At 35.8% G+C, this 60,348-nt stretch overlaps 9 protein-coding genes and 5 pseudogenes across 14 annotated transcripts; 9 read left to right on the top strand and 5 right to left on the bottom strand.

Moving 5' to 3' along the window:
• The first annotated feature begins 1,806 nt into the window (after positions 1–1,806).
• LOC132177266 (dehydration-responsive element-binding protein 2C-like) lies at positions 1,807–3,330 on the top strand (annotated as a pseudogene).
• A 929-nt stretch (positions 3,331–4,259) lies between these two features.
• LOC132176902 (DNA/RNA polymerases superfamily protein) lies at positions 4,260–11,564 on the bottom strand. Its single transcript, XM_088515930.1, has 14 exons — positions 11,430–11,564; positions 11,025–11,197; positions 10,444–10,617; positions 10,126–10,249; positions 9,930–10,030; positions 9,707–9,793; positions 8,631–8,726; positions 8,336–8,456; positions 7,691–7,819; positions 7,136–7,227; positions 6,712–6,823; positions 6,311–6,543; positions 5,004–5,323; positions 4,260–4,562 (listed from the first exon to the last, which is right to left on the bottom strand). The coding sequence occupies exons 1-14, from the start codon at positions 11,509–11,511 to the stop codon at positions 4,442–4,444; spliced, it is 1,965 nt and encodes a 654-aa protein (XP_088372056.1). The 5' UTR covers positions 11,512–11,564; the 3' UTR covers positions 4,260–4,441.
• A 1,955-nt stretch (positions 11,565–13,519) lies between these two features.
• LOC148586156 (uncharacterized) lies at positions 13,520–14,631 on the top strand (annotated as a pseudogene).
• Positions 14,632–14,998: 367 nt separating this feature from the next.
• Positions 14,999–15,873, top strand: LOC148586155 (dehydration-responsive element-binding protein 2C-like; annotated as a pseudogene).
• Positions 15,874–16,033: 160 nt separating this feature from the next.
• Positions 16,034–17,628, top strand: LOC148586154 (dehydration-responsive element-binding protein 2A-like; annotated as a pseudogene).
• A 344-nt stretch (positions 17,629–17,972) lies between these two features.
• On the top strand, positions 17,973–18,817 carry LOC132177264 (putative dehydration-responsive element-binding protein 2H; annotated as a pseudogene).
• A 3,569-nt stretch (positions 18,818–22,386) lies between these two features.
• Positions 22,387–25,982, top strand: LOC132179707 (RING/U-box superfamily protein). The gene is made up of 3 exons (XM_059592467.2): positions 22,387–22,832; positions 23,713–23,891; positions 25,321–25,982. The coding sequence occupies exons 1-3, from the start codon at positions 22,626–22,628 to the stop codon at positions 25,772–25,774; spliced, it is 840 nt and encodes a 279-aa protein (XP_059448450.2). The 5' UTR covers positions 22,387–22,625; the 3' UTR covers positions 25,775–25,982.
• A 651-nt stretch (positions 25,983–26,633) lies between these two features.
• LOC132178902 (Regulator of chromosome condensation (RCC1) family protein) lies at positions 26,634–29,425 on the top strand. Of its 2 annotated transcripts, XM_059591477.2 has the most exons (8): positions 26,637–27,000; positions 27,154–27,306; positions 27,448–27,606; positions 28,113–28,280; positions 28,525–28,656; positions 28,763–28,846; positions 29,061–29,156; positions 29,240–29,425. In XM_059591477.2, exons 1-8 carry the CDS (start codon positions 26,760–26,762, stop codon positions 29,416–29,418), a joined length of 1,212 nt encoding a protein of 403 aa, XP_059447460.2. In that variant the 5' UTR covers positions 26,637–26,759; the 3' UTR covers positions 29,419–29,425. The 2 variants fall into 2 exon arrangements, with proteins under 2 accessions (XP_059447461.2, XP_059447460.2); XM_059591478.2 differs by lacking the exon at positions 28,763–28,846 and having other exon boundaries at positions 26,634–27,000.
• Positions 29,426–32,023: 2,598 nt separating this feature from the next.
• Positions 32,024–36,584, top strand: LOC132179469 (Protein phosphatase 2C family protein). The gene is made up of 4 exons (XM_059592201.2): positions 32,024–32,530; positions 33,220–33,593; positions 35,176–35,412; positions 35,838–36,584. The coding sequence occupies exons 1-4, from the start codon at positions 32,263–32,265 to the stop codon at positions 36,099–36,101; spliced, it is 1,143 nt and encodes a 380-aa protein (XP_059448184.1). The 5' UTR covers positions 32,024–32,262; the 3' UTR covers positions 36,102–36,584.
• A 1,619-nt stretch (positions 36,585–38,203) lies between these two features.
• SSN2 (zinc finger SWIM domain protein) lies at positions 38,204–42,321 on the top strand. 5 transcript variants are annotated; one of them, XM_059591678.2, is made up of 8 exons: positions 38,204–38,265; positions 38,748–38,825; positions 38,976–38,997; positions 39,108–39,213; positions 39,665–39,772; positions 39,877–40,067; positions 40,963–41,089; positions 41,876–42,320. In XM_059591678.2, exons 2-6 carry the CDS (start codon positions 38,765–38,767, stop codon positions 39,976–39,978), a joined length of 399 nt encoding a protein of 132 aa, XP_059447661.1. In that variant the 5' UTR covers positions 38,204–38,265; positions 38,748–38,764; the 3' UTR covers positions 39,979–40,067; positions 40,963–41,089; positions 41,876–42,320. The 5 variants fall into 5 exon arrangements, with proteins under 5 accessions (XP_059447661.1, XP_059447662.1, XP_088371519.1 ...); XM_059591679.2 differs by lacking the exon at positions 38,204–38,265 and adding an exon at positions 38,294–38,656; XM_088515393.1 differs by lacking the exon at positions 38,204–38,265 and having other exon boundaries at positions 38,294–38,825; positions 38,982–38,997; positions 41,876–42,321.
• Positions 42,322–42,401: 80 nt separating this feature from the next.
• Positions 42,402–44,083, bottom strand: LOC132179054 (3-oxo-Delta(4,5)-steroid 5-beta-reductase). The gene is made up of 2 exons (XM_059591675.2): positions 43,862–44,083; positions 42,402–43,759 (listed from the first exon to the last, which is right to left on the bottom strand). The coding sequence occupies exons 1-2, from the start codon at positions 43,898–43,900 to the stop codon at positions 42,659–42,661; spliced, it is 1,140 nt and encodes a 379-aa protein (XP_059447658.2). The 5' UTR covers positions 43,901–44,083; the 3' UTR covers positions 42,402–42,658.
• A 2,991-nt stretch (positions 44,084–47,074) lies between these two features.
• On the bottom strand, positions 47,075–50,103 carry LOC132179618 (Pentatricopeptide repeat (PPR) superfamily protein). The gene has a single exon (XM_059592361.2). The coding sequence runs from the start codon at positions 49,991–49,993 to the stop codon at positions 47,537–47,539; it is 2,457 nt and encodes an 818-aa protein (XP_059448344.2). The 5' UTR covers positions 49,994–50,103; the 3' UTR covers positions 47,075–47,536.
• A 1,285-nt stretch (positions 50,104–51,388) lies between these two features.
• LOC132179755 (heavy metal-associated isoprenylated plant protein 47) lies at positions 51,389–52,089 on the bottom strand. Its single transcript, XM_059592524.2, has 3 exons — positions 52,001–52,089; positions 51,815–51,893; positions 51,389–51,681 (listed from the first exon to the last, which is right to left on the bottom strand). The coding sequence occupies exons 1-3, from the start codon at positions 52,004–52,006 to the stop codon at positions 51,536–51,538; spliced, it is 231 nt and encodes a 76-aa protein (XP_059448507.2). The 5' UTR covers positions 52,007–52,089; the 3' UTR covers positions 51,389–51,535.
• Positions 52,090–53,710: 1,621 nt separating this feature from the next.
• LOC132180020 (uncharacterized) lies at positions 53,711–57,235 on the bottom strand. Its single transcript, XM_059592861.2, has 2 exons — positions 56,868–57,235; positions 53,711–54,106 (listed from the first exon to the last, which is right to left on the bottom strand). Exons 1-2 carry the CDS (start codon positions 57,165–57,167, stop codon positions 53,987–53,989), a joined length of 420 nt encoding a protein of 139 aa, XP_059448844.1. The 5' UTR covers positions 57,168–57,235; the 3' UTR covers positions 53,711–53,986.
• Between the last annotated feature and the right edge of the window lie 3,113 nt (positions 57,236–60,348).

Raw genomic sequence — 60,348 nt, 5'->3', positions numbered from 1 at the left:
TAAAACCCAAGTGAAACTGAGGACCTACTTTATGTGACTTGTCCCACATCATTTTAGCTTTTAAATAATTTTACCAAGCAAGTATGCTCATCCTAACTAATTAAAACAAGAAGTACGGGACACGTGTCGTAATCTCCAGACTCAAGCGGAATCCACTACAAATATGCATAGCAGGCTTCTGGAAAAAAAAAATACCGTATTTTGCGCTGAGAAGAAAGAAAAGTAGGGGTGTCAACCCGGTTCTGTTTCCCGGTTTTTGACCAAAACCAGGAACCGAAACCAGGGTACCCCGGGTCTCGGTTTTGAGAAACCAGAACTGGAACCTGGACCCCGGTTACCGGCCGGTTCCGGTTTTTCCTGGTCCGGTAACCGGTCTTTTAAGAAAAAAAATTGTTGGGCTTATTTTAGGTATTGGGCCTAAAATAAGCCCATTTTTTTCATAAGTTAGCTCATTTTTTTTAAAAAATCTATTAGTCTTTTTGTCTAAATTAAATGAGCTTTATTGTGATTGTTCCAAATAATTATTACAACAATAAATATAAACTACCAACAATAAATACTTTATATATATTCAAACAGTATATTTCATTGTAAATCTAAGAAATTGTAAGAACCAAACTTTATGCAAAGAAAGGCATCAAATAAGGGACTCAAATGACCAAATTTTCAGATGCTTAAGACCCCAACATCATAAATGAACAACTACTGCAATTAGGGCTGTTAAGAGAGCATGCTGCTCGTGAGCGAGCTCGGACTCGGCTCGCATAAGCTCGGCTCGTGCTCGACTCGAATATTAAATGAAGCGTTTCATGAACACGAATCCTGACTCAAATATTAAACGAAGCTAACTCGGCTCGACTCGGCTAAGCTCGTATAAGGCTCAAATTGGTAGTTATTCACATAATTCCTCATATTAATATTAAAAATTGATGATTTTTTTTTTTTTTTTTTCTAATAGCATCATTTTATTATAAAAGGATGCATATCTTTCTCTTCGAAACCAAGTGCCTTGTTGTATTGACTCGAGCTTCATACTTCGCTAACCAGACTAAGCAAATGCTCATATGCAAGCTGGCTTTTTGAGCTGCTTAAGAGTACTTGAAGTTTAAATTTATAATAAATTAAAAAAATTAAATTAAATATAAGAGACAGCTCGTGAACTGGCTCGGCTCGGCTTGATTTATTATGAGCTCGAGCTTGAGCTCGATTTTTTTGGCTCGTCCTTAAGCTCGGATCAAGCTCGAGTAAAATTTAAACAAGCAGAGCCCGAAGAAGGGAAGCTCGCTCAAACTCGGCTCATTTACACCCCTAACTGCAATTAACCCAATAAACCCAACATCAGAATTCCATCAAATCTTGTTTAAATGTTAATATTATACACTAAAGCAACAATATATATAAATATTACAACAATAAATATAAACTACCAACAATATATATGTATATTCAAACAATATATTTCGTTGTTTTTCATTTTTGCTACTCTCCAAATTGACTGTCTGAAAATTTTAACTTAGCATAATAATATATATATATTAATATATAAATATAATAATATATAAACATTATTAAATAAAATGAAAATCCGGTTCCCGGTTTCCCGGTTCCGGTTTCCCAGTCATTTTTGACACCCCTAAAGAAAAGCACTGATGAGCGTTTTTTCTTTTTGGTCTGAAAAGTTCTTCAACTTTCTTCTTTCCCGCGTAGAAACAAAGCCTTAATCCAAATCGCTGTTCATCGGAATCGTTGGTACTCATTGTCTGAAAAAGATCACAAATTTACAATCACTGGGTTGTGGGTTTTTCGATGGCCATTTCTTCGGAGGATACGGCATCAAGGTTGGTTGATCAAAACCTTTTCTTCTTTGTTTCCCTTTATTTGATCTATTGTTTCATTAGGGTTTTTCTGGGTTTTTCCGTAAAAGGATTTTTGATTGTGTGGGTGTGGGTGAAAATTTTGGGTTTTGTGATTGATTAATAAAATAAAAATAAATACACTCTTCCTCTCCGCCCCCACTCCTCCATAAGACCCGCCGTTTTGGCCCTCGGAGGCTACATGCATGCTCTGCGTCCGACCCATCCTGAGTCCACTCGGCCACTCGAACCCTGTCAGACGCCTTGTCTGGACTCTCGACGAGGTGCAACTCTCACTCTCTTTGTTCTACGTCGACTCCTACGAGTGGACTTGGTGGTGCGTCCGCATCGTCCCTCATGTTCCTTTGCAAACCTGTGTTTGATTTGTTTACTTTTTAGCACTTTGACTAATTATTACTCTAATATGAATAAAAAAAAGGAAATTAATTAATTAATTAGTTAATTAATATTATTAGTTAGATTTAGTATTTCTAGGGTTTTCTCTGAAATTAATGTGAAGAAGGTTCATTGATGGTAGATCTAGAATTCCCTATCCTCTAGCCCAAACTCAGTAAAGTTCTCTCTCCGCCCCCCTCCCCCACCCTTGCACTACTGCTTGACGTCAGATCTTCGCCATTGTTGCATTTTTTTGGCTTTTCCTTTTTTGCATTCATTCTTAAAGTTTCGTACATCTTTTATTGCAATTGATTGTTGCATTTTTGCTTTGCATTAGTATTGATGTCTCTGCCATTTAGTTCTTGCAGGAAGAGGAAAAGTCTCGAAGTAGACAAGATGCTACTCTATCAGTTGCTGAGACCCTTGCCAAGTGGGAAGAGCGTAATGCCCAGCTGGAGTCCTACAATAATGAGATTAAATCTGTTCGTAAAACTCCAAGTATTGGGTTGAAGAAGGGATGCATGAAAGGGAAGGGAGTATCCGAAAACTCATCATGTAAATACAGAGGTGTTCGACAGAGGACATGGGGTAAATGGGTTACTGAGATTCGTGCGCCAAAAGGAAAAAAGATGTGGCTTGACAGTTTTGAAAATTCTGTTGATGCTGCATTGTCTTACGACAAAGCTATAAGCTCGCCTCAACTTTCTAAATGATTGTTCAGCGACAACAACCTCATCAAGCATCTGTTTAACAACTCTGGAAAACTCTGGTTTTACAAATTACTCCGAAAATATAAGCATGAAGCTTGTTACTCCCAATTTAAGAAACGAGGATGGGGAAGATGAATGGAGCAGTAATACTCTACATGCTGCAGTTACTGAAGCCTGCTGCCACACCAAGTAGTACACAGCAGGCAGAAGAAGCAAATGATGAGTGGTCTTCGGAGGAAATTGACGCTCTCTTGGAAACAAATCCAATCCATGATATTGAATCAATGTTGGGTCATGATGTTGGACAGTTTTGGTTCTCTGCCATTGAGAGTATGAATGATACGACAGCAGACACCTTCTTGAGTTCTTAGGCTTCAAATTGCTGACTGAACTAATTCTTTGAGGGTTTTAGATTGGGGAATTGGCTTCATTTTTTGTATAACAATTATACCACATTAGGGTACATCATTTTCAATTGTATATATATGATTAACAAATTTTTCGTTATGCATTTATTGTTGGCTTACTGCTTTGATTTACTACATATTTCTACCTTGTTTCTTATTTAATTAGTTGTTTAACATTGTTTGTTGTCATCTACTTCTAGGACCTTCCTTGGCCGTAGAATCTATCAAATATTGAGTAATAAACTTAAATTCTTATAAAATATCTTCATAAGTCTTTTTTTGTATTTTATTAAATCTTTTAGTTTCTCATTCATCTGAGAGTTACATGAGATTTATCATGTAATGCATATATTGAAGTTACATAGGTTTTACTATGTATGTGGCAATTATAGTTATATATGTAATATAAATGAGTGAATTGAATTGACAAAAAAACCAGTAAAGAAAAACAGGATCGCTTGCAAGTAGAGCCTAGTCCTAAATGACGTTTGAAATTTCAATCGTTAAAAATCAGTAATATTGTATTAAACAAAAATATATTATTTAACTTTTTTTTCCGTGGGATTTCAGACATAGATGTTATCCATATGTCATTTGTTATGTAGTAATTTTTTTTTGCAAAGAGTAGGTGTAAAATTAGTGTTTTTCTTTGTAGTTTTTTGGGGTTAAATTTATCTTTTAGGAAAATAACTTTTATAGAAAGAAAATCACAGAAGCTTTGAAAAAAAAAGGAAATACAAAAAAGACCACACCTAGAAAATCCCTGAGAAAACATATATATATCGAGGAAGACTTACGTACATAAAAATGTGAATTACTTAATAGTTAATACTTAACTAAAGTTACGAGATTAAGGCTAAAAGTTGACTAAAACATACTACGACATAACCCCATTTTACCTGTGAAAATTGATTTCTAAGGCATTTTTTACAATCTTCAATTTTTAATTTATTGGTAGACTTTTACAGTGTTCAATTCGTAAAAGGAATATCTATCTATTGCATCTCTCTCATGCACTCCATTTTTTACTATAGCATACACAACTATATACAAGGGTAGAACAAATAGATTAACGCTAAAAATTCTGACAGCTCTTAACAAAGAACATATCTATTGGAATGTGTCCCTTATCTTTTGGAGATATCTTCTGCTTTTTACCTTTGCTTTGGCTCCCAATGTTTTCCTTCTGGGAAAACCTGATGAGGTTTCAAATTTGTCAATTTTCAGATCAAATGCTTATTTCTGCTAAAAGTATAGATTAAAAATAAAAAATAATAATAATAATAATAAAAAAAAAATAATAATCTCAATTGAGTAAAATAATCTTCCATCAACCATCTCCTTTAACCTCCCTTCCGCTGATCTCCAAAATTTGTACATTTGTGAATTGAGCAAGTAACCACAGATGGAAAAGGTCAAGTATTATGAAGAACGCATTCACTAAATCTAGCTACTTGTCACGCCATGCAGCAAGTGTATTTAATGAATCAAGTCTTGGGAAATATTACGAAAGAACGAATTTGTGAGTTTAATATTTGGGATAAGTTAAGTTGTCTACGTAACACTCAAACCCAACCTCTTTTTAAATTAGTTTTAAGTACCAAATTACCAGAACTACAATGTAATAATCACAATACCTGTGTCTCGGCATTAGAGTTCTAGTCTCACTGCGAGATTCCTCCTTCTGAAGTCTCTCAGCAAGATGAAAATCAGAGTGTTCTTGCCTCTCCTCAACAAATCCTAGAGGTAATTCAAACCCGCATAGTGAACACTTGTAATCATTTACCCACAAAAGTAGCTCTCCCTGATTGGATGAAGAAACTGCCTCGTCATCCAGCAAGTTGGCCCTCTTGTTCACTTCATCTAGGCTGTTACATCTAAACTCCACATAAGATGAATCTGCTTCCAACAACCCAGTCACTGCATTTTGATGAGATTTTGGGTGTGGTGAATTCACCTACACAAAAGGCAAAATCCAAAGAAGAAAAACAAACTCTTAAGTAAATCAACAAGTTAGGAATAAACTAGAAAGCATTGCAATATGAACATCTACATTTTTTTTTTTTTTTGGACAAATTATAAACATCTACATGATCTACTTAAAAACTAAGAAATGCCCACTAATTTACATTTTTCAAATTTAAAATACAGCCCTGAGGGGTTCTAGCAAATCTCTCTCTGCAGGAAAGAGGTTTGACGTTCTAGGGCTGTTCTAAAAGCGTAGGTATTCGCTTTGGACAGCTACACATCAGAAGATTTTAACTATTTCATAATCTTATTAAAATTAATCAACTGTGAGTTTCTACCAACATAAACAGGTCAGAGAATCAGCAAACTATTTTTTTGCTAGAAAGAATGGTTCTTTTTGTTCTCAGTAGTTGGGTGTGTTTGGTTCTTCCAGAACTGATAACTCAGGATCTTTCCACACTGAGTGGTAGATTTCGCAACAAGGTGAATGGCTCCAATATGTTTGTTCTGGGGCTCATGGATGGAGCAGAATCAAAGAACATTTAAAGGAAAAGAACTTTATGAAGCGAGCTTAAGGGACTACTCTTTGTGAAATCTGTCCATGGACTTTGGCTTTCATCCATAACAATAAATATCTTTCAAAACTTGTTGCCAATTTTTTTTTTTTTTTTCTCTCTTTTTGCTTGGTAAACCCAATGTGTACCCTGCAGGATTAGAATTTGCAACCTGTCGCCCACCATCCCACATTTTAGGTAGGTGGAACTGTGCAAGTGCCATTTGGCTAAAGCCCATTGCCAATTTGTTGACACCTCCAATTCTTAATTGTCCTTCCTTTTCATTAGATGGTTTCTCTTGTATATTTTTGTGTACTTGGGTTTCATCCACTCAGCATTTTCAAAGAGTTCTACTACAATTAAAAAAAAAAAGATTCTAGTCTTGGTCAAGATTAGAACCAGTCTTTAAAATTCTCACATACCTTGTTGCTAATAGTGTGCTTGTCTTCCAAATCTGGCAAGTGGCTGCCGTCCAATAAATCTCTATCTTCATAACTACATATCTCATGGCTATCAACAATTGAGCCCAGGGAACTATTATCACTGGTACTTTTCCTATTTGCAACTCCCGATATAAGAAAATCGGTGAGAGTTTTTTGTCTAGTTTCAGATGGAGCACCAACCATGTCTGTATTAAATTGAGACAACCGCAGGCCTGAAATAAGCAATACAACTGCATTGTCATACTCTAAGCCCTACAAGGTGCAAGATTCAATTTTATCATGGTCCCCTCTCCGCCCTATCCCCCCCCTCCATGGTAAAATGAATAGATACTGTACTTTTCTTTCGTAAAGAAGAATATTAATAGCAAATTCTATGGTACCTATCAGTCTCAAAGAGACAGGAAGTTCAGCCTTTAGCAGCTTTGAAGCATATTTCAAAATATCCTCACTTGAGCAAATATACTTTTGCAAAGTTACAGCTCTGGTTCTAACCTGTTGTGGCACATAGTAAACACGGATTACTCATTAGTGATTACTAAATGAGGGGCAGGAATAAATTAGAAGAAGAACAAACAAGGCAAAGAAGTAATAAAATTGTCAGAGAGAAAATAGACTACAAGTCAAGCATAAACCACCCTTCTCCACTTCAAAAGAAAAAGTAAATAAATAAAAGGTTGCAAAGGAGCAGGGAAATTAAGCAGAATTGCTAAAAGAACTACACCAGAAAAAGGTTGCACATCAAATCTTGCAAGTAGGTATTGACTGACTTCATAAAAAGAATCGTAATGGAGGATCAAAAAATACCTCAAAAGATGCTGTTTTTAGTTTAAGAGTCAATGTTCGCCCCAAAAGACCTTCTTTCTGCATGTCAGAAGAAAGCATCTCCGCAAGATCAGCTGCAAACACAACCTTAAACCTTAACAAGGCTAACTTTTGCGCGGGGGTGGGGGGGGGGGGGAATCCAATTATTTGCAAACACAATTTAGTCAGAATGGCTTACATATTACCTATACAATGCCCATAATTGATAACAGATCTATAATTTTAAGAAATTTAGCACGTTTAAACACAACTTTAGATGCCAGTCAGCATAATTTCATGAGGCTGTGACTAAAGGTTTAAGCAAAACCCCAGAAGTTGGAACAAAGAATGCAACTTGGCTGAGTCGAATCAAACCAGCCTTATTCTTAAAAATCTTGAGTCTTGGTTTAAAAATTTTAGATGTGTTTTTTTCTGCTAAAAAATTGGCTGGGCAGAGTTCTAGAGTGAGACATCTCAAACCAAACTAAGCCCAATGACTGCATGCTTTATTACAAACAAATATTCAACAATATAATAATGAAGCACAAGACCACTTACATAATTTCTGATGAAGAAATGCCTCATCATCTGTCGCGGAAAATGTTCTCTCATTACTGATACTCTTCCGTAACATGACTTGAGGGGTTTCAGTTTTCCCAAGCCCCAATGCCACAGAGAGAAAAAAATCTGCAATGAATAGACAATGTGGTCATTGTGGTGATATACTAAATTAAAAAAAATTTAAAAAATAAAAAAACAACAACAACAACAATAGATCACAATCAAAAGGGTACGAGATAAGACAGGGGAAGAACATGTAAAGGATTAAGTAAAAAAGAAAATTATAAATCGAACAACCACTGCGCTTAATTGTTTTGAAAAGTACGCTACATAACGAATTTCAAAATAAACAGAGTGAACATCCAATGGTCATTGGTTTTTAAATAAGAACGGCCTTTGTTTCCAATCCCCTTCACCCCGGTAAAAGAAGGCGAAGGAGTTTAAACTCCAGCAAAGGGGGAAAAGGTACAAAAAGGAAGCAGATCTTTAACTGAGGCAAGGTGCTCTAATCATATAAAATACAGGGTATGCTAAGATGTGAGAGTATAATTTCTATGTTCTTTCGACAATATAACAGGTACATAAAAACATGTTTATGGTGAATCAAAGAAAACAGTAGAAAGAACCGACCAGTGTTCTAACCTGCTGTAGAACGAGAAAATAATGCACAGAGGAAATCACCCTTTTGCAGCATATCCTCACATGTATTGATTCCAAAAACATCCCTTAAAATATGTTCAGTGACCTTACCAATGCCCCCAATCTGTTAAAAAAGTTTGCCCAAGTGTGTGATAAGAAATGTAAATTAAATTGAGACTCCATAACTACATATAACAAAAAAAAAAAAAAAAAAAACTCTCATTCTGCAAGCTCTAACTTTATCAAATAAATAAATCATGTCCTTCCGCTGAAGTAGATCAATAATTCACAAATATACCTTTCGTATGGGAAGTGAGGATATAAATGTCATGACAGCCAACCGGTCATTTGGTAAAATGAATTGTCCATTTGGCTTATTTATATCTGAACAAACCTGAAAAAACAAATATATGGAGGAAGATTTATATAAAGACGTAACATACATAAGCAATCTTAATCACTTTTGACTTAACTGTGTTAACACTATGCAAAACTAAAGTTAAGAGATACAGCTAAAAGGTGACACAAACGCAGATATGTGTGTACCCTCTTTACCTGCAAAAAATTATCTAAAAACATTCAAAAACAAAATAATGGAACATAAGAGAGGGATAAGGCAATTAAGATGTATGTGAACTATCAGTTATTGCAGATGTTAAGCTTGTCCTTGATTTGATTTCCCCTATTTTATGGTTTTACTAACTAGCATACCACCACACTGTGGGCACATAATGTGATTCTGTATTATTCTTAAGAACTCATAACATGGCAGCAATATTCTGCCACCTCCAGAAAGCACATCTCAAACTATATGCCCCAAAACCTCATCTTACGATTGAATTTACGGCTGTTCCTGAAATTTTTCATATATTCTCATTTTTATCTTTCTTCCCCAATCAGCTTCTCATCACAGCTTTTCTTAACCTCCAAACAATTTGATTCTTGACTTCAAAGCAGTCTACTCTATACTTCATAGGCAGGCCTAGTTTTGTGCTATAAGCAATGCATGTAGTTTGACTTGAATACAATGGGAAGCATGCTATAAAAACCATTTTTCCAGCCACCAAAAGTTGAATTCTTCCCTCAAGATGCAAAGAAAAGCCTTCCATCTTTTACACCAAACCTAAAATAAAATGTTTTATGGTAGATATACCTAATATCTATTCGTGGCAATGAACTTCCCCATGAAATAAAATGACTTGCCTTATTGCACAAAATGTGAAGTTCTCTAATAAATTATGCAAACTTCTATTTATTTGCTATATGCCTCAATTTTTTATTTTTTTATTTTTTTTTTTGTGTTGAAAAGGCATATGGTGGATTCCATGCAGGATACACACACACAGAGAATATCAAGAAAATAGCCAGCAGAACCTTAGCAAGTAAGCGGTTTGGTCCCACTCCAGCACTACACGTAAGACCAGTCTCTTCATAAACAGAGGTTCTGAGTTCTTCAGCAATCTTCGCAAAGGCAGAGTAAAAAAACAAGAGGTTTAACATTAAAAGCTTGTCACTATTAATGAACGCAATGAAGCTATGTAAAAAATACAAAATCTAGCATGCACAGGCAATAAATTAATTATATGCGCTAACTTACTTCTCCACTGGAAATGCCCCTTTGTTTGCAGACATTAGTTATGTCAAGGTATGCTTCATCCAAACTAGCAGCCATGAAGTTGGGATCGTACTTCTGAAAAACTAACAAGTAACAACAAGAAATACAAGCAAAGTAATGATCAGCAATTAACAAACGAGCTGCATCACAAATCTTTCTTGAATTTAGAACATCATACCTTTCCTAGTCAAATCACTGTAATAAGTATACTTCTTAAAATCTACGGGAACAAAAATTAACTCCGGACATAATTTACGTGCAATGAAACCAGGCATTGCAGCACGAACCCCAAATCTCCGTGCCTGCAGGGTGATCAGATCAGGTTTAACGAAAAACTTGCTGAAGCAAAGCGAAGATAAAGGCAATCAAAATTTTAAAAGGGGATTAGCAAGTCAATCCAGAGACCGAAAACATCAAAACTAACAAAGAAGTATACATGAAATAGCCATAATTTCATTAATGACCTCCTTTAAAGAAATCAGTAAGCATCCCAAACCTCATAATTGGCGGTGGAGATCATAGACATGCCGCCAACGGCCATTGGCTTGCCCTTTAACATTGGGTTACTTAATGTCTCAACAGCAGCATAAAAAGCATCCATATCTACGTGCAGCCAAATCCTCGTCAAGTCACGTGTAGCTTCTAGCTCTAAAATTCTTCTATCAGCCACCTGCAAATAGAATAAACCAGAAACTGAATGCCCACATAGCCAACATTGTGTTTGTGTGTGTTGGAGGGGGGGGGGGGGGGGGGGGCGCGTGGGAATGTGGATGCAATGAATTATGCACACTAATCGAAGCCGCCTGCAAATAGAATAAACCAGAAACTGAATGCCCACATAGCCAACAGGGGGGGTGGGGGGGTGTGGAATGCGGATGCAATGAATTATGCACACTAATCTGTACTCAGAGCACATATAGGGACAGTTCCCATTTGTAATAAAGTCGGCACTCATGGCAATTGTAATTTACATCCAAAAAGATTTATCCATAAATAGGTTTCATACATCATTAATAAAAATATGGCAAAACCTAAGATCATATCTTACTACATCACAAACAAAATATGTGAAAATACCGTTCGATTGTTAGATATATCGGCTGCCGTGAGCATCGCGCATTGAGCACGCATGCTCTCGACTTTCCGCCTCGTAAAGGCCTCCTTGCGTTCCTCATTCTCGAAATACTTAGATCCTTTGCTCATCTCATACACTATTCTTTGCACTCTCTCTTTGTCCACCCCATCCATACCTAAAATCCTCACAAAATAACACATCACATATTTAAAAGAAAAAAAAAAAAAAAAAAAAAAAAAGTACACAAAAACCAATAATTCCAAGATATAATTGAATTCGTTTCATAAGAAAATCAAACCAACGGCAACGATGAAAAATGGTTAGTCAATTTAAGAGACATACAATAGAAGGATAAAAGTAGCAAAAAATTCAAAAAAGAAAGGGAAATTGGAAGGACGGAAACGTGCCTGCTTTAGCGTTGGTGAAGACAGTGTGGTACGACTGCCATGGCCGAGGCGTGTCGCCTGATGTGCTTTCGCTCTTCTCCATCGCGCTCTCTTTTTTTCTCTCCCTCGCTTCAAATGCTTGTTCAAGAAGATTGAAGAGGGAGAGTGTGAGGCGGAGAGCGCCAAATATTGGGACGAAAGGAGAGGGTTGACACGTGCTTTCCAAAAATAAAAAAAAAATGGTAAAATCCAAATACCCCTCAAACTATCACCTAAATGATAATGTCCCTCTAAATTTTTATTTGCGACAATGTACCCCCAAACTACCAAAATATTGTTAATATTCCCCCAAAGCTAGCAAAAAGAACAAAGTGCCCCTATATATTTATCAATATGACAAAAATACCCCTAAAATTAAAAAAAAAAAAATTAAAAAATTAAAACGAAAATTTTAATTTTTTTTAAAAAAATTATTTTAATTTTTAAACCGAAATTTTTATTTTAAAAAAATCAATTTTTATTTTTTTTAGATTTTTTTAAAATATGTTTAAAAAAACGAAAATTTTATTTTTTTTAAATGAAAATATTTTAATTTTTTTTTAAACGGAAATTTTTATTTAAAAATTATAAAAGAAAACATTTAAAAAAAAAAAAAAACAAACGAAAAATTTTCAATTTTTATATAAAAAAAAAAATCGAAATTTTTAAATTTTTTTTTCTAATAAAAAGATTTTTTTTTTTAATTTTAGGTTTTTCCAGAAATTTTAGTATTTTTTTTTTAAAATTTTACTAAGGGTAGTTTCGTCAATGAGGGGGACATTGACAATGTTTTGGTAGTTTGGGGGGATACATTGTCACAATTTAAAGTTTGGGAGGGACATTGTCAATTGGGTGGTAGTTTGAGATGAGTATGTGGACTTTCCCCCCAAATATATATATATATAAAATTACTAATCAAATTTTTATGGTCAAATTTTATTTTATTTTTTTATTTCAAAATATATATATTGTTTTTTTTTTTTTTTTTTGGGAGGGGCATATGTGATATGTTGAAATATTGTTAATATATTATTCTCAATCAATATTACTTGGGTGGAAATTTTTTGGAAGCACAATTGAAACATAGGCCATCTTATGCTTCAACAAGTATTTGGAATGTAAAGGGTCTTCTAAGGAAGGGCTGGTGTGACCACCTCCTTCAAAGTCAAACATAGGCCAACTCCTTCAAATTTTTTTACTAAATAGAACAATCATGAAGTTATGGTAATATGATTGATGATTTGAAGACTTTACTAAATAGTTTCCATTTATGGCATGTGCAACACGTAAAACGAGAAGGTTATATGGCAACTCATTGCTTGACAAAAAGCGACTCTCCAACAATTATCATAGCAAATATGGATGTAACAATATCCCGATGTTATTCATGATATTGTAATCTCAGGAAACAGATCTTTTCCAATTTATTTGAGACTAGAGAGTATTCAATCAAAGGCTAAGATTTCTTTTTAAAAATCTTAAGGCCCCAAATGGGGCACATGTTTCACTGCTAAAATAATAATAAAATATTATTTATAGTTTTTAATTTTTTTTTTATTAAAAAAAAAGATGGCTGAACACCCCATTTTTGACCTAGGGGAGTGGCAAAGCTAGCCAGTCTGGGGTAGCCGAAGCCACCCTAGTGGTGGCCGGCCACTCCCTAGGGCAAAAATGGGGTGGCCAACCACCCTATATCATTTTTTTTTTTTTTTTAAATGATTTGGCCTTCGAGCCACCCCCAAAGGCCATGGGGTGGCCTAAGGCAAAAATGGGGTCGCACTCTCTTATTCTTCTTCTTCTTCTTTTTTTTTTTCCTCACTTCAAATGCTTGTTTGAGAAGATTGAAGAGGGGGAGTATGAGGCGGAGAGTGCCAAATATTGGGACGAAATGAGAGGAGTGACATGTGCTTTCCAAATATATATATATACTAAACAAATTTTTATGTTCAAATTACTAATCAACCGTCCATGCGCCTCTCCATCATCTTCTACGGCCTGTACTCTTCCATCCTCGGGCGTAGATATATATATACTAAACAAATTTTTATGTTCAAATTACTAATCAACCGTCCATGCGCCTCTCCATCATCTTCTACGGCCTGTACTCTTCCATCCTCATGCCTACGCCCTCGTGCGTGTACCACACGCGCTGCCATGACGCGTGTGGGAAACCCGTGCCTCCGCCACTGATACTTGTTGTCTTTTTTTTTTCACTAGTATTGAAAAGCAATTGATTGTTGCCTTTTTGCATTAATTCTTAAAGTCTAATATACCTTTTATTGCAATTGATTATTGTCTTTTTGCTTTGCATTAGCATTGAACAATTTGTGTGTAGAATTTTGAAAAGATCCATGTGCTGACTCGATGTTCTTGCAAGAAGAGGAAGTAAAGAAGTAGAGAAGACCGAACTCTATCGATTGTTGAGACCCTCGCCAAGTGGGAAGAGCGTAATGCCTAGCTGGAGTGTTGCAATAATGAGATCAAATTAGTTCGTAAAGCTCCAGAAATTGGATCGAAGAAGGGATGCATGAAAGGAAAGGGAAGACCCGAAAACTCATCATTTAAATACAGAGATGTAAGGCATAGGACATGGGGTAAATGGGTTGCTGAGATTCGTGAGCCAAAGGGGAAAAGGCTGTGGCTTGGCAATTTTGAAAATGCTGTTGATCTTGCCTTGTCTTACGATAAAGCTGCAAGAGCAATGTAGAGTTCTCGTGCCCGCCTTAACTTTCTAGATGATTGTTCAGCAACAACCCCATCAAGCATCTGTTTAACAGCAACTCCGGTAAGTTATGGTTGCACAAATTACTCTGAAGATATAAGCATGAAGTTTGTTACCCCGAATTTAAGAAACGAGGATGGGGAATATGAATTGAGCAGTAATACTCTGCATGCTGCAGAAACTGAAGCGGCTGCTGCTGCTGCCACACCAAGTTGTTCACAGCAGACAAAAGAAGTAAAAGATGAGTGGTGTAACATTGAACAAGAATCAATCGGTTTTTAGGATTTGGAACAAGAGTATTCAATGAATGATATGTGGTCTTTGGAGGAAATTAACACTCTATTGGAAAGAAATCCAATCCATGATATTGAATCGGTATTGATTTATGATGTTGGCTATCTTTCGTTCTCTGCCTTTAAGAGTATGAATGATATGACAGTAGACGCCTTCCTGAGTATTTAGGTTTGAGTAAATATATAAGTGAGATAGGAAGGCAGCTGGAGTATTAGAATTATTTTGGATTATGAGGGAGATAGATATGCAGTAATGCAGACTCGGATTGCTAACTGAGCTGATTCTTTAAGGGTTTTAGATTGGGGAATTGGCTTCATTTTTTGTATAACAATTGAGCATAGAATTATAATTCTCTTTCCTTAATACTTTCGCTCGAAAGTTCTTCCTCTTTGCACCCCTCCCCCACCCATACCCTATGTGCCCCCCACCAGCAGATCTACAACTTTTTTGTTTGAGCTTTTGAGCTTAAATCTAGTGCTTTCTTGTTTGATTTTTTGAGCTCAGATCTACTGCTATCTAACAATCACAACTGCCCATGCGCCTTTCCATCACCTTCTACTGTCTGTACTCTTCCATCCTCTTGCCTCTACCCTTGCGCGTGTACCACACGCGCTGCCATGACGCGTATGGGAAACACACGCCTCCGCCATTGATACTTGTTGCCTTTTTCTTTTCACTAGTATTGAAAAGCAATTGATTGTTGCCTTTTTGCATTGATTCTTTAAGTCTCGTATACCTTTTACTACAATTGATTATTGTCCTTTTGCTTTGCATTAGCATTAAACAATCTGTGTGTAGAATTTTACAAACATTCAGGTGCTGATTCGATGTTCTTGCAAGAAGAAGAAGTCTTGAAGTAGAGAAGACCGAACTCTATCGGTTGCTGAGAGCCTCACCAAGTGGGAAAAGAGTAATGCCCAACTGGAGCCTTGCAATAATAAGATCAAATCAGTTTATAAAGCTCCAGGAATTGGGTCGAAGAAGGGATGTATGAAAGGAAAGGGAGGACCCGAAAACTCATCATGTAAATATAGAGGTGTTAGGTAGAGGACAAGGGGCAAATGGGTTGCTGAGATTCGTGAGCCAAAGGAAAAAAGGATGTGGCTTGGCAATTTTGAAAATGCTATTGATGCTGCCTTGTCTTACGATAAAGCCACAAGAGGAATGTACGGTTTTCGTGCCCGCCTCAACTTTCTAGATGATTGATCAGCAACAACCCCATCAAGCACGTGTTTAACAGCAACTCCTGCAAGCTCTTGTTGCATAAATTATTCTGAAGATATAAGCATGAAGCTTGTTACCCCTAATTTAAAAAACAAGGATGGGGAAGATGAATGAAGCAGTAATACTCTGCATGCTGCAGAAACTAAAGCGGCTGCTGCTGTTGCCACACCAAGTAGTTTGCAGTAGGTAGAAGAAGCAAATGATAAGTGGTGTAACATTGAACAAGAATCAAGCGGTTTTAAGGATTTGGGACAAGAGTATTCAACGAATGATATGTGATATTTGGAGGAAATTAACTCTCTCTTGGAAAGAAATTCAATCCATGATATTGAATTAGTATTGGGTCATGATGCTGGCTATCTTTAGTTCTTTGTGGTTGAGTGTATGAATGAAATAACAGTAGACGCCTTCCTGAGTTTTTAGGTTTGAGTAAATATATAAGTTAGATAGACAGGTAGCTAGAGTATTAGAATTATTTTGGATTATTAGGGAGATAGATATGCAGACTTAGATTGCTGACGGAGCTAATTCTTTAAGGGTTTTAGATTGGGGAATTGGCTTTATTTGTTGTATAACAATTGAGTGTAGAATTAGAATTTTCTTTCCTTAATACTCCCGCTCCAAAGTTCTTCCTCTTCGCCCCCTTCCCCCACCCATACCCTATGTGCCCCCCATCGGCTACTGATTGAAGTCAGATCTACTACTTTTTTGTTTGAGTTTTTGAGCTTAGATCTACTGCTTTTTTGTTTGAGTTTTTGAGCTCAGATCTACTGTTTTTTTGTTTGAGTTTTTGAGCTCAGATCTACTGCTATCTATCAATCACAACCGTCCACGCGCCTCTCCATCACCTTCTATCGTCTATACTATTCCATCCTCTTGCCTCCGCCCTTGCGTGTGTACCACATGCGCCGCCATGACGCACATGGGAAACACGCGCCTCCACCATTGATACTTGTTGCATTTTTTTCTTTTCACTAGTATTAAAAAGCAATTGATTGTTGCCTTTTTGCATTGATTCTTAAAGTCTCATATACCTTTTACTGCAATTGATTATTGCATTTTTTCTTTGCATTAGCATTGAACAATCTGTGTGTAGAATTTTGCAAAGATTCAAGTGCTGACTCGATGTTCTTGCAGGAAGAGGATGTCTCGAAGTAGAGAAGACCGAACTCTATCGGTTCCTAAGACCTTCGCCAGGTGGGAAGAGAGTAGTGCCCAGCTGAAGTCTTGCAGTAATGAGATCAAATCAGTTCGTAAAGCTCTGGAAATTAGGTCGAAGAAGAGATGCATGAAAGGAAATAGAGCACTCAAAAAACTCATCATGTAAATATAGAGGTGTTAGGCAGAGGACATGGGGGTAAATGGGTTACTGAGATTCGTGAGCAAAAGGAAAAAAGGCTATGGCTTGGCAGTTTTGAAAATTCTGTTGATGCTGCCTTGTCTTAACATAAAGCTACAAGAGCAATGAACTGTTCTCGTGCCCACCTCAACTTTCCAGATGATTGTTCATTAACAACCGCATCAAGCATCTATTTAATAGCAACTCGGGCAAGCTTTGGTTGCACAAATTACTTTGAAGATATAAGCATGAAGCCTGTTACCCCGAGTTTAAGAAACGAGGATGAGGAAGATGAATGGAGCAGTAATACTTTGCATGTTGCAGAAATTGAAGTTGTTGCTACCACACCAAGTATTACGCAGTAGGTAGAATAAGCAAAGGATGAGTGGTGTAATATTGAAAAAGAATCAAATGGTTTTTGGGATTTTGGAAAAGAGTATTCAACGAATGAAATGTGGTCTTTGGAGGAAATTGACGCTCTCTTGGAAAGAAATCAAATCCTTGATATTTAATCGGTATTGGGTCATGATGCTGGCCAGCTTTGGTTCTCTATCATTGAAAGTATGAATGATATGACAGTAGACGCCATCTTGAGTTTTTAGGTTTGAGTAAATATATAAGTCAGATAGGCAGGCGGCTGGAGTATTATAATTATCTGGGATTATAAGGGAGATAGATATGCAGACTCAGATTGCTGACTGAGTTGATTCTTTAAGAGTTTTAGATTGGGGAATTCGCTTCATTTTTTTGTATAACAATTGAGTGTAGAATTAGAATTCTCTTTGCTTAATACTTTCGCTCAAAAGTTCTTCCTCTTTGCCCCCCCTCCCCCACTCCCACCCACCCATACCCTATGTGCCCCCCACTGGCTATTGCTTGAGGTCAGATCTATTGCTTTTTTGTTTGAGTTTTTTAGCTCCGATCTACTGCTATCTCACAATTACAAATGTCCACGCACCCCTCTCGCCTCCGCCCTTGCGTGTGTACCACACGCGCCACCATGACGCGTGTGGGAAACACGCGCCTCCGCCATTGATACTTGATGCCTTTTTTCTTTTCACTAGTATTAAAAAGCAATTGATTGTTGCCTTTTTGCATTGATTCTTAAAGTCTTATATACCTTTTATTGCAATTGATTATTGCCTTTTTGTTTTGTATTAGCATTGAACAGTTTGTGTGTAGAATTTTGCTAAGATCCAGGTGCTGATTCGATGTTCTTGTAGGAAGAGGAAGTCTAGAAGTAGAGAAGACCGAACTCTATCGGTTGTTGAGACCCTTGCCAAGTGGGAAGAGCGTAATGCCTAGATGAAGTCTTGCAATAATAAGATCAAACTAGTTCGTAAAGCTCTAGGAATTGGGTCGAAGAAGGGATGCATGAAAGAAAATGGAGGACTCGAAAACTCATCATATAAATACAAAGGTATTAGGCAGAGGACAAGGGGTAAATGCGTTGTTGAGATTTGTGAGCCAAAGGGAAAAATGCTATGTCTTGTCAGTTTTGAAAATGTTGTTGATGCTGCCTTGTCTTACGATAAAGCTGAAAGAGCAATATACTATTCTCGTGCTCGCCTCAACTTTCTAGATGATTGTTCAGCAACAACCCCATCAAGCATTTGTTTAGCAGCAATTCCGAGAAGCTCTGGTTGCACAAATTACTTTAAAGATATAAGCATGAAGCTTGTTACTCCAAATTTAAAAAACGAGAATGGGGAAGATGAATGGAGCAGTAACACTCTGCATGCTGCAGAAATTGAAGCTACTACTGTTGCCACACTAAGTAGTACGCAGTAGGTAGAAGAAGCAAAAGATGAGTGGTGTAACATTGAACAAGAATCAAACGGTTTTTGGGATTTGGGAGAAGAATATTCAACGAATGAAATGTGGTATTTAGATGAAATTGACGGAAAGCGTCAATTGTCATAGCAAATATGATTGATTGATGATTTGAATGCTTTACTAAATAGTTTCCATTTATGGCATGTGTAACACATCAAACGAGAAGGTGATATGGCAACTCATTGCTTGACAAAAAGCGGCTCTCCAACAATTGTCATAGCAAATATGGATGTAACAATATCTTGATGTTATTTATGATATTATAATCTCATAAAAAACAGATCCTCTTCAGTTCATTTAGGATTGGAAAGTATCCAGTTAAAGGCTAAGATTTCTTCTCAAATATCCTAATGCCCCAAACAGGACACCTATCCCACTACTAAAATAATAATAAAATATTATTTATAGTTTTAAAAAATTAAAAAACAAAATAATAATAAAAAAATAAAGGGTGGCGGAGCCGACCGGTCTAGGGTGGCCAGCCACCCTAGATCAATTTTTATTATTTTTCTTGATTTGGCCCTTGGGGGTGGCCGAAACTCCCCCAAGGGCCATGGGGTGGCCGAAGTCACCCCAAACCGGCTGATTTGGGTGGCTTCCAGTGGTGGCCGGCCACCCCCTAGGGCAAAAATTGGGTGGCTAGCCAACCTAGATCAAATTTTTATTTTTTTGATTTGGCCCTCGGCACCCCTAAGGGCAATGGGGTGTCCAGCCACCCTAGATCAAATTTTTTTTTTTTTTTTAAAAAAAAATTGTTCCGCCACCCCATTTTTTTTTAAAATTTTTTTAACTACAAATAATATTTTATTATTATTTTAGTAGTGGAACATGTGTCCCAGTTGGGGTCTTAGAATTTCTGAAAAGAAATTTTAGCCTTTAACTGAATACTTTCCAACCCATTTTGGACTGGAGAGGATCGGTTTCCAATATCATAGAGTGTTTATTTTTTAAAAGTCTAATGAAATCATTAAATTTTCACTAATAAAATAAAATATTATTCTCCACTAATCTGTTTTTTTTCTTTTTGGTAAAATAAATTATTATAAGTATGATTTAATTAGTCGTATACTAAAATCAACACATGAACTCGTAACAACAACAAACTAAAATCAACAGCATCTCATAGTAAGTATTAATATATAAAATATCGAAGAAATAAGGAATGATAAAACCAATAAGCAAAAGAATAGAAATGATGAAAGAAAATAAGAGAAAAAAGAAGTATAAAAAAAGTGGGTCGTGCTATACTTTAAAATTTTAAACATGTTAAGGCACTTTCTTTTATTTTTTTTTAATCTAAACGTTTATAGCATGTTAAATGGCCTCCTCTTATTTTATTTTTCTTGAGGCTTTTGATTTTTTTTTTTTTGGTTGATAAATTTAATATAAAAGGTATTTTAGGCCTTTAATAAATTATGAACTTTAAAGTGGTAGCCTAATGAATTAGGATCATCTTCATTTTATTTGAACTAGTTAATATCCCGTTACTTATAGTGGATGGGTATTTTTGTCTCCTCAAAAAGTGAAAAGACAAAAATACCTATTTACTATAACTAATTAGATATTATTCAATTCATTTGAACCGAAGAGAATTTGTTCATAGTCTTAATTGGAGTAGCCATTACACCGGACCTCACTAATAGCTACGGCAGTCAGGGATTGGGTATGAGGAAGAGAGAAAAGTTGTGACCAAGTCAAAAGTGAGTTATTACTTATAAAAGAAAAAAAGGGGGTTAAATTCATTTTACTTCTTAATTCATTGATTTTTCAATTCGAACTCCAATGTTTAAAAATTGGCAATATACCCCCTTAATATTTCAAAAAATTTCAATTCAGACCCTTCGTTACTAATTTTGGTCTAATTAGACGGAAATCATAAGTTTTAATGGGAGTAATTACGTAATTTCATAGGTTTTAATGATGACAAAATTGAAATAGAAGACATCAAAGTCCCATGTGAAACGCACATGAGATGATTTTCGTCCAATTAGATGGAAGTTAGTAACAGAGAGTATGAATTAAATTTTTTTGAAACATTAGGGGATACATTGCCAATTTTTAAATATTAAGGTTCGAATTGAAAAATCTCTAAAATTTTGGGGGTAAAGTGAATTTTTTCAAAAAAATAAAATAAATAAATAATGAGTTATTGAGTGTGGATAGAATCAAATGTTTTGTTTTATTTGAGATTCTCATATTACAGTGGCACAATCTACTAATCGTATGTTTGAGAAATTTGGAGGCAAGTCCTTATCAATACAATAAAATATAATAAATATTTAGGTGATAAAGATAACAATGTTAACGTGCCAAATCCTTAATATTTTATTTGAAAATGATTTGAGAAAATTTGATATATAAGGAATAATGATAGAAATTATATTTTTTATTCAATAATTAATTTAGGAAAAATTTTATAAAGGCTCTTTAAATTTTCATACCTTTTGAGAAAACCTCTCAAATTTTAAAAACTCTTAATTTCACCCATTAAATTTTTAATTTGATGCGATCTACCCCTCCATTAGGGTTTGAGTTAAACATATATAAAAATGGATGAAATTATCTTATACCCCTAGAAGTTTTATAAAATTTAATTTTACCTTTAATTTCACATTAAAATTAAAAAAAAATACAAAAAGGTGAGGGTATCTTAGTATTTTTCTTTTTTCATAGCATTCGTTAGGATTTAATGTCAAATCCCAAGGGAAGAAGTAGATTCCATTAAATTAAAAGTTCGAGAGGTAAAATTGTGAGTTTTTGAACTTTGAGAGATTTTCTCAAAACACAAAAAAGTTTAAGAAACCTTTGTGAAGTTAACTCATTAATTTACAATATTTACTGGATAATTCAAAGACACCCTTTTAAGAGTTGGTTGAGAGTATCACATTGAGATAAATAATTAAGGGTGTGTTTGTTACACGATTTTGATATGATACTATTCATCTTACTTTTTCATTTTTTCAACATTCTCTTACTTTTTATATCACATCATTCACTTTTTATTGGTATTCAAATAAAAAAATAACTACAAAATAAATTTTTTTTATTTTTCTATACAAAACATTATTACTTTTTCACTTAAAAAAAAAAAAATTCATACTTTTTTTTATATCAATCAATTTTTGCTATACTATCGGACTAATATTTTTTTTTTTAAAAAGATGAAATTTTTTTAACAAACACAAATATTTGATTTATCCTATTGATGCTCACTCTTAACACCCTGTTTGTTTTGAACATTGTCATCCAGTCTCTCCTCTTTCTTCTCCCCTTCTCCATCTCTCTTCTCTTGCCAAACGCGGCATAAACGAAAGCTAATCCAATTTTCAATCTATCGTTCCATTGACCCCACCTTAACCGTTCGACAAGGCAAACAGGCGTCACTCTTTCCCCCACACTTTCAAGAAAAGAAAAGAAGATAAGATATAAAATAAAATAAAGATATTTGTTGAGTTTGCGCACGAAACAAAACCGTCAAGTTAGTCTGCGTTTTCTTCCTGAAACCTCTCAACCTCGTATAAAGCAAAACGCTTTTGAACTCTCTCTCTCTCTCTCTCTCTCTCTCTGCTTTTCTCCGAAGCTTACACTTCAACTTCGCTCGCAAATTCTACGCTCTCTCCCCCACGTTTCCTCGAAGCATTCAGTAGCCTTCCCATCTATCTCCCCTCTCTCAGTCTCTCTATAAGCGCTTAAATTTTGCTTTTCGTTTTGTGAGGAATCGGAGAGGGTTACAGGGAAGGAGAGGCGTAGGCGATCTCAGTGCATGACGAGCGCGTCGGAGCTATTTTACACCCGGAGGTCTCGCTTGGGCCGGAGCAGCCCGGATCTAGGGTTCGATCGGAGTTCTCAATATAGCCACGGTTCTCGTCGCCATCATTGCGATCCTCTCGTTCTTCATCATCATCATCATCGACGTGATTTGGGTGGCGGCGATCCTCTCCGGCGGTCTTTGCACTCGTCGCATCACGCGGTAAAAATCCATTGGTTTTACAGCTTTTCTCTCTTTGGTTGATCAGAAAATGGAGTACCAAAGCAAAGAAAGAATATATATTTCAAGTTTGGGGATTTCTATTTCTATATTATTTCATTCTTTAAGTTGAATGTAATTTAGATATAAATTTAGCTAATTAGGCTCGGTTCGCTGGAAATTATTTCCTTTCACAGTTGAAACATATATGTACGAGTCATATGTATGTGTGTATAATTGTATCTGGTTTAGTGGAGGTGGAGCTTGTATTCCATTTTTCTTTCTGTGTTCCAAATTTTGAGAAACTAGAGGCCTTGAATTTCTTTTCATTTTATTATCATTCGGGTTTTAGCTGATTTATGAGGATTTGATCTTTTTATAAGTAATTCAAATTTTATTTGACGCGCATCAGCGGGTAGTATAAAGGAGAGACACCCAACTAGCTAAAAGAGGAAGAAGACAAATCTAAACATTCTAGAAAATTAGAAAAGCGAGAACTATTGTGGGCAACCATCCAAACATAAAGAGACTTAAACATGATAGCCTTCAACTCTATGAGCATTTGATCTTGAACTGATGTTCCTTGAGATTTTTTTTTTTTTTGGTTCAAATGTGATAAGTTCACTTTACGGTTGTGTTAAGATGTTATAATTTGATATAAAAATTGGGTAGATATTGCTCATATATTGCGTCTAAGCTAAGCATGAATCTAAACTAGGGTAGACATTGCTAGGGTATTCAGAAATACTTTGTCATAACAGTGTTTGTGTTTGCGTCTGTGGTAAAAGCTTAAAGTTGAAAATCAATATTTGTCTAGTGGTTGAGTACGTGGAGTTTCATGCTATCATTTCCCCTCATTTGTATATTCTCTTGCCTTGCTAAGGAGCGTGCATCAGTTCGACTTGACCAAAGTACAAGTCAGCTTGTTTCAAGCAACAGTGCCAACACAGAAAATTTAAGTAGGCCAAGATTAAGTGAGAATGAAAGGCTTCCTGGGGCTGTGCTACTTGCAAGGGAAAGGCTTCTGGAGAGGTTGAGAGGGGTGCCTCTTTCTGGAATCAGGTCAGTGCTTACTACCATGTGCATGCTTGTACTTTTTCTAGAGTGAGTTTGGATATCCAATTAAGATTCTTTTGGTAAGTAGCAAATTTCATTAAAAAGGCGCAATAAGGGCACAACCCTTGTACATGGGATGTCTATGAAAGAGACATTAGAAAAGGAAAGCTAGCATCTTAAATTGATAAGATCAAAGAATTCCTACAAATAAGAAAAGAGAATAAAGTGGTTACCGCCGCCCTGTCATAAAGAGACCTCAGGAATAACTGAATAAGAGCTTCATCCTCATTACCAGTAACTCACATCCCTCAAAAGTGAAATTCTACCAACATTAGCTTGGCATTGGAAATCAATGTTTTTCAACACCCGAAGGTAGCCGCACAAGCCTAAGAGAGAGTGTAGGGGGTGCTGGTTCCTTCATTATTTTAGCAAAAGTTCCTGCAGCGCGAGCTAATCCATTATTTTCTCTTCAAAGACACCACATTAAATACAAAAAGAATTACTATCCAATTATCACTGTTTCAGTGTTTATGTTGTTTCTAGCAGTGCAATAATTCATCCACCATTCCATGCATCACCCACGTAACCCCTAACAAACAAAACACAAGATTCCACATTCCCGTAGCAATGTCACAATGAAGAATTTGATGTTCCACCATCTTCCTATTTGATTTGCGCAGGCAACACCAATCTACAATGAAAATTTATTAGGCATTATGCTTAACTTTCATGCCAAATTGTCATTGTACATCTGCACAATAAAGAGATTGGATTCATCAATGCTACTGGTGACTAAAATATGAAAGTTTTGCATTTATGAATATTCTGATCACAGATTTGCAATTCTTGCTGGATCCAATTTTTTCTTTATCTGGCTCCAGTTTTAATAGATAGACTTGTATCTGTAGAAGCAAAGTACGCTATATGATAAACCCATTTAATCAGAAACATTCTCAACTTTCTTGCAATCAATCATCCTGCACATTAAGCATGTGATTTAAATGTCTTATGGAAAAAGTAATTATGAACTGTAGGAATTGCGTAATGTTACTCGTATTATTTTGTCAAACTGATAGATTTTCTTTTTGACTTGTGCTTAAGCCAATTCAGTCCTATAACTGTTATTGTCCTGAATTGGGTAAGTGATGCAATGAGATAATTAAGAAATTAGCTCTTACCAGAGTTCCTGAGTTCAGCTGATCTTTGGCCGTTGGCTGAGATTGTGGCAGTACAGTTAAATTGGTTTATTGATATTTTCTTTAAAAATATATCTCATTTCAAAAAAAAAAAAAAATTATGCGAGATCAAAATGCTGCAGCCTTTACATGGTACTATGGTCTAGGCTACTTCTGAAACTATTTTGAATGCAAAGATCTGTCTCCCCTCTCATTGGTTTAAAATAATAGTTCTCTGTTTTGTTTGGATTTTTATTTAGGGGAACCAGGAGACCATCACCTTACATTTATCACAGCGAACCAATGCTTGAAGAAGATATAAGAGGGCTGTTTGATATTGTTCGGGACACAGGGACTCGAATCTCGACAGGTCAGTCTGAAAGCTCAACCATTACTGAGTTGACCTCCCAAATCGAGAGGCTGCAACTATTGCAAGAACCAAAGAAGAAGCCACCCGGTCTCACTCAAGAAGCCCTGGACTGTTTGCGCCTGGAGGTTTTTAGCAGCACCGTTGAAGGAGTGGCACCAAACGCTTCACAGGATTGTAGTATATGTTTGGAGACTCTCTTGGAAGGAGATGAGCTTATACGCTTGCCTTGTGGGCATAGATTTCACTCTGCCTGCTTGGATCCCTGGGTTCGAACCTGCGGAGACTGCCCGTATTGCCGTAGAGGTATAGTTGTAAACAGTCACAGAGCAATGAAGACGACGTAAATTTCACTCGGGTGTTTTTGTATTTCCTGGATTTCTTAATGGTCGTGAAAGTTTTGGTATTTTGACTAAATTATATATGATTTGTATCTACTGTTTTGTTGTACACGGGGAAAATTTCCTGAGTTTTGAATCCTTGTTTTTATATACGTACTCAAGTAAAAATGTTTCATTTGTTGAATGTGAAGTTGGAATTCATGTTTATGTACTTCCGAGTCTTGTAGAATAAGAGGGTAAACTGTTGATACATGGAGAACTAAAGATTTAAATGCACAATTTTTAAATTATGGTCATGATAATAATATTATGTATTTAATTTGAAATGGGGAAGATTCTTGTTCAGTGGACCTTGGGCATGAGTTAAAAGTCAATTAATCGTCTTCACTTCCTATGGTTAAGAGGGTTAAGAGTAAGAGAGATTACAACAATAATTTGGAATTCAACAGTTATAGAGAAATGCTTCGGTTATAAATTGAAAAACATTTTAAAAAGCATGAGATTATCAGTCATGACTATGAATTCTAAAAATGTTAAAAGCAAAATCCATTCATTTAACCTAAAAGACGAATACTAAATTAACTTGAAAAATCTGGTTATAAAAATAACAAGTCAAGTAAAAAGAAATTGGAATTGTGCCAACTAAAAATAAAAAATAAAAACATTTCCTCCAAACCACCCTTTGCAAATTTATTTTTATTTACATTAATAATACATAAAAGACAGTTTCATAACACAGATTTGGGGTGTAGTGTATTATTATTTTTTTTCTTCTTCTTATTTTTATTTATTTATTATCTATTTATTTTGTTTGGGCTTTGTTTTACGGAAACAAAGGTCCATAGTCCTTCGTGTGAAGTTTAGAGAAGCTCCAAACCCGGCCCGCTGGTTCAAGATTGGCATTGACGGCACAACTCGGAACCTTCGTTCGGGTTCCTTTTTGGATAATCGGAAGAGCAGCAGAGAGAGGCAGAGTCAGAACGTGGCGACGATGGAACACAGTGAAAAAGGAAAAGAAGCAAAGCACCACGACGAAGAAGAAGATGAGGAAGAAGAGCGACAAGAAGTACAAGAAATATGGAGTTGGGGAGCAGGAACGGAGGGGCAGCTGGGCACGGGCAGGCTAGAGGACGAGCACCTCCCTCAGCTGCTTCACCTTCCTTCTATGGCCTCCGCCGGACCCATTTCTTTGCTCTCCTGTGGCGGCGCTCACGTTATTGCCTTGACCTCCGGTGCCACCCTCCTTTTCTTCTCTCTTTGTTTTTCTCCGTCTAAAAAAAACCCATGATCTTTCTTCTTCTTCTTCTTCTTCTAATTCATGCATTTAATTTCCTTACTTTTTTTTGAATTACAATTGGGTAACTGTTTTTCAATACACTTTGTAGGTGGTAGGGTACTGACATGGGGAAGGGGTACATCTGGCCAACTAGGCCATGGTGATATGGTTAATAGCTTGTATCCCAAGCTTGTCGCTTCCTTGCAGGCTTACTTCATATCCCATGTTTCTGCTGGATGGAGCCACTCTGGATTTGTTTCAGGTGGGTGGGAGGTGATTTTGGAATCCCAGTATTTTCTCATTGATAGTTGTTGTTAATTTATAATTTCAGATAGTGGGTGTCTTTTGATTTTGGAATCCCAAGATTTTCTCATTGATATTTGTTGTTGATTTATAATTTCAGATACTGGGTATCTTTTTACCTGCGGGGATGGGTCGTTTGGTCAGCTTGGGCATGGGGACTACAGTTCACATTGCTCTCCTGTAAGAGTCTCATTCTTTGTTACTAAGCATGTTGAACAGATAGCATGTGGTATGCGCCATTCGCTTGTGTTGTTGAAAGGTAAATTTGCGTGGTAAATCTGGTGTGTCTACTGGTATTAACAGGCTGTTATAGCCTACAGATACTGTTTCAATAGGATGCACCATATATGTTCCTGCGATATGCTTAAAGAATTGTGTTTCTTGTCATTTATGCAACAAAGAAATCAGAGATGGATAAACAGAAAGGACGCATTTCATCAAGAGTTTCTGTGCTTTGATGATTCCCTTGAGCTAGTGTATGATAGATGTATAGAAAAGAAAAATTGATTGATTGATTGCTGAAAAATAGAACGAGGACGATGGTGATGCTCTAGAGGCAGAGCTTTGAAAAAGACAGTTTTCTGTTTTTTTTTTTTTAGTGGAATTGATATTTCTAAAGAACTTTAAAGAATAATGGGAAGGAATAATCTTACTCTGATGGACACAAGCTATATCCATGGAGTAGAACTCCCTAGCTAAAGTAAAGTATAAACCTGATACTCTCATCTAGTTCAAGCTTTGATCACTAAGATCAATGTGATGCAGGTTCTTCAGGATTTCGAACTTATGCATTTGGGTCTGGGAAGCGTGGTCAACTAGGCATCTCCAACGATAAGATCAAATCAGTTAGTCTTCCTGAAGTAACTCATGGATTGGAGGATGTCAGAATCGTTAGCATAACTGCAAATGGAGATCATAGTGCAGCATTATCTGGTGAGTACATCCAATTTTCTCTTGCTTGATATGGCAAACAAGGCGGAATATAAATTTGTACATTTTTCTAGATCATCAAATCAGCTGAAAAATTTAAATGCGATGGTCCAAATTTTTGACCCAATGCAGAGTCTGGTGAACTGGTGAAGCTTATAATTTAGCATCAGTTGATGTACATCTTTTGGCCAATTTAGCATGGATCTACTCTACCCTCTAATTTGTTGTTGTTGCTGTGTTGTGTCAGTTGATGGACATCTTTACACTTGGGGAAGAGGGTTCAGTGGCACTCCAGATGCTCACTTTCCTCAGTGTTTACTTTCGTCTTTCTTGTTTACCAGAGCAGCTCTTGGATGGAACCATGCTCTAGCATTGACTAGTATGTAAATACATTTCCTTTTCCTCCTCTGTCTCTCTATATTTAGTTTTTCTTTGTTTTTGTCTTTAGTGAAATAGCAGTGTTAGTCCTTTGGCATCTTAAACAGGTGATGGGGAAGTTTTTATGCTCGGTGGCAGCTACCATGGAGTCCTTGGTGATCTTGAGAAAATGAGCCCAAAACAATTACCTGGTATGACATCTAAGTAGTTGGGAGCATCTGGTTGTTCTAGTAACTTGTTTATCACTATACCTGCCCCATAAACCAGAACCGTCTGGTTAATGGGTACATAGCTGAAGCTTGATAGTTCAGATGATAGTAAACTGCAATTGCTTTACCTCTTAAGCTCTTCAGTCTTTACTGCCAATAAGCACTCAATTACTTGTGTGTTTCCTTATGCTCACAGATCCCAGAGGTGCTATCCTGGAGAAGGTCTCTGGTCTTGATGCTTTAAAAATTGTGCATGTTGCAGCTGGAGCTGAGCACTCTGCAGTGGTAACAGGCAAGATTCTTTTAATCTCTATAGTTTCATCTCTATTTTTTGGTCAGTTGCTGATTCATATTTCTATATAATTGTGGTTGCAGAGAATGAAGAAATAAAAACATGGGGTTGGGGTGAACATGGTCAACTTGGCTTGGGGAATACATGTGATCAAACTAGCCCCCAAGCAGTGAGCTTAAGTAACAATCCCAAAGAAACTGCCACATTCAAAGTTTTTTGTGGTAGTGGGTTTACATATGCCATACAGAATCCTTGTGTATAATCATCCAAAGTTTTTTTTGCATGAGATTCACATTGCATTCACATTTTTTTTTACAAGTCATATGAATTTGAAAAAAAATGATTATCATTTGGCGTGTTGATTTTAGAAGCCACATTATTTTTGAAATGACACGAGGAATTTTCAGAATTACTCGTGTTACATATACTAATCCTCTGATAAGTGAATCATGAGCCACCCGGTCTCTGTTTACAAAGAGGCAAAGAAAGAAAGAAAAGGCCTGGCTTCATGCACTACTACTGTCTTTACGATGATGAAATATTCATACATATTACTCTACTCCTTCTCCGTCCTCTGCAAAAATAGCATGATAATTTACATGTTTTGTCAATGTTAAGTATCTCAAAAGCACCATAAACTTGTGTTTTTTATCTTTGTAAACAGAAAAAGGTTTGTACTAGCAGAGAAAGCTGAAAATCCTGTAATATGGCAATTGAGATGCAATCTAGGAAAAAGGATGATCTCAGGCGGTTTTTCTAAATGAACAATGCCATTCTTTAGAACTTAATCCTATAAATTCCTGAACTAATAAACTAAACACAATTTCATAGCAGAGAAAATATAATTGCATGCAGAAATGTGTATAGTTTTTTCTTGACAAATGCAAAAAGCCTGCACAATTCATTCACGTCTTTGAGACTAAATTCAAATTAGATAAAAATAAAGGGCTATCTATTTATGATTTTTCCCAAAAAAAAAAAAAAAAAAATTCTTTTTGGGAAATGCCAAAAATATTACCCTATTATTATTATTATTGTTATTTTAATTAAAAAGGTTGGAGGGGGAGGCCAATTATAGTTATCCTACTTGAGCGTAACTATAGTAATACCAACCCGAGGGACGCCGCTCAGGAGGAGCTTAGACGGTAGGAACCGCAAACATTTTCTCAAGACCCGACCCGGTCGTACCTTAACACCCACCCTACTATGGCATTAATGATACTCAATATAAATAACAGTAATAAGCTAAGAATTAATGATACTCAATATAAATAACAGTAATAAGCTAAGAAGCTTTCATTTCAAGAGTCGAACTCAAGTCTTAATGTATGTCCAATAAGAATTTTATTGAGACCGTTGAACTACTATCATTGATGGTCCCCTATAATTAATATATGAAGTCTTTGGTAATTGATTTCGTTTGTCCTGATACATATTTTTCCTTCCTCGATTAAGCTTTCCCTTTCAATTTCTGTACAGCTTATTCCTTCTCCAGTAAGTTCTCTTTCATATTTGGTAAGTGGTTGTGCAGATGATGATTGATAAATAAAGATGATACGTGGTGCACAGTAAACCCTAAAAAGTAGAGCAAAAATGGCATCGAAGGCTGCAGCTACTAGCTACTAGCCTACTAGCTAGGGCATGAGTCAAAAGTCAAAAAGTCAATTAATTGTCTTCACTTTCTATGGTTAGGAGGAAGAGAGATTACAACAATAATTTGGAATTCGAACAAACTTTGAATTCAGTGAATTCTGAAAAATCCATTCATTTGACCCAAAAGGCAAATACTAAATTAACTTGAAAAAATCTGGTTATCACCTCCTCAATTACAAGAGAACAAAGTTTTTCTTTAAGTTAGGTTATATATATATATATATATTTTAATAAAAAAATCAATCTATTAAATAATATGTGTCTTTCGAATATATAATTGTCACATTCTTTATTAGAAGAAATTGAAATTCTGCCAACTAAAAAACTTAAATAAATAAAAAAAAAAAAAGAGTAGAAAAATCCCCCAAACCACCCTCTAGAATTGATTTTCTATTTACCATAACAAATAGAAGACACTTGGATAACGCGTGGAATAAATACTACAGCATGAATTAAGAATAGTTTGGTAATGCGATTTTGCAGGCTAAAAATATGATTTTTAAATTAAATTATAGAAAATGTGTAGGTTAGGAGTGCTGTTTTCTAAAAAATAGGTATTTGAAAATGTAGAAAAATTTGCCTTTCGGAGTGCTTTTAGCAATGTGATTTCGTACTTGCAGACCAAAAATGCGATTTTAAACTAAATTGTAGAAAATTTATTGTTTAGGAGTTTTTTTCCTTTTTTTTAAAAATTTTTTTTATTAATTGTGATTACAAAACGTAGAAAAATTTGTATTTTTAGATGCTTAATTGCATTTTTAAATAGCACGTTTTGAAATTGTAAACCCAAACGAGCCTTTCAAATTGCAGGTAAGGGAGCGCATTTTTAAAAATTTACTATTTTAAAGGCTAAACTGAGTTTTCAAATCACACATTTTAAATTGCTATTTTTAAATAAGTAATACTAATTACCACAAAACATCCTACAAAACTGATGTGGTAAGGTCTAATAGTCATTGATTTTTTTTTTTTTTTTTTTAACAATGATTGATCTAAAGATTACTTAGACATTACCACGTCGGAGACATTTGATGTTTATGTGTTATGTTTGAAATCACAAACCCTAATCAACCCTAATGTCTTGCAAAAATTTAGTTCCAGCAAAAAGAAGAAAAGAAAAGAAAAGAAAAGAAAACCTCTATTTCCTATTTTGCATGAAAACGAAAATAGAAAAAGCACATTTTTTTAATAACGCGTAGAGTAGGAAAGCAAACATTCATCGGTCTTCTTTCTTGCTAGGTGCTCCTCTTGACGCGGTATCTTTCTCTCCCCACGACTTTCCTTTCTCTTTAGTCTTTACTCTGCAATCTCTCTCTCTCTTGCTTTTCAATCCCATTCTCGCAAAACCCAACACAACCGACCCAAACACAGACACAGAGAAGGGCAAAAAATTGAGAAACAGAGGAGCTGAAGAGAGAAAACAGAGAGACGTAAAACAGAGTAGGCGAGAATAATGCTGCGGTCGTGTTACAGGCCGCTGGAGCGGTGCTTCATGGGGAGGCTAGGCGGCGGAGGTGGCGATGGGCTGCTCTGGCACACGGACCTCAAGCCCCACGCGTCCGGGGACTACTCCATAGCGGTGGTCCAGGCCAATTCCAGCCTAGAAGACCAGAGCCAGGTCTTCACGTCGCCCTCCGCCACCTACGTTGGTGTCTACGACGGTCACGGCGGCCCAGAGGCTTCCAGATTCGTCAACAAGCGCCTATTTCCTTATTTGCACAGTAAATTCTCTTCAACAAAACCCCAGTATACCTTTGTATATGTCTTTGTTTATATTTTCCAACAAAAAGAAAAAAGAAAAATTTTTTGTTTGTGGGAGGCTTTGTTTTGATAGGGCTTCGTTTGGTTGATATACAGGGGAAAGGAAAGACTTAGATTTTGTTTTTTGTTTTTTTGTTTTTTTTTTTTTTTTAAATTGAACTTTATGGTTGTTCTACCAAAAAAAAAAAAACTTTATGGTTGTTGAGGATTTTCAAGGAAATTAGAGAACTTTATGCTTCTTTGAGTGTAGTGAACATATTTTTGATTGGTTGGGAGTTGGGTTTTTGTCGTTTGATCCATAGGATCATGGGAAGTCTTTGTTTTGTTAAGATAGGCTCTGTTTGGTTGGTGGGAAAATCTATAGGAACAAGAAAGACGAGAAAAGTTTTTAAATTTAATGAAATTTTGGGTGTTTTTCACTCTAAGTGACTATATTCCACCTAGTATTTTGCAAATATTATGCTTACTTGAGTTGGTTTTCTGCAATTTGTTTTGAAAGATGAAAACAAAAGGAAAGCACGAGCAGGGGCTTTATGTTCTTGTCCTTTGTTTTCTTGGCAACCAAACAGACCGTTGGAACTTGCCTTGTTGCATTAGGACTCTCTGTGTCTCTTCCTCATCTGTAATTTTTTTTTCCTTTCGTTTGTAGAGTTTGCCACAGAGCAAGGCGGGTTATCGGAGGATGTGATAAAGAAGGCATTTGATGCAACTGAGGAGGAATTCTTGCATGTGGTGAGGCGAGCATTGCCAGCACGGCCACAAATTGCTTCGGTTGGGTCATGCTGTCTTGTTGGTGCTATTTCAAATGGTGAATTGTATGTGGCAAATCTTGGGGACTCGAGAGCAGTTCTTGGACGGAGAGATTTGGAGGGTCATAAAAATTCAGTTGTGGCGGAACGGTTGTCAGATGATCATAACGTTGCAGATGAGGAGGTGAGGAAGGAACTGGTAGCGCTTCATCCTGATGATGCACATATTGTGGTGTATACCCGTGGAGTTTGGAGGGTTAAGGGAATAATTCAGGTATGGTGGTACCTTGATACATTTGTTCTACTTCTTGCTTGTAATTTACTCTTAATTGCAATTGAATTAGTATAATTTTTCAATTTTAAGCAATGATGTTGTAATTTTAAGTCAAATTTGATGTATTTAGCTCAGATACAGAATTTGGTGTTCTTACCTTTGATTTTTTTCAAATTCATACCTACAGAGAGAATCAATCCAGTGTAGATGTTGGCAAAGGAGGATTAGGCTGGAACAGTTTACTTATGCTTTATTTTCAGCTGTTTGTAGTACTTGGAAGCTGATGCTATGGGTGATCGTTAGCTAGCTGAACGTCTGTAGTCTTAGTAATGCTTTCGTATAAAATCTCTGAGCCAAAATCAGTATATCAAGTTCCTTTTCTTTGTGTGCATAGGCAGTATGTGAAATTCTGTATGAGAGTGTAGCATTTGGCATCACCTAAATCCTCATTACCCATTTGATATTCTAAGATAATTGTTCCTTGCTCTGATTATACAATACATGTGATCAAAACGTTGGCATGCATGTGTCCAAGCGTCTTCCATCATCTAAGTCGCTTTACGCTGCTACCTTGTAATTCTCTTGGTCTAGAGTTCACTTTTGGCAATCCAAATCTCCTAAATCATGTCTGAGAGGAATCTTTGTAAGATGTTTAAAATTTTTGCAGACAATAGCATGAACTTGTATATAACTGTGATAGGGGTGCACGTGCGTCTTGAAATTATAGGCTGTTTTCTTTTTGGTGACAGGCACAATGCTCATATTCTGATTTCCTTGTTTGTAGAAGAAAAATTTCCTACAAACCCGAGAAACAATAGGAATACACGCTTTTTTTATACTATGAGAAACAGTAGAAATCAGTATCTTTTTTTTATCCTCAATAATAGTGTTAAAGAAACTATTACATGATAAGAATATAAGCTTGTATGTGGTCCAACCTTAGAATGGAAGTTTCTACCCCAAAAAAAGTAAAGATGCTTATGAGCTTATTAGTCTGACCAGCAGAATGCTGAATGCGCATAATTGTTGAAGGCAAAAGATACTTTGATGATTTTTTTAAATATCTCCAAGGGTATCTCTCACAAGAGCCAAAGTTAATATTATCCATATCCTGCTATGTCCATTGCTTTTTTCTTTGCAGATTTCTTTTGCTTTATGTAGAAAAAGGAATATCTGTGTGTAATAGATAGATAGATAGAAGATAGCTGTATTTTAAGTTGTTCTAAGAGAGCTTATATCTTCCATCGTCTTCTAGGAATCTTATGCTCTGCTCCCGATCCAGCATCTCATGCTGCTAAGTTAAAAGTAATTTGTCTTCGATGCATGAGATGTACATGAAGACCCCCCTGAAGCATAATAGTACTAAGGTCTATGAAACTTGGGAAATTCATCTTGATTTCTTCCTATTCAAACTTTGGGCATTTGTATTTTGAGTTTTTTATATGTAAAAGTTGAAGTGTAATGTTTATTCCTTGCTGGCTATTTTTACCTCCATATATTAGATAACTGATTCATAAGTCTAAATAATGTGATGGATAGTATGAAGCTGTCATAATTTTTTCTTTTTCTCTCTTTGCTTCAGGTGTCAAGATCTATTGGCGACGTCTATCTGAAGAAGCCTGAGTTCAACAGAGACCCAATTTTCCAGCAATTTGGGAACCCTATTCCTTTGAAACGACCAGTAATGACAGCAGAACCATCAATCCTAGTGAGAAAGCTTAAACCACAAGACTTATTCTTGATATTTGCATCAGATGGCCTCTGGGAGCAATTAAGTGATGAAGCAGCAGTGGACATAGTGTTCAAAAACCCAAGAGCTGTGAGTGCCCATCTTTCACGTACCTTATAATTTTTTCTCAACTGTTACCAATAGCAGTAATCTTTGGTCAAATTCAAATTTGTTTTCCACTTTTTCCTATAATTGTCCCTAATATACTCCTGTTATCATTGGCGGATTTGGCATAGGTTCTGTAGTTTTTTTTTTACGGGTCCAAATTTAATTCTTACTTTTTCATGAGAAAAAAGAGAGTTAAATTAAATCTGAACTGTTGAAATGACTACAAAAGATCTCTTGTAGTTTTTTTACAGCATTTAAGCCAAATCCATCATTGATCTTCATTCTTAATATTCAGTTTAATGGAATACCTTGGATACTTTCTAATGAAATGTTTCAATTATAAACTAAACTGTTGGGGTTTGACTACATGTGTGACACAATTCCATTCATCGACTTAATACATGCAGGGAATTGCCAAGAGATTGGTGAGAGCTGCCATTCGGGAGGCTGCAAAGAAGAGAGAGATGAGTTATGGTGACATAAAGAAAATTAAAAGGGGAATTAGGCGTCATTTTCATGATGATATCACTGCTATCGTAATTTACCTTGACCACCAAACACGTTCTTCAAATGCTAGACTCAAGAACAATGCAGTTTGCTGCACCAATGCCCCGGTTGACATCTTCTCTCTGAATGCAGATGAGACAGAAGATGATCTTCTTTATTCTTAAAGAAACAAAACCCTTTAAAGGTTGACAGACAACTGAGCAAAGGTTACTATTAGATAATAATTGAAGGACAAAAGTTTTCCTTCAAACATTGTCCGAGGAAACTTCCAATTCGGCCTATTAATCTGATATTTGTCTTTAGAGAATGTGATTCTCACATGCATTTTTAACAGAATTATCAAAGCATGTGATAAAATGCATGTGAGAATCATGTGCTCTAAAGAGCAAATGTCAATTTAACAATTCAACCAAACCAAATTCAGAGAAAAACTTTGTATACTTTGTGGGAGAAATGCTATTCCTTTCCTGTTTGGGGGTGGGGGAAGATGAAAGGATTCGTTAGCGAAAGGTACAGTTTTATAGATAATCAGGTTTTATTGGTTTTATTGTTCGAGTTAATGAAAGTGACTCCCACAAATAGCAGAGCACCATGGGAGGACCACTTCTGTAACTTCTTTTTATAAATAATAGATTTTTACTTCATCGAGTTATTCTCTTGGTCTCATTTTGATGCTTCTTAAGGCATGCAAGAGTCAGATACGTGGTAAATTACAGCTAACAAACATGAGTGAGATGGTTCAATGAAGATTGGGTTGTGTGGGGTTTGGGCTTTTTTAGGCTTAAACTAAGGTTATGTTTGGACGAAGATTTTAAAATGATGGCGTTAGGTAATGATATTATCAATAATGATGGCAATGATAATGATTAAAAGATAACGGTAATATGACATCGTTACAGTGGCAATGAATGACGATAACAATGTGATAGTAGTAATAATATTATTATTATACAAAATAAGTAATGCTATAAGTCTTTTTTGTGTCTTTCTTGAGTCCTTCCAATAATGATGTGACTATTAAAATTACCATTGAACTTGTGATTGATCATTATTGAATTTTGATCAAATGATGACGATAACAATGTGATAGTAGTAATAATATTATTATTATACAAAATAAGTAATGCTACAAGTCCCTCTTGTGTCTCTCTTGAGTCATTTCAATAATGATGTGACTATTAAAATCACCATTGAGCTTGTGATTGATCATTATTGGATTTTGATCAAATGATGATTTTAATAGTCACATCATCTTGGAGTGACTCAAAATGATACTTGAGAGAATTCTAGAATTACTCATACAAAATATTTGTGAGCATTTTGTGTATTAGGTTGTTTATTAACAAATATTATCTAAATTCCTTGATTTAGGGAATACAAATTAGTATTTAATAGTTATCACTAAGGATTTATATCCTTAACTCCACATAAAATGATAATCATTTTTATAAAATATTAACTATCACATTAAGAAAATTGTAGTAAAAAATTAGGAGTGAAAACCCGTTCCCAGTTATTGGCCAAAACTGGAAACCGGAATCGGGGTATCCGGTTTTTGACTTTTGAAAACCGGAACCGGAACCGGTTATACAATAACCGGCCGGTTCCGGTTGGTACCTGGTTATCCAAATCGGGTAATCGGTTTTTTTAAATTTTTTTGCATTTTTGATTTATTTTAGGTATTGGGCCTAATTTTTTGGCTTAATTTTGTTTTGTGCCCCATTTTTTTTTTTTTTTTTTTTTAAAAAAAAACAATTCGAAAATATTGAAGAGATTTACGATTTTTGTGAACCATAGAGTAAACAAATAATAATAAATATACTAAATTATATATATATATATATATATATATATATATATGAATTAAAAATGTATTATTATTATTATTATATATCCCTGGTTATAATTGGGTATTTAAAAACCCCAAAACCGGTAATAGGAACTGGGCACCCCAGTTACCGGTTTTTCTCAACCGGTTTCCCAGTTTTTCGATCTACTCGTTCCTTGGTTTCCCGGTTCCTGTCCCCATTCTCCCCTTTTTTTTACACCCCTAATAAAAATTATGGTACCTCAAGTATTTTTTTACGTCAAAAATAACATTTCAATGAGTTTGGTTTAACCTATTTTGCTCCTCCAATCCAAGAAAGGAAAATAAACATAACATTGCACGGAGTTCACTTTTAATTTTAAATTTAATACAAATAAAAATTTACATTTCATAAAACGGAATTTAGCAACTCAAATTTTGTATCTCTTATTATTAAAACCAAACCCATTAGTAAAATGAGAAAAAAAAAAAATGAAACCGGTTTGTATGATCAAGTTCAGGTGGGCAACTCCAACCCCTTCATTCACTTTCCCATTATTTGTATATTCGTTTCTTTCTATTTGGTTTCTTGTTGTTTCCCGTCAATTTGGTTCTGGTTTCGGCATTAACACAAGCACCCACCATACTGTCTCATGTTGCTACATTTCATTGTTGTTACCCTAATAGCTTTCTCGTTGTGGCTCTCAAACTGATTGTAAAGCGCTTTCCTTGCTTTCAAGAGCAAGTATGAGGTGTTTTCAGAAAACCCACCTTACAGCTCCAAGTGTTGGAGCGTGTGTGCGCTTCTGCTGGGTTCTTTAATTTGTTAAAACCCGGAAAAACTTCCTTGTAGAGGCTGTCAATCTGATTTTAGAAAAAAAAAAAACAGTTTTCTTAGTATCAACGACAAAGGTTGTATTTAGTTTCAGCTTTTGAGAGTAAAAAAGCACTTTGGAAAAGCGTATTAAGAAGCTCTAAGTGTTTAAATTTATTCGTTTTTTAGGGAAATGCTAAGTGAGAATGAGTGCAAGTAGTTTAGTAGCAGAGGCGGTGTGGAAGGACATCGAATCTACTCGTGCAGGTCGGTTCTTTTTTGTTTCATTGTTTGCTTTTCTACTTTGAAACCGATATCGACTAATTTTTTAGTACAAGTTAATGACTTTTCACTTGATTGTTTTTGGGATTATTTATGCTGCAATTTGATAATGAGGAATGAATTGAAATGGGACAGTGACAGATGATCAGCTCTCCATGTTAGTTTATCTAACCCATTTTGAATGTGTCTTGGATAATATTAGCACTGACTTGTAATGGGGTTGAATTATTGACTTCTGTTTTGTTCCCTTTTTTGTTATAAATCCAGCTTGCATTTCTTGTTTGGTAAAAACTTTGAGCGAGCCACTAGAATAGTGGATCAAAGAGGCATCAAGAGGATTTCTGGTGAGCTTAGTGGGCGTTTCGTCTTTCAGGTAAAGTTTATTCTTTACTTGAATCCATGTTTTGTTACCTGGTGGATATACATGGTTCTGGAATAGCCAACTAGATCTCTGATACAAAAGATTTGGACAGGGGACATGAAGCTGGGTTGAGTTAAATTTAGTTTGTAGATATCTTTGTAGTATATTTGGAATTGTAACTAATATTGGGGAAAATTAAGTCCAAAGTTTGAAATTTTTTTTCTATTGTCTTGATGTATTTATTGATTTGGGTGGAATATGAAGGAACAAATTAGAAATTTAGTTGGCATCAGCCAAATAGTAAGAAATTTGAAGAATCTGGGCTAGCAAAAAGTTGCTAATTTGGTAATTCAACCCAAGATGGATTGGGTGAAGAAGCCTTTTAATTTGGATAGTGTAGTTAGAGATTTATTTGAGGAAGAGAAAAACTAAAACTGAGCTCCCTCTTATCTGGTCTGCTTAGGTTGTGGGAGAATCACGGAGGAAGGAGGAATATTTCTGCTTTGCTGAAAACTATTGTGCGTGTTACTCATTCTTCTATGACATTGTAAATAGAGGAGAACAACTTTGTGTGAGATCTCATTCTTGCTTATACATATAATTCTTTTCTACATTTTCTTTTGTAATAAGTTTCCTGTATTCAAGCCCCCTCTTCTTTTTGTCTCTCTCTTCAAGTGTAAGCATCAGTTAGCTGCGAGGCTAGCTTCATCATTGGGAGCTTGCGTTGAAGTTAAGGTGTCTGATGAGCAACTAGCGCTATTGCTGTCAAAACTCTGACATCTCTCAGTAGAAGCCAAATTTTGCATTTGGTGTTGAAGTAGTGCGTGAGCAAAGTACAAGTTGATGTGTTTACAATGTATAGCCAGGTACAGTTAAAGAGGTAGTGCATAACCAAATTACAGTTGAATGTGTTCATTAATTTAATCATTTACATGTTTTTCACTTTGTGAGGAGCTGCTTCTGAAATATGAAATTTGGTACCCATAGGCTTGGAAATTATATAACAAATTTATCTTTAACTTGTTCATATGTAGCTCCCCCATATAAATAAATTATATGGGGGAGCTACATATGAGCTTGTAACTTGTTTAGAAGGGCACTTCAAGATGATACTTAAGAATTTGGGACCTTTGCGTCAATAATGGAGATAGATTGAAATAGGAGAGAATTTTCTTAGGATAGTAATCTTGTGCATCCTCTAGAAGTGATTATGAATCCAAAGATATGACTGACATGCTTTTTTTGGTGGGGGTGGGAAGAGAGAGAACGACCATATGATTTATTACTGGATTCAGTCTCCTCTTCCGTACAAGCATGTATGATGTGGAGAAAAATGCTGAGGAATTGTACATTAACTTCAATTATTGCAAACTTCTTTTATCTTGAGTTGCTATTGTTATCTTGAAATCCCATATTGCCATAGCTTGTTCCTCGTGGCTATTGTTATGTGGTGCTAAATGGATACGAGCTATGGCACCTGATCGTGTTTCTCCATCAGAATTTTGAAGTGAAAAAAGCCCTTGATTTTGGCTCTCTCTCTCCCCCCGCGTGCAAATATACCTTTCAGATATTGCATTTGTATTTAGGATCTTCACAATAAACTGAACCATGTTTTTAATAATTTTGCCTTGCATGAATAGTAATAATGGCAGACCTACTTAAATGGTTTCGCTGCTGCATGTAATATTCAGTTTAAGTGGTATACTGACCATCTAAAATGCAGTTCCCGTGCTTACAAATTTGTTCTCCTTAATTTAACAGATTATGAAAACTATATAAGCCACATATGCATAATGACTTCATGGACATAATCAGAGGGAAACTTTTTTCAGAGATATAATTTGGAGGAAACTTTCATTTTCATCCTGATATGGATTCCAATAAGCAGGTAATGGAGCAAGTAACTTCTGATTTGGGTCCTTCCGCCTTGATTCATGTGTAGATATATATAATTTATAAACATATTTTAAATTCATTTTACATTTTCTTGTGCAAGTGTAGAAACTCTTGTTTTTATTTGTGAACACAAGAACTCCTTATTGTATTTGTGGAATGCATTTGAAAGGCACAATTTTTTCATGAATTGGTGGAGTTGGAATGACAGATCCTTCTCTTTGAACATTGCATGTGATCATATAACCAAAAAATCTGAGCTGCAGATTTGTATTAGTTCATTCAAATTTAAGGTCTCTTATACCCTATGCAAGTTACAAAAACATGATGTTTTAACTTTTTGATGAGATAGGAACTGTCACTACGCCATGACAGTTTTTAGTTATATGCTTTCTTTACTGTACTGTGATGTTGTCTGTGCATTGGATACGATCAGTAGGGATGGCGATTCGTGTTTGTGTGTTGAATTCAGGTCGTGTTGAAGCATGTGTATAAAACTATATAGGTCAATTATAATCAAACTCTACAACTCTAACCCGCTAATTTTATGTTGAGTTTATGTCAGATTTGCGAGTTGTGTAAAAAATTATAAACATTCAGCGATTAATGTCAATGTGCTCATAGTACTAATTGCCATCCAACAACCATTTACTTATCCATCAATCACTCTTTCATTTGGTTTACCTATTAATGAGGCTTCAATGGGTGGGTTTGAATTTGAATGATGTGTCCCTTTCTATATGCCTCTATTCTTATGAATATTTCACTTGTGGTCATCTAGGGTCCAGGGAGCCCAACTCCGACCGTACTCGGCTTTTGCTGAAAACAGAGGCATCATTGTCTTGCCCAGCTCATCCAACTTGTGTCATTCATCTGCTGCCGACAACTTGAATGTAGCTGAAAAAACATTCAAAGGCGTCCTTGTGTTAACAGTTTCCTAATTCACTGTGTATGCTTTGAACTGTTATTGGGCTTTTTATTAGTTTGCATTTTATTTGTTTTATTGATAATTTTTCATACTTGTACTATTTTTATTTTAGATATATGTGTTTTTAGCAGGCCATTAGCCCAAGTACTGTTTGTCTTTTCTTCTCTCTCGTAGCTTTTTTTCTTCCCTCCTCTTCTATATTTCTTCTCTCTATCTTCAACTCTTCTCTCTTCAACTTTTCTTGTAAATATTGTGTTGTCCTGTATCACATTTGCTCCATCGGCTCCTAAAATGTAGATTGCTGCGCAATAATCCATGTGACACTCATTTTCATAAATCGCATTATGCAAGTTTGTAACAAGGTTGTAGTACCCAAACAATTTCCCTTTCACCATGTAAAAAAGAACAAGATCATTGGCAACAAGCGGATTTCACAATTACAACAACCAAAGCAGAAAATAAAGTGAAAACAGAAGAATCTCTCTCATAAAGCTAGAGCTTTTATCTACTTTTCATCTAGGGAACAATTCTGTGAGCTCTTATCTTATCAATCCAATAACTAAACGAAGTTTTTGAGTTAAAAGTGAAAACAGAAGAATCTCTCTCATAAAGCTAGAGCTTTTATCTACTTATCATCTAGGGAACAATTCTGTGAGCTCTTATCTTATCAATCCAATAACTAAACGAAGTTTTTGAGTTCCTGAACCCCACAAATCCATGCTCTTTGCTCTTGTTCATGCTATCCAAAAAGGACTCACCCCCAAGAACCTCATCCACAAACCACCAAGCCCCAATCTCTTCCAAATTCGTAGGCACCAAACCCTTCTCTCTCACAATCTCCTCCCACACTGCACCCTTATTCTTCATCATCTCCTGCAAGCTCAAATTGGAGTACTCATCAAATTCCCCACACTCTGCTCCAAACTGTTCTGCCAAAACCTTCCACAACTGCTTCCAACTGAACACATCCCCATTGCTACAATTAAATGCCTTATTCTTGGCATGAGCATCCACCGCCGCCCATATCTGATGCTCTGCAACCAACTCTGCATCCGAAGCATCCCAGTACCCCTCCCATGCCGCACGACTTCCCGGAAACCTCAATAGCTCACCCTCGTGCTTGCATATCGCTGCGTAAATGCATAAACTCCGAACAATATTCATCAAACTATACGGCGAAAACCCAAATATCACTCCAGGCCGGTGCACCGACCATGTCAAACCCTCCTTCTTAGCCATCTCTTCAGACAAAACATCTTCCAGGGTATAGTAAAAATTGGGTACGTTCAATCTTGGAAGATCTTCATGATATGGAGGTTCATGAGGTTCATAGTGTTTTCGACCAGTTTGCAGGCAAATATGTTGCAGTTTTGGCGCATTTGGGATGACAGCGTTGAGAACGTTGCGCAACATGTTAGAATTCACCTTACAATTTTCGACTTCATCGTGCATGTTAGCCCATGTCACGTAGAAAATGTGCGTGACATCCCTGAGTTTGGAGAGCTTGGCATGTGATTCTTGAACCTCCAAGATGTCACACTGGATGTACTCAATAGGGTAGTTGGCAGTCCAGGCAGGCCGAGGGCGGCGGGCTACGCCGTACACCTTCCACGGCCCGCCTGGTGTGTCGGAGAGTGGCAGGATCTCGGCGAGGCTGTTGCCGACGATGCCGGTCACGCCGATGATCAGAGCCACGCTCTTGTACCGTGGCAGCGCGTTGTTGTGGTCAAATTGTTTCTGCAGAATTTGATCAAATTAATCAGAGAGTGAGATTGTTAGGGGAAAGGTTGGCAATTGAAATGAGAATGAAGAATGAAAATTGGTTTTGAAATCACTTGCCTTTGCAGCTCCTATTGCTCCAGACCACCACCAGCTCATTGTGCTTTGATTGCAGACAGAGGAAGTCTGGAAGATGTCTGTCTCTGTTTCTTGTCTGGTTGTGTGTTTCTCAGAGACGCAGAGAGAGAGTAGAATTGTTGAATAGACAGAGTTAGTTGGGGGCGGTGGACTGGTCCTTGGTCTTTAGTTCTCTGCAGAGATATAACATCCGATGTATTTATAATTTATGCTTCATATCCATGTTATCTTCATCCACTTCTTTATATATATATATGCCAAATCCTTTCATTTCAAGGAACTGCAACAGAGACAGCTCAACATAGCCAAAGTTTATCCCTTGAAACCTTGACCAACCAAAGGCTAGTTGCAGCCTTTGCTGTCATTTGATTTATTATATTTATCACCAGCCTTAATTAGCTCAACCTGTGTGGACATTCCCTCGTTTAGTTTCTAAAATTTTTTTGGTCCCACTTCAGTTTGGTATAGATAGAGTGTATGTGAGAAGGCACCCTAATTTCACTTCTTTTTTTTTTTTTTTTTTTTTGGGATAAGTACTCAGGCAGCCCGACTCGAACCTGTTGGGGCTGCCCGAGCACTTGTCCGAGCATGTGGAACCCGAGCAACCTTTCACATAACATGAGACTGCTAAGTACCAAGTGGGATTTGAATAACTTTTCACATATAGTTGCCAGACGCACATAATTTAGCTAAATAGGTTATTTGAGGGTAACCATTGGAGGAAATTTTGTACATCGGTAATTTGGTTAGATTCAAAACTTCAATTCTTCATGATATTTAATTAGCTAGTAGTTTCTGTGGTAGTCATTAGAAGTACCACGAATTGGAAGATTTGTCTAGGTTAAAGACCCCATCTCTATGGAGGGAGCAATCTTCAATCATGGGAGCTAGGGAAGGGATTTAAGACCAAATATATATATATATAAAGAGTTCATTGCTTAACTCACTATAACCATTTCATTAAAAAAAAAAAAAAAATGGGATCAAAAAATAAATTTACGTACTTAATAGTTTAAGATGTGCAGCCACAGAAATTCTCGAATACCTCTTAATTTTGTATTTGATTATTGATAATAAAGATATCCTGAATGAAACACTGAAAACGTGTGAGATAATCAATTGGAATCAGTCTTTTTCCAATTATAAAATAAGAATATCATGAATGAAACACAAATAACGTGTGGGGATAATCAAGTGATTCAGTCTTCTTCCAATTACAAGACTTTCTTCTTCTTTGATATGCATTTTTAAACAAAATCGTGGTGCAAAGTGTCCAGTTTAGGAATATCTTTGAACAAAAAAAAAAAAAAATTGCAATATAAAAATATGAAAAAATTTACATTCTCAAACCACTGGCAAGTGAGTGCGCTTTTAAAAACGTGCGATTTTAAAGGCCGAGCCGTGATTTTATCAGTGCAATTCTAAAAACCGCATTTTCATAAACTATGTTTTGAAATTGCTATTTTTTTCAAACCTTTCAAGTTTTTAAACCGCTAAAATATAAACTGCCATTTGTGTTTTGTATGAGAAGTGATTTTCTCACCCCATAGAGTTTGGCAGTTGAGAACACCCATACGGCACGTATTTGTGTATATTAATGTGAAAGCAATTGTTTCTTTTTTCTTTTTATTGGTTTCTCTGAGCAATTAAGCAACGGCAAGTTACGGCATCATTGCTGGATCTTGCCAGCTTGGGGATTAAGTCCTTATCTTTGTTGAGTCATTTTCTCAAGGACATGCAAAGATGCATGCACAATATAGAGATAAATGTTTGCGTGGAGTCCACACAGCAACCTTATCATTTTCCAATCTATAGTGATGATAAAGCAAAAGCTGGCTCTGACCATAATTATATGGCAATTTGTACACAATTGATTAGATAGCAAAGCTCCAACAACGTTTGGAGGGAAATAAACTCAATACGATTTTCACTGATTAGGGTTAAGAAGTGTAATCCATTTAATTAAATGAGTCGAATTAGGGTTAATCTACAAAATTCCATACACATGTTTCGACACGACTTGAATCCGACACGCAAATATGAATTGTCACCCATAGACTAATGCTACAACATGCTAATACGTGCCATCAAGTTGTAAAAGAGTTAATAAGGTAACTAACTGGTTGTGATAACCTAATTTCTTGTATAAGCTGTCTACGCAATTAGTGGAAGAAGATTTCTAAGTGTATCAACTTGGACAGCAACAGAGTCACAGGCTATGTTACTCAAACGTGTACCAATCCACATCAAATATAATTGCAAGAACCTGAAAAGGCATAGGAGCAAACACCATCACCTTTTGTTTAAGCCAAATTGACTTTTCCCCTAGTTGGATGTTATAGAACTACACTTGCTAATCTTCTACTATTCAAAAGCCACCTTACTGTCTAAACATTTTTTTTTTTCAGGGACTCCTCGTTTCTTTGTGTAAAGAGAAGCATCAACACACAAATTTGTGAAAATCTGACACCTTACATGCTGCAAAGAGAAGCATATTCTATCCATCTAGATAATTTCAGCATGTATCACTAATATTTCTCATGAGGCACATATAGCCCCTTTTGTTTTTGTCAGGGTACCTATAATCATCAGTTCAGTAGTATCTGAATCAATAAATTAACACAGCCAACAATCTTTAACGAGAAATATTACATGCACTCACAACTTCAAGTTTCTTGATGTGACATTGAAAATCTCTATTGAATTTTGAATAAATCCAATGGTGATCTTTAATGCCACGTCCGAGAGTCTGCACTTGAGATTGTGGAGTTAAGAGTGCATTTAATATTTCTCATCCTTATTTTCACAGTTCAGCACTTCAAAATATAAGAACTATATAAAATGCCAAAATTACATAATCGGTCCATATTTTTATCAGTTTATACAATACTGCTAATTTTACAACACAAATCTGTTTCTGTGCACCAGAAATGGGATACATTTTACAGACCAGTGGAGTACAATTCAACCACGGGCAGCATCAAACTTTTAACTGTCCAACCAATAATAACAGCACAACATATCTGGATAAGAATCTGAATGAGAACGACTATGCACGAGGGTTTTGTATATTACAATCCTAGGATGCCATGATTAAGCCTAACTTTCGCAAAGATATATACAGCCGATGATTTCAATCTTATATAAAGCTCAATATTCGATAATACTACCAAATATATAAAAAAGAAGATCCATTTCTCATTAACGCAAAGTTGACATAAAGATAATTATCAGTAAGAGTGATGGATTACAGTGCCGAACATTTTCAAAATATTATTATCAGAGTTAACTGTACATGTGTTTTCCAATTTCATGCTATATGGAAAATTGTACATAACTTAAAACTTACTCAACTCTCCCATCCCCACCTTTCTTTCATCTGTCATTTGATCTATACAAGGTATGCTGCTAGCCATAAATGACGAACGCTTGTATAGCTCAATCCTCTTTAACTCAAAAATCAAGAATCAGCTCTTACTGTTAAGCTCACAGAGAGATAACAGAATCATGCACAACATTACATTTCTGCTCATTTCCCTGCCCAAACAATATAAAACACGGGCACGAAAAGAGAGGACAAAGGGCTGGATGGATATGAAGTTAAGAGGCTAAAGAGCAAGTCAATCCAGCTGCCATCCATTGACAGATGAGGATCGCCTATGACCATTTCTTTGTTATACGTTCTGATAACCTGTATTCTTCCGCCTTGGAAGTATGTGGATCAAGGGTATGAAGGTTGTTGACAAACACGATTGCCTCATCATGTCGATTGAGTTTGCAATACCAATCTACAATGGAGTTGTATGTGTTCTGGTTTGGTTTACATCCCTGCTTGATCATGTATCGAACCACGTCAATGGCCTCCACAAACATCGAGTCAGCTGCATAGCTCGCAATGAAGGTATTATAAGTGACCACATCTGGAGCAAGTCCAGAATCCTTCATTTCTGAGAATATCCGTGAAGCCTCCCTCATCCGACCATTTCTACAATAGGCATATACAACAGTATTATATGAAATTAAATCAGGCTTTATTCCTTTTTCCAAAAGTTCCTTTAAAGCTTCTTCTGCTCTCTCGAAGTTTTCAGAGCGGCTGTACATATATATTAAGCAATTATAAGTTGTCAAGCTTGGAGTGAACCCACTCTCATTTATAAAATTCAAAATCTCTTGTGTTTTGGTAACCTTCTGCCTTCTGCCATATATAGAAACCATAGCATTAAGAGTATTTATGTCAGGTGAAAACCCTCTTTTCCTCAACTCCATGAAAGCAAGTTCTGTCTCCATTAGGAGGTCACTTTTACTATTAACTAAAACAAGGGTCTTTAAAAGCACAGCACACGGTTCAATTGCACCAGAATATATCTCTTCTGCCAGAGCACACATGCGCTCAGTCTCCTTGCCATTAGCATAGGCATGAAGCAAAGAACAGTATGTCAGCTCATTGGGTTTACATCGACCATCCTTCATTTCAGCAAGTATTTTCTCAGACTGTTCCCAAAGCCCACCCCGGGCCAATGCTGCCAAAACAGCATTATAGGTGGAAAGGTCAGGATTAACCCCAGATTCCAGCATTCTCTTATAAACATCCATAGCTTGGTCAAAGGAACCACATCTGCTGTATGCACTTATTAACGTGTTGAAGGTGTCCCTTTCAGGCACAAACCCTGCCCTCTTCATTTCCTTAAACACTCCTGACACCTCATTGTCCATTCCATTTTGCCCAAACACCGCCAGAAGTGTGTTCCAAGTAACAATATCAGGGGCACACTGACATATCTTGATCTCTTCGAAAACCTTCATCATTTCTGCAAACTTTCCACGGTTACCATGCATCTTAATGAGGGCATTAAAGGTGCAGATATTTGGCTTGCACCCAGCACTTCTCATCTCCTCAAAAACCTTCATTGCAGACTCATCCTTCCCAGCTTTCTCATACCCCGACAAAAGGGTGGTGTAGGTAAACACATCAGGCTTAATCCCTTTCTCCATCATTTGGGTTTTAAAATCCATTGCTTCATCCAACAAACCATCTCTAGCACAAGCCGATATCAATGAATTGTAAGTCACAATGCTAGGAGAAAACCCATTGATCTCCATCTCTCTCAACACCTCCATAGCTTCCTTTGGCCGCCTAGACTTCCCATAGACATCCAATAACGCGTTATAAGTAACCTTATCCGGTGTAAATCCCGCTGATTTAATATCCTCGAAAACCCCAGCTGCTTCTTCGTATAAAGAGCCTCGTCGACAACAACTAATAAGCGTATTATAAGTATACAGATCAGGGGCAACCCCGGCAATTTTCATGTTCTCAACCAGACCCATAATCTTATTCCAATGCATACCCATTTTCCCATACACATTCAAAATCACATTGTAAGTTATCAAAGTAGGCTCACACCCCTCTTCTTCCATCTTCTTAAAAACCGTCACAGCCTCTCTATACCTCCCATTACTAGCACAAGCAGTTATCAAAGAAGTATAAGCATAAACATCAATATCAATCCCAGCTTGATGTAAATTATGAAGTAAAGAAGCCGCGGATGAAACCCGACCCTCCTTGCCAAGAATACTAATAACCACAGCAATAACAGAGCTATTCAATATCAATTCAAAATCTTTACGATTCCGAACCCACTCAAACACACCCATTGCCAAGTCACATTTCTTGTTAAACCCTAAACCCTTAATTATACCCAGTACATCCAAAGACAACAACTCCACACTAGGGCCCACCTCCTCTTCCGGTTCAAACAATTGACGCAAAACATCATCCAATCCAGCAGAATCAAATTGTGGGTCAAGAAGAGTTTGGAGAATTTGCTGACCTTTGAGGGAGAGCCTGTGGTTAGACCAGGGCTTGCCACGGTTGGGGTCGCGGGACTTGCCGATGCGGTTGCGGGTTCTGGGGATTGGAGACTGGTGGGTGTGGGGTTGTGAGGAAGTGCTGGGGTTTTGGCGGGTGAAAAGGAGGTCCTGGAGAAGAGGGACTACTGGTGGTGGCGCTGAGGGTACTGGAGGGTGGTGCTGAGTGTGGTGGTTGTTGGGGAAAACAGGCCTTGAGGGTGGTGGGTTTGGGAGTAGAAGAGGTAGAGCGAGTTTTTCCGCCATTGGAGAGACGGAGGGAGAAGGGGAGAGGCTGCTTTCACTCAGGCGGGTGCGGTGGACTGACTCACTTAGGTTGTGTAGTAGTAACCACTTCGCAGCCACAAAGAAAGATCTTTTCGAGAGGGACAAAGATACAATGGATTTTTGGAAGTCTTATCTTCTCTATGAATCAATTAGTGGCTTTTTTTTAAAAAAAAAAGGCATTATTTTAAAAGGTTAAATTGAGGTTAAATTGCAATTTTGTTAAATATTTACTTGCTTTTTTTAAAATTACACTTTTAAATTATTATTTTTTAATTATACATTTTGAAATCATAAACCCAAACGCATTGCATATCATCACAAAAGAAATGGTGGGTTAACATCCTTCCTGTTTTTTTTAAAAAAGAAAAAAGTTTGGTTACAACTTTATTATAATTTTTAGCGGTAACTTCATTAAAAACTCCTAAACTTCTGCCCGATTTGACAAACTCTCTCAAACTTCAAAATCTCTCAATTTAGTTCCCTAAACTTTCAATTGCAATCAATTTGGACCCTTTTGTCAGATTTTAAACGTTAAATGACGCTTATACCCCTGTTTTTTATTTATAAAATTTCAACTTTATCCTTAATTCCAAAACGTTTTTTATTTTTTTAAAAATAAAATCAGGGATATTTTGGTCTTTTTTTGGTATTTCTAACGGCTAAATTTGACGGAGTGGGTTCAAATTGAGAGCAATTGAAAGTTCAAGGGACTAAATTGAGAGATTTTGAAGTTTAGGAGGTTTGTCAAATCGAGTAGAAGTTCATGGGTCTTCAGTGAAATTACCCCTAATTTTTAAATTGATGAAATAATTAAGAGTTGTGTGATTGATAAGTCGGTCATTAATTAATTAAATTGATAAATAGATTACATCAATTTGTAAAAAAAAAAAAAAACAATTATATAAAAAGTTGTAGTACCCCTAAATTCTCTTGTTGCATACCATTTTATCTAAACTTTCAACCTTAAATCCTTTAAGGTCTGTTTGTGTTCATTAACAACTAGAAAAAGCAGGGGAATTTTTTAGAAATATGCATAGGTAAACATCAGGGGGTAAGGGTGGCTTCAAAATTTCAGTCAACTTAAGCAAGACCAATGTTAAATGATGAAAGTATCCCAAATCCTTTCAAGTAAATTGTAATGAAAAAACATCTACACATAGCACGGGTTATAAGTTATGGGCGTAATAATTGGGATTTAGATCCTTAGATTATTTGTCCGAGTTCTTTGCGAAAATGAGAGAGCGAGTGCGGGTTTTGGGGTGCCCGAGCAAGTTCTTGGGCTGCCTAGGGCAAAGTACATACAAAAAAATTGACATTTGGATAAAAAATCTTCCTAACTCTTTAAGCCTTGATAATTTTACATGCAGCATAAAATTTACCAAAGACATACTCATATTGATCCTCTGCTAAGGCATCTCAACTGCATAAATCCTTAACATCTTGATGATAAGGGAAAACAAAATAAATAAAAATCTTCAAGAAACTCTTGCTATTAAGTCTACATAATATTAAGCTCTCTCTCTAGCTTGCTTTTATCGCCTCTAAACTGACGATATCGGTTTGCCCAACTTTCTTCCTCAAATTTTTAACCAGCTTTAGAGCATCAACTCCATCCCCAATCACCTCCACTCTATCTTTCTGCGCTCCTAAGCCCACAAAGCTCACGCCTGCATTGCAAACGAAACATATATAAGATAATGAACAGCAGATGTTTGATAAAATGTTTCTAATAAAACAAAAACATGTTCCAATTGCATGTGTTTGTTCTGAATGCGAGTACGTAGAGCAGAGAATACCAACCATTTGCTTCAGCTACAACCTGGAGTGCCTTTCTCTGACATTTCTTGCATGTCATCTGTACCTTCATCACAATCTTTTGCTGCAAATGCAAACTAAATCAGACCATAGAAGAGAATCATGACATGCATTATATATTCATATGCTATGAACCCAAAAGAACAAACAATCTGTGTTTGCAAATGATACCTTCATATTGGCAATTCAATTTTCTACGATCTCACAAATTCTTATCAGAAAGCTACAACTTATAAAGAAAGACAAAACCAAAACCTCGCTTATATAGAGCCCCAAACTTCTCCTTCAAGGAAACCATCGAGTGACTTCCTATGGCAATGGCATGCAACAAACAACAACCATTTCTTGAAAAATTCAGTAAAACCGCGTCACTGCGTCAGCAGTTTTTAAGGTACACATGCTGATGTTGCTTTCACAAATTGACTTGCTTGTTTAGGATTGGTTGTTGTTCTAGAACTCTCCGGTCTTCCAAGTCTTTTGTCTTGGTCTTCTTCTCCAAATATACTAAAATATCAAAGCCGTGTCCAGAACGTGTGACTCAGTTTCACCCTTTAGAAGACTTCCCCCACCTAATTCTTTTTTCTATTTAATTTGAATTAGTGGGCGTATCTTTTTTATCGAGTGGCTGAGCAGATTTTTGATCTCTACTCGGTACTAATGTAACTACTCAAGAAAAAATTGTAATCACATCTGCCTATCATTCTAAAAAATTAGTTAATTTGGAACTTTTTTATTAAATATATTATAAAGCTCAGTTTCACTTAATAACTAGACAATGTGAGACGTAACACTCATAACTATTTTTATAAATCACATATTCTATATATGCTACTTTTCATCTTTCTAATATGAGATTGGAGTGTTACAAACTCTCTTTCTCTTAAATTTTTGAGGTTCTTGACATCTTTGTCAGGTCACGTCCTGCGGTGCTCAAGTTAATATGACCAAAACTATTCCTCTTAAATGTGTGAAGGAAGATGGTATGTGAAAACAACCCACGTGAGATTAATGTGTGGGGTTCAAGAAAAATAGAAAAACAAAAAAATTAGGATGGGAAAAAGAAAGGAAGATGGGATGTGAAAGCAACCCGCGTGAGATTAATGTGTGGGGCTCAACCGTTCAAGAAAAATAGAAAAACAAAAAACTTAGGATGGGGTAAAGAAAGGAAAGGACACCTTGACACCTTGCCACCTTGGTCTTGGGGAAAACCCATGTGAGGATGAAAAACATTATATATATATATATATATATATATATATATAGAGGCACCCGGTCATCCGGTTATAACCGGGTGCCAAAAACCAGAATTAGAACTGGGATCCCGATTCCGGTATTTTTCAATCAATTCTCTGATTATTCGATTCCGGTTTTTCGGTTTCTTTTTTACACCCTTAGTTCTCACAACACGATTAATAATAGGGAAAAAGTATTTTTGTCTATTTACTTTTTAATGGAATAAAAATAACTCTTCACTATACCTAACTGAATATTATCCGGTTCAAATAAAATTGAACAGATCCTAATTCATCACTGCAAGGCCATGAAGCGTTTATAGTAATTATTTTATTATTTTTTGAGAAGTATTTTGTGTTTTCCTTTTTTTATACGCATTTTATGAAAAAAATATAAAAAATAGTTTTGTTGTTTGTTTTAGAAAGTGTGCTAGTAACGAAGGCCACATTTAAAAATAGGTTTAGATAACTGACATTTTTTCAAGCAAGCGAACAAAGATTTTAAAAAGTTTACCAAACTCAGTTTTTTGGCTATGAAGAAGATTTATAGGTTCATGTAAGCCCAAATACAATTACCACATTTATGCCACATCATAATACTTTTTTCAAACCAAAAACCAAAAACACCCCAAAACCATTAACAAACATATTAGCCAAAATACAATCCATTATATATGATTCCACCAAAATTCAAGATGTGGAATAAACCAGAAACTGGCAGTCACTGTTCATATTGGATTGCCTAAATATTGACGAACCTGGAATTAAAGACTCCTAAATACTCTTAAGAAGACTAAGAACACTAGTAAGTTGCAAAAAGCAGTAGTCTTTAATAATCATCAGCCAAAACACAGCCCTCACGTACAAAAGATTGGCTTCATAAGATCTCCACAAACTTCATCCTGGTTCTCTTGCATGCTTCGTTTCACTTAAGGAAGTGAGGACTAATCAAACCGGCAATCTCGAGAAACCCAATCTTCTCTTTTCCTGCAAATATCTTCTTCAGCTTCTCATCACAGATTATGATCTTCTTGTTTTCAGGGTCCTAAAAGAATGAAAAGAGGGGGGCCAAGTCAGGAAGAAATTAAGATACTTATCATAGACATGGAATATTGGTTGATATTACACATTCGAAATCTACATGAAGGAAAAAAGACTTCACTGAAAGATTTTCCCAGGATAAGTCATATTCAAAGTAAAAAAAAAAAAAAAAACTCAGCAATTTGAGACACAGAAATAGTAATCCTATCACCCAAGTGGAATCTGTTTGGAACATCAGCCACAGCGTGTCTTCAACTAATTTAAATTCGCTCTCTTTTTGTTAAAGCCGTTACTGCATGCACAATTATGCTAGTACACCTCTTGTGAGTTGTGAGCAAGGCAATTATACTATATATAAGAAATATAGTATATCCTGGTAAGACAGTTGGAAAGCATCACAAAAGATTTGAACTCAGGTCTACTAATAACAAACATAACCACACCACCACCGTATATCAACCAAATAGTAGGGATACTAAAATGTAGGTGAATCATAACTATTCAGTCCCAAAAAAATCTTATCTACGCAATGTAAAGCATGGAAACCACAGTTGTAAAACCTCGCACTATATCAGTATCAAATTCTATATGCATTTTATCATGTATCGTATTCTACAAGGTATTCACAAATAAAGAACAAAAAGGAAACTGATCTGACAGTATGATTATAAAACACACGGTCTCCCCATTGGGGTCGGATATTAATAATCACTTGCCCCGCGTTAGTAGAGTGAGGAGTGAACGAATATAAAGTAGTGAAGATTTCCATGTCAAATTAAGCACCATAACCTGTCATATCTAACACTCATCATAGTGATTGCATAATCTTTGGTCATGTTTGAGACCTTGCAATTTCCTCGAGGGAAAGATGCTCTTCCCATCACTATAGTTAAATGGCTACAACATGACTAAAATTTTGGTCTGTAAAGAAGGAGATTTAGTTCTTTGCCACACAACTTAAAAAGTACTCACACCATCTCAAGCTTACTGGGACTTATGATAAACTTGAAAGTGTTGTCAACCAATTCCTGTAAGTTTAGTCCTCCAATTTTTTCCTTTTTGTTAATTCTAATACCTCTAAACATCTACTTCACTTAAACTAACACCTTGCTTTGCGCATTCACCAAAAGACCTTAGTGCTTTGACTAAATACCTAAAACAAGCATAAACCATAAGAACCCATGATAAAAACCGAACAAGTCCAAGCATGTTGACACAGAAAACACACATTTCATCATCAATAAAACAAAACTTATCCAATTATGGAAGCACAAAAAACAGTATCTTTCTTTTCGTTATGAATAATACATTTTGCCTGCTCTCTCCCTGTGCCCACCAGCACTCTTGTCCAGAGAAAAGAGAAGGCAAAAGAGTGCCAATGAAGAATATAAACCCATAGAAGATTCTAACAGGACCAACCACAGGACGATAATAAAAAAGCCTATATTTCCCCGTATACATAGCTTGTGCAGATTTAGAACCAGTCCAAACAACAGATATGCATTTGAAAACCTAAGAGAACCAAATCTTTATCGAAATATCATTAAAAGCGCAAAGCACAACCCAGGCATACAGTAAGTATACAAGAGAAACACCTATCTAGAAGTAGAAAAAAGCCTAAGAGAACCAAAATTTGTCAAGAGTAAATAAGCAAACCTACCTTGATCCAAATTTCACAATGTAAAACGTCCAAAACAACATATACACCCATTAGACAACCCCATAGTACGAAACCTATCTCAGGTAAAGCATTTCACCATAACAACACATCCTTGTAGAATAGAAACAAACTTAAATCCAGAACTAGCAAAACCCACATCTATTATACACCAAAAACAGCCTCAGACAAGCAAAAGCATCCATATCTACCCAATAAACCCATATACAAAGTTGGCAGAACCAAACTAAAATATAGTAGCAACAAAGACCATTTCTATCTATACCATGAAAAACACCAAACAAGAAATAATGAGTTTCTTTTAGCCTTAATAACAACCTGGTTTTCTTTGTACCAATAGAGCCTTAAACCAACATAAGAAACCCATCTAGAACCCAAACAAACCACAAACCCAAACCAAACACCACCTTTTATAGTTTCAAGATTCACATATTACTTCAAAAAATAAAGAAAACAAAACAGACTAACAACAATACCAACCTTTCACATCCAACACAGCCTTGTCCAAACATAAACACCCATCTAAACCGAAACCCACAGAAGGGTTTTGACAATGACCTATCACTTGTACATATTAAGAAAAAAAAAATTAACATCAAAGCCTAAATTTCATTTACACCAAGCCAAGAAAAACTTATCAAAATATGGAAACCCATCTTAAACCCCAAAACCCAAATTAAACACATTACGGTTTCAGAAACATCATACTAACTAATTTGACGCACAACAGCAATAACATAACCCACATTTCATTCGCAGCAACAAAGCCTTATCCAAACGTATGAACTCCTCTAAACCCCAAAAAGACAAAACCTACATTTAAATCCCATTCCATGTGCACCACCACCACCACCACCAAAAACAAAGCCAAATTTCATTTCCACCAGCAGAGCCTTATCCAAACACACAAATACAAATACATGTCAAATCCACAAATTTGTTTTCATAAAAATCATAGTAACCAACATAATCCACATTTCATTTAGCACCAAAGCCTTATCCAAACATAAAACCCCAGTTAAACCAAAACCCACAACAAGGGCTTCAAAAGGCAGCTATTTCTTGCAAAAAGTCACTAAAATTAAACCTGAAGATTGTGTTCCTTAATGTGAGCCCAAATCTGCTTGAGAGCTTGGGTGCGAGAGATCTCGGGGACGCCAACGAGGGCTTGCATCTCCGGCGAGATACGGCGGGGCTTCATGATGCCTCGGGGCGCGCGCGTGCCTGGTGCTTTGTCGGACACGGTAGCTGAAATCACCGTGCGCACCGTGCGCAGGTTAGCAGGAACCATGAGAGAGGAGGAGGGTGAGCACAAGGAAGATTTGACCATCAACGACGCCGTTTTGCCGGAGAGAAAGGTGGAGAAGAGCCCTAGAGAGGTCGCCATGTCGTTTGCTCTGCGAAAGGATAGAGTGTGTGAGTGTGAGACAGAAAGACAATTCTGAGCCCGCCTAATCCCCGGTTCCACAATTTCTTAGCTTTTCCAGACAGCTCATAATTACCAAAATATCCTCTCATTTTTAAGAAAGGACATTTTTGGGCTGAAAATGGTATGAATATGGACGATGTGAGAGCCAACCCAAGCCCGCCCAACTTGTTGAAATTTTAGACAGTTTTCTTTCAATTGGATTGGAGGATTTTATTTTTATTATTTTAGTTTATTAAATTAAGAAAAATGTTAGGTGTTTTTCTAGTGTTCTTCTGGTTTTTAACTATGATGTAATTTTTAAAATCACCAATAGATTAAAAGTTAATAATGATAATCTTAAATCCAACGGTGATTTTCAAAGCCACATCACCGTTAAGAGGAAATCAGAAAAAAAACACCTAGCATTTTCCTTAAAATTAATATCTATTCTTAAAACATTTAAAATGATTTTTCTAATCCAAATTTGAATAAAACCCCAAAATATGGCTTGAATTAGATTTCCTTACGAGCATTCAAAATGAGCTGACTCACTTATATAGCTTTCTAGTCCAATTTTATTGCTAAATTTCTGCTTTATTTTACGATATCAAATGTCATTCTTTTATGTAGATTGGTTTTTTATTTTTAAAATAAGAGTAATGCTATACACTATAGTTTTAGATGTTGTTGGTGTGACACTATCAATCAGTTCTTAGATTGCAATATCACATCAGTAAAGTATGATAAAATCGTGGTACATAGAAATTTTTTTTGTTCATTTATATATATATACCAAGCTTATGCTAATTCGTATGAAGAAATATGCATTGTTGGTTTGTTTCCATTACTGGGTTCGTGTCTTTTCAAAAAAAAAAAAAAAAAAATTACTGGGTTCGTGCTTGAAAATTCCCTTGTTTTGTGCTTTGTTAAATGTTGGTTGATCTTTTAATATGTGTTGTTGTTGTTTTTTTTTTTATTTTTTGTTAAATTCTCCTTTTCCCTCTTAAACATACAATCTGGTAAAAACATTTTAACTAGTTAGGTAAAAGTGAGTAAAACACGAGTTATTTCTTTTTAGAGTAATGTTACATACTCATTTTTCATTCTACTCTCATATTACTAGGTTGATGTGGCAATGGATAACGAATGACTGGAAACTAAAAAATGTAGAGAATCAAGAGATTTTGATGTACAGAAAAAAACCTAATATAAATTAAATGATTAAATTAATTTATAGTTTTAGATTGTCCATATTGAGGCCTTCTCTATAATCTTAGTTTTAGAAATTAAATTAATTCATTCTTATAAGTTTAAACATTTTGAATAAGTTGTGATTTAACATGGTATTGGAGTAGAAGTATTGAGTTTGAACCCTATCTCTAGCCAATTAAGGGAGAGTTTGAATAACATGCGAAGGAAAGTGTTAAAATATAAATTATAAATGATTAAATTATTCCATTCTTATTAGCTTAACTTGTGATATAATCATATAAGTGATGACTTAACGCTTAGTAGGCCACCATTTAGATATTCAAACTCACTTGTTCAGTTGTTCTTTCTTCTCTTTCACTAGGCCAACATTTCTTGGACCCAAAAAAAAAAATTAATAAACTAGTTAAAGGATCATATATTACTAGTTTATTAAGTTTTTTTTGAAGTGTCAAAACTCATATATATGAGTTTTGACACTTTAAAATGTAATATTATTACTCAATCACCTTAATTCTGCATTAATTACATGAATAATGAATTACTGATAAACTACTTCACAATCAACTCTGTAAAAAGATATTGTTTGCTCATCAAGATCATAACCCACGTTATAATCAATTCTAGATACGATTCATGAATTTGTATGAAACTCACGTAAGTCTACAAATAATTGATTGAATTAAAAATAATAATAATAAATAAATAAATAAAAGTTAAAAGATGGTTGCAAGATGGTTGTGTGATGCAAAGATGTATCATCGACAGATAGGAGATTGGGTAAGGATTGGGTTTGAATCTTGTTGGCCATCCAACCACCTTAAAAATAGAGGGGTGAAGATCCAATGGTCGGCCCATAATCCTTCCAAATTTGTTGGGCTTGAACTTCACTCAAGACACGATTCACTTTACTGTGCCCAAATTTAGTGTTATCAAATTTCAAATAATTAAATAAATACTATAAAATAATTAAATTTATCTATCAGATTTTATTTTGTTTTCACCACGTGGCACTTATAGATGTTAACCATATGAATTTCTAAATAAAAGACGATATATTATCATATGGCAAATGTTTGGGTTAGATGTATGATTCTTTTGAAGGTCATGCTCTTCTTTGTCCTCTGTACGTTCAGGTGTTATTATCACTTTATACAACCGATTTCTTGGCTTCTACCCAAGTTATAAAGGTTTGAATAGTTTATAGTTTATTGGGACCATTTATGTGTCCATTGCCTGTTCGGTTGTTCCGATTTTTTATTTTCCATATTTAGCATTGTATTTTATGTATGGGTTTATTGTTGAGGTGTCCACCTCTTGGTTTGGTGTTATGTTATGAAGTGAGTGAAGTATTTACCAAAGAAAAAAAAAAAAGTTTTCTTTGAGGAGAACCCATGAACATAGTATAGTATTCACAACAATAATAACTGAGAAATTGTGCTTACAATTTTTTTTTTATCCACCACGCATACTCTACAAATATTTTAATATTTTGAATATCGAGACAATAACGAAAAACAACATAAGATATATGTATCTTTAACTTTATTGATAAAATCAAAGATGCGTTCTTGAATTAAAACCATATTTTTCAACAAATCTTAAAAGAATTGTCACTTGTTCTCATAGACGGATTTACATGCAGACCGGATAGTTTTGAAATTTTATTATTAAATATGCATTAAAATCTGAATTTGGGCCAAAAGTTTTTAGTTCGGCCCCAGGCCCATTAAAAAAGTAGTTCAAAGATTGGTCATGACTATAAAAAACAGTCTAGAAAGTTTAAGTTTAATACACTTTACATTCGTGTTGCTATGTGATGTTTATCTCTGATAAGTTTTAATACATTTTACATTGAAGAATTAATTTGAAAATTGAATTATATTAAAAAATAATTATTTTTTAATTTTTAATTATTTTTTTTTTTTTATATTTTCTTAACATTGATTTA

The sequence above is a fragment of the Corylus avellana genome, chromosome 4 (genome assembly GCF_965113065.1).
Source record: "Corylus avellana chromosome 4, dhCorAvel1.hap1.2, whole genome shotgun sequence".
Lineage (NCBI taxonomy): Eukaryota > Viridiplantae > Streptophyta > Magnoliopsida > Fagales > Betulaceae > Corylus > Corylus avellana.
The sequence above is the reverse complement of the archived record's forward strand: the minus strand, read 5'-3'. Positions and strand labels throughout refer to the sequence as shown.

Bases quoted from the DNA above. Each gene is read 5' to 3' on its own strand.
- LOC132176902 (XM_088515930.1), bottom strand. From the start codon at position 11,511: ATGGAGAAGAGCGAAAGCACATCAGGCGACACGCCTCGGCCATGGCAG. The intron at 11,198-11,429 runs GCACGTTTCCGT...TGAGGATTTTAG, and splicing joins CTTCACCAACGCTAAAGCAG to GTATGGATGGGGTGGACAAA. The intron at 4,563-5,003 runs GTATTGTGATTA...AAACCTCATCAG, and splicing joins ACTCTAATGCCGAGACACAG to GTTTTCCCAGAAGGAAAACA.
- LOC132179707 (XM_059592467.2), top strand. From the start codon at position 22,626: ATGACGAGCGCGTCGGAGCTATTTTACACCCGGAGGTCTCGCTTGGGC. The intron at 22,833-23,712 runs GTAAAAATCCAT...TGCCTTGCTAAG, and splicing joins TGCACTCGTCGCATCACGCG to GAGCGTGCATCAGTTCGACT. The intron at 23,892-25,320 runs GTCAGTGCTTAC...ATTTTTATTTAG, and splicing joins GTGCCTCTTTCTGGAATCAG to GGGAACCAGGAGACCATCAC.
- LOC132178902 (XM_059591477.2), top strand. From the start codon at position 26,760: ATGGAACACAGTGAAAAAGGAAAAGAAGCAAAGCACCACGACGAAGAA. The intron at 27,001-27,153 runs GTGCCACCCTCC...TACACTTTGTAG, and splicing joins CGTTATTGCCTTGACCTCCG to GTGGTAGGGTACTGACATGG. The intron at 27,307-27,447 runs GTGGGTGGGAGG...TTATAATTTCAG, and splicing joins CCACTCTGGATTTGTTTCAG to ATACTGGGTATCTTTTTACC.
- LOC132179469 (XM_059592201.2), top strand. From the start codon at position 32,263: ATGCTGCGGTCGTGTTACAGGCCGCTGGAGCGGTGCTTCATGGGGAGG. The intron at 32,531-33,219 runs GTAAATTCTCTT...TTTCGTTTGTAG, and splicing joins CCTATTTCCTTATTTGCACA to AGTTTGCCACAGAGCAAGGC. The intron at 35,413-35,837 runs GTGAGTGCCCAT...TAATACATGCAG, and splicing joins TGTTCAAAAACCCAAGAGCT to GGAATTGCCAAGAGATTGGT.
- SSN2 (XM_059591680.2), top strand. From the start codon at position 38,765: ATGAGTGCAAGTAGTTTAGTAGCAGAGGCGGTGTGGAAGGACATCGAA. The intron at 38,998-39,107 runs GTTAGTTTATCT...TTATAAATCCAG, and splicing joins ACAGATGATCAGCTCTCCAT to CTTGCATTTCTTGTTTGGTA. The intron at 39,214-39,664 runs GTAAAGTTTATT...TGGTCTGCTTAG, and splicing joins GTGGGCGTTTCGTCTTTCAG to GTTGTGGGAGAATCACGGAG.
- LOC132179054 (XM_059591675.2), bottom strand. From the start codon at position 43,900: ATGAGCTGGTGGTGGTCTGGAGCAATAGGAGCTGCAAAG. The intron at 43,760-43,861 runs GCAAGTGATTTC...CAAATTCTGCAG, and splicing joins GAGCAATAGGAGCTGCAAAG to AAACAATTTGACCACAACAA.
- LOC132179618 (XM_059592361.2), bottom strand. From the start codon at position 49,993: ATGGCGGAAAAACTCGCTCTACCTCTTCTACTCCCAAACCCACCACCC.
- LOC132179755 (XM_059592524.2), bottom strand. The intron at 51,682-51,814 runs GTTGGTATTCTC...TTTGCAATGCAG, and splicing joins GGTTGTAGCTGAAGCAAATG to GCGTGAGCTTTGTGGGCTTA.
- LOC132180020 (XM_059592861.2), bottom strand. From the start codon at position 57,167: ATGGCGACCTCTCTAGGGCTCTTCTCCACCTTTCTCTCCGGCAAAACG. The intron at 54,107-56,867 runs GTTTAATTTTAG...TCATTCTTTTAG, and splicing joins TTAAGGAACACAATCTTCAG to GACCCTGAAAACAAGAAGAT.